Here is a 72,089-nt window from a genome sequence, read left to right as displayed (position 1 = left end):
AAAAAAGAACGGTGAGTTGCTTCCCGACAGCATCCGCTGTCTGATCGTAGGTCCTTCGGGGTGTGGGAAAACAACACTGCTCGTGGACAATTTTCTCCTCGCACCGAATTGGTTAGATTGGAAGAACAGGCACCTCTACGTATTTTCGAAAAGTCTCGAACAAGCGAAATACAAGCAACTGATAAAACTGTACGATGGTCTGGACATTGCAACGTTCGCTTCGGAAATAAAGCCACTCGATGATTGTCGTGAAAATTCAGTCGTTGTGTTCGACGATGTCATCCTGGAAAATCAAAATGAAATTCGCAATTTTTTCACGCAAGGTCGTCACAAAGGAATAGATTGCTTCTTCCTAGCTCAAACGTTTTCCAAAATTCCAAAACAGTTAGTACGCGACAACGCTAATTTCATATGTTTGTTTCGTCAAGATCACACCAACCTCAAGCACGCGTACGATGACTACGTAGGCGGAGACATGAACTACAATCAATTTTCGGAACGCTGCTGCTCCCACTGTTGGAACAGTGACGATTTCGGATTCGCGACGATCGACATGACGAGAAAACCCAACGACGGAAAATACAGAAACAAAATCAACGACTTTCTAAATGTTGCAACGTTGTGAGAAACAACGTGTATAAATAACGCTATGACGAAACGAAAAATCGAAGACGAAAATCTCAAGCTTCGCAATTACCTCGCGAAACGTTTCAAAGGTTGGAAATCCGAGAATCGCGGATTCTACGAAGAGAAGAAACGTCAAGATCAACCTGTGATCGACGCCATCAGCGATCTAGGTAAAGAAATTAAAGGCGTCACGGAACAAAATAAAAATTTGATCAACGAACTCGTACCACTTGCAGCTAAAAGTTACGCCGTACCCACGCCTATTTCGAGCATTCCTTCGACGCCGTTCGAACTGAAGGACGTACCGGCACGACGTCAAGCCATAGGTAGCACGTCGTCGTCTTTGGATAAGATCGAGTTGGGACCTTTGGCACGAGACTACCTGAGCACGGGGAAATTCGACAAGGATGAAGTGTTCGGATTGTATCCGAGCATGGAGAGCAACGAGGGCGGCGGTGTGGTTTGGAAGATTGGAAAATCGAAGGTGACCTTCGAAGGCAACGACATTAAAGTTAATTTAGGCGAGAAGAATAGTTGGAACAGGTATCCGGGTACGGTGGGACTGTGGGAACTCGTTGCCAAAAAGCAGCCGAAAGATTACACCGACGAAGATTACCAGAGTTACAAGGAAATTTTGATCATGACGGATGCCTTGTACCAGAACAACGACGCCTCGCAGAATAGGGTGAAATCGAGCAGCGGCGAGAAGTACAGAAATCTCATCAAGCCGATATGGAACCAGGTCAAAACAGGCAGCGGCGTCAAACTCTACAACACCCTACCCAAAGAGTTCGTTTGGGTGGACGACGTGCGCAAGCTCATAGACAGGTTGTTGGTTATTGCAGGAGAGGAGAATGCAGGCAATCGTAATTTCTACAACGAGAAGATGGGAATTATGGACATGATCAGCGCCAAACTTTCCAACTTCATCGTGAACGACGACAAGGGCATAGGTCACCTCATCAAAATTATCAACACGCTGCCTCCGAGATTCTGGAACATGGCCGAAGGAAAGGGACTCGTGAACGACATCATCAACAAGTTACCTTTCGAGATGCATTTACCCGGCTACCAGTACTGTGGACCGGGTACCAAACTCGAGAAAAGATTGGAGAGAGGAGACAAGGGTGTGAATCCGTTGGACGCCGCATGCAAAGATCACGACATTGCCTACAACACCACTCGCACCGATCTGAATGCACGTCACGAAGCAGACAGAAAGTTAGAGCACGCAGCTTTCGAAAGATTCGTTAGTAGAGACGCTTCGCTGGGAGAAAGAGTTGCAGCACTGGGCACCACTATCGCTATGAACACGAAACAAAAATTTGGATGGGGTGTATAAATAAATAACATACAGTAAAAAAGAAATAATAACAACATGTCTTGCATAACCGATTTGCCGCACGAACTGCTATGTAAAATATTCAAACACGCTTGCGAGGATGTAGGGAAACTTTTACACGTAGCAAGAACAACTCCGAAATTTCGTATCCCTTGTGAAATGCTTATCAAGGGCCATCTTCGGGAGATCAGTGGAATGAGGAGCGGTGATCTTGACACTCTTCTTTCGGTTGCGGGGGAAAAATTAAACAATAGGTTAGACGAACTGCACGAGGCGAGGGAGGGGAGAAGACGATATACTGATGATTGGTGTAAGTCCAAACAGGAAACTGAAGAAATCATCACGCACATCATTGCGTTTTCCGAAGCACGAACTTTCTTCCTCTAACGCACACACACAAAAAAATCTTCGATACAAATCGTGAAAAAAAATATATATATAAATAACACACATCGTAAAAAAAATCTTCGGTATATATAAATAACACACATCGTGAAAAAAAACTAAATTTCTCTAACACACACACCGAAAATTTCTCTTCGATATGACAACTGAAAAAATGAGTGACCTCCAAGCATTAAAACAAATGCTAAATTTGTCAGTAGAGTATGTAAAAATTCGGGAATTGGAAGTGGACAAACCTTACACGATAACTTCCGGTTCAATTGTTTCTACCCAGTATGGTCCCAAGGCACGTCTGCTGCTCAACGCACAATACAGTCTATTTTTACCAGATCGATACGCTGACATGTTATCCGACGAGAAGCTAGCTATTTTAATCGAGAACAAAACTCGAATCGTGTACAAGGGTACAAAAGAACTTTTTGGTAAAAAAACAAAGCACGTAATAGAATTTGTGTAACGGTTCTGCGCGCAGTATATCCTTGAAAAAAAAAATATACGGAACAAAAAAAAATCTCAGAACATTTATATATAAATAACATACCAAAAAAATTACACAAAACAAAAAAATCTCAGAACATATATATAAATAACACACCGTGAAGATAACATATAAAGCATCAACATGAAGCCCAAGGGTGTCGTGTACCAGATACCATATTCCAATCTAAAAAATCTAGGTGCCCTCGATGGGTTACTCACCAAAAAACAACGCGAGAAGAAACGTTCTTGCTTGACGAAAGGACACGGAATGAAATTACTTCTCAGCACACCTCAATTGAGACGCTTGCAGCGTTCGCGGAAACAGCAAAAAATCGGAGGTTTCATATTCAGCATCCCAGCCATCCTGGCAGCATTGGGGGCCGTTGGAAGTTTGGCCGGCGGTAGCGCCGCCATCGCGAAAACCGTCATCGACTCGAAGAAGAACAAGGCAGAATTAGAAGAACAAAAACGTCACAATCTGGCTATGGAGAAGAAAGGGAAAGGTATAACCAAAAAGCAAAAAAGCAACCTCGATGCTTTGAAGAAATATAAAAAAAAGAAGAAGCCCTGTCCAACTTCGATATTGAATCTCTGATCGAACTGTTGGGAATAAGAAACTTCAGGGGTGTTTTCATGTCCGATTCTCTACCCTCTGCTGTGAAGAAAAAGGAGTATGGCGTGGTCAACCTGGACAATTACAAAAATCCTGGTACACATTGGATATGCTACCTCAAAATTGACGATAACAATGCATTTGTTTTCGATTCGTTCGGTGGCACACCACCTGCCAGGTTGGTGAAGTATCTCAGTGTTGCCAACCTCTACTACAATGACAAACGCATCCAGGGTTTCACCGATGTTAACTGCGGCCACCTATGCCTTTCTGTTCTCGCATACATGTCTAAAATAAATAACCTGTCGGTGGAACATTTTCAAAAAGCATTGTGGAATCTTAAATACGATGGGCGTGTTCCATCTCACAAGCGAATCTTCAATCTTGAAACTCACGCTGCACGATGACATCGTCTATCCTAAATCCGTAGCTCTGCGTGCATTCTACAGCATGTACCTCATACCTAACGTCACGCAGCACAACAACAAAATTAGCGTCGGAAGCGAACACATCGTCGTCACGCCAGGCCAATACAATCTTTCCACTTTGCAAGCTCAGTTACCCAAAGGCACGTATCTTTCTCAAAATTCGGTCACGCACAGAGTGGAAATCGTATCGGCGACGGAGACCGTGGACCTGGGCACCATAGGAGAACTTTTAGGTTTCGAGAACAACACAAAACTCGAAGCTGGCATCAAGCACACAGCAGTCAATATTCCTAAATTTCTAGCCATAGAGACTCTGAATGTTCACTGTAACGTGGCGGAAGGCATGATCACGAAATCCTCGGACGGATTGTTAGGAAGTCACAAGCAGACAGGAATCATCGCCACATTCAAACCCAGTTCCGAATTCATGGAACCGATCATCTACACACCCTCTTCGCCGATCTATTTTCCAGTATGTCGCAACCGCATAGACAACATAGAGTTGGTGGTGACAAACGAGAAAGGAGATGTGGTGGATTTCGCAGGTGCAACAACCACTGCCATCGTGGAGATCAACATATAATAAATAACACACATAGTGAAAATGGAGCAAATCGAAAGTTACGAATTGCAATCTTTTCCTCCCAACCGTCGCACGTTCGCCAATCTCAACGAAGCGAACAGGGAGATCGAATACGACGTGGACGTAGGCGACGGGTTCGTTCATCCTCACAGAGCGGACCTCTACCTTCAATTCGACGTGGTGAAGAAGGAAAGCGGAGACGCGTTTCCGCCCAATGCAAATTTGATACTCGTGGACAACTTCGTGCCTCATCTGTTCTCGCAGGTGGAGGTGAGGAAACACAACACCGTCATCGACAGAATCGATTATCCAGGCATCACGTCGACGGCAGTGGGAACATTGAAATTATCCAAAACAGACGCAGCATACTATCAAGCAGGAGGATTCGAAGCAGGGACGAAAATATCAACAAAAAGTCACACGGTGCTCTTTCCCATGCGTCTGCTGCCGGGATTCTTCTCGGACTACAAGGACATCATGTGGAAGGGGGGATTGCGCGTCACGTTTCGAAGAGCAGCCAACGACAACGACGCGCTGATGCGATACACCAACTTGAACGCCGACGGCACGCCGATAGCCAACACATTACCCGAAGCAGCCAAGTGCGTCATCCGGAGCATGGAGTTGAGAATGCCGATCGTGGAATACGAAACAAACTACGCCCTCAAGTACAAAGCGGAGATCTTGAAGAGTCCGCAGGTGCCGATTCGCTTTCACGGTTACCAGTGCGTGCAGAAGGTGGCGTCGGGAAGTCACATGGAATTCGATGTGACAACTCAGTTCAACAACATACAGTTCGACATGCCAGATTTCGTCGTAGTGCTCTTTCAAACCGGTCGCGATAACAACCAGGAAAAAAATTCCAGCAAGTTCGACGACTGTAAGATCAAAAATGTTTACCTGAAGAACGGTAGGAACGAAGTGTTCCCGCGCGAGAATTACAACCTCGACATGACCAAAGACGATTACCTAAAACTTTACGAAGCTTACACCTCTTTCAAACGCGTGACCGAGGGAAACGTGGACGTGTACTACACGCCCAGCGAATTCAAAATCCGCAGGCCGATGTTCGTCATCAATACGACGAAGAGGAAGCAGGTGGTGGTCAACGATCGCACCAACATCAAAATCGTCTGCGAGTTCCACGACGCGCTGCCCGATGATACCGTGTGTAGCGTTATCCTGATTGCAGAGAAGTCTTTCGCGTACGACGTGAAGAACGAGAGGGTTACAGAGCAGTTTTAACAGGTTTAACATCTTTTTCTTGCACAAATAATAAAAGGCGCCAGCGCGTGCACGTGTGTGTGTGTGGCACATCGTTCCCGAGAGAGGTTTACAAAAGTCACGATATACAAACATTAGTGTCCCCGGGACTTGGAAGATTACGATAAAGTGCATTCGTACTTCAAAAATGAGAAAATGCATTATTTACTCATCACGCTGTGTCAGCGCAACGAATAAATACGCGAAACATAATCTACCGATAGGCGCGCGCGCGCGTGTGGCACATCGTTCCCGAGAGAAGTTTACAAAAGCCGTGTCCGGATTGGCAAGCGCTCCATCCCGTTCTCCCCCGTTGCTCTCGCGTGCACTCGAAGACGCGTCCAAGTCGTCCGAATCTGCATGTCCCCTTGTAGTACGGCTGTCACTTTTCCCGCCAGGTGTCAGCCCGAACTTCACCCACCGCGCTCTGGGGCGCAAACAAACACGACAATGATTTCCACCTAACTACTCACATTAAAAAATATAACACGCTATTTCATTATTTATGTTTTCTGCATTCAGTATTATCGATAAAATATTAAAATATAACTGAGTTTTACATCCTCTAATCAGTAAATATTGTCTGTACAAAGTGAAAGTTAGAATATGGCTGCCAAGCGCAGCGTCACAGCGAGTTCAAGCGTGCATCTGTCGCGCCTCTCTGCTCTTCCCTCCGACTCCACGTCTACCGCAAATTCGGACAACAGAGATTGGCTGAGTCCCGGATGGAACAGCGCTCTAGGTGACATCTGCTGCTGATTCGGACGCAACCCTGGCCACTTCTATTAGTCAGTGTTGCCAACTCCCATTTGTAGGTTAGCTTCGCCTGTAAAATATCACATGGTGAAATATTCTTCAGGTGAGTTGGCAACATTGAATCGCAATTGATGTTACCAGTGTTGTCAACTTCTATTTGTAGGTTAGCTTCGCCTGTAAAATATCACATGGTGAAATATTCTTCAGGTGAGTTGGCAACATTGAATCGCAATTGATGTTACCAGCGTTGTCAACTTCTATTTGTAGGTTAGCTTCGCCTGTAAAATATCACATGGTGAAATATTCTTGAGGTGAGTTGGCAACACTGGCAACATCAATTGATGGCACTCAACCCGTGCACCTCCACTAGTCAGTGTTGCCAACTCCCATTTGTAGGTTAGCTTCGCCTGTAAAAATAACATATGGTGAAATATTCTTGGGGTGAGTTGGCAACACTAATCGCCAATTGATGGCACTCAACCCGTGCACCTCCACTAGTCAGTGTTGCCAACTCCCATTCGTAGGTTATCTTTGCTTGTAAAATATCATATGGTGAAATATTCTTGGGGTGAGTTGGCAACACTAATCGCCAATTGATGGCGCTCAACTGAGCTGATTACACTAATCAGTGTTGCTAACTCCCATTCGTAGGTTAGCTTCGCTTGTAAAATATCACATGGTGAAATATTCTTGAGGCGAGTTGGCAACACTGATCGCCAATTGATGTTGGTGAACCCGGCTACCTCCACTAATCAGTGTTGCCAACTCCCATTTGTAGGTTAGCTTCGCTTGTAAAATATCACATGGTGAAATATTCTTGGGGTGAGTTGGCAACACTGATCGCCAATTGATGGCGCTCAACTGAGCTGATTACACTAATCAGTGTTGCCAACTCCCATTCGTAGGTTAGCTTCGCCTGTCAAATATCACATGGTGAAATATTTTTTGGGGTGAGTTGGCAACACTGCGAGAAAGCCTCAAGCGTTGCCAGCTCTTTGCTTGAGGTTAGGTTATACCCAAAAACAAAAACCTTGGTGATTTTTTCGAGTGAGAAGCTGGCAACACTGTCATTTCAAAAGTAGGTCAAAGGACGTCGCCAGAACGCAGCATTCCACCTACTACTATAAGTTAGCTTCGCCTGTAAAATATCACATGGTAAAATATTCTTGAGGTAAGTTGGCAACACTGAACCGCAATTGATGTTGCCAGTGTTGCCAACTCCCATTTGTAGGTTAGCTTCGCCTGTAAAATATCACATGGTGGAATATTCTTGGGGTGAGCTGGCAACACTGCGAGAAAATGAGGCTCATGCCTTACGAGAGAAATCCATTAAGGCGAGCCTCACCGAGCCTCATTTTCGGGCGTTGAACCGGTGTTCCTGTACTACTATAAAGGGTACAAAATTAACTTTTTATTTAATTTGGCATGTGGGATGTGTCATTCTCATTTGTTTTCAATAAAAGTGCAAGTGATCATGCTAGAGCCTAGTAATTAAGGACTGCCTGGTAGGACTCCTGATGGAAGCAAATTACACAGTGATTCGGATCCTACTTCAAACTGTAGATCCTGTCTTTATTTATCTATTTAATCATATGTGAATTTAAACCAATAATCCATGTTGAGTTTAGTTGCACACAAACATTTAATTTTCATTTCATACAGTTATCTCATGAATGCTAGGGATTAGACGTAACTAAGCAGGCCTGCTTTATTTATCCACACACTGCCAAAACTAGCACCCAATATAGCCTCATTTTTTTCCTGACCAACCCTAACATTTTTGGCAGTACACCAATATTAGAATCCCTCAGATTTCCCGAGTTGCACATGCCATAAACTTAAAATTTTAAATAAAATCCCTTACCTATCTCTGTCGTCTACTGGATAGCGAAAAAATGACAATCCTGGACACCGGGTTCTTGCATTTGTGCAACCAACGTAACTGCAACGGTCACCACCTTTCGCAGACATTTCTTGGGTCGATGAAACACATCCAGGAAATGCTCCAAAATTTACCTTCAGAGAAAAATGATAATGGTGGTGGTAATAATAATAACAATAACAATTTAAATTAAACTCAATAGTAGGAAGCCAAAACTTCAGGATAAATTTTTCTGACAAATGAAATAGATAATTTAAATACAGTGCGTCACCATATGTAAAACAGTAAATATTAATGAGGAAAGAGTCTTCAGTTTTCAAAGTGAGAATTAACGTCTCCGTTTCCCTACTACCTCCCCCGTAAGTCTATCAAAAGTAAGCAAAGCAACCAAGGTAAATAGTGTAAAAATTCTTTTGCAGATTTGATTTATTAAACTGCTTTACTTTTCTCAATTTTAGCATGGGTAATCTCTTGCTTTGCTACTACAGGTTATGCTAATATAAAGATTATTACATCCAATAGCATTTATCTATCATAATTACATTTTGCTTAGATGTCATTAGTGATTTAAATTGTTTCATATGAGAAAATATTTAACATCGAACTTTCACTATAGAATTATACGTTAAGTGCATATTATTATTTATTTTTGGTTGGAATATTTGAAAACTATTTTTATGTAATACTATGTTTATAATATGATTTCAGTAATTTTGGAATTTTTAAAGTATGTCACAACAATCCATGAAGTCGGGAAGGATGAGATTAGTTGCTTTATTGGAATCATGTGATTGTAAATAAACGTACACAAACAAATGTTTTTTTTTTCTGACGCGAGGCCCCATGAAGAGCAGAATCTAGGGTAAATGCCCGATTTGCAACTACTTGCCGTTCCGCATTTAACTCTTGATTTCTTTAACTTTGAACTTAACGCAGCTAATTTTGGGTATAGTGTTCCCGGCTCACACGCCACTCGGTGAAAAGGCGCTTGCAAGCATCTCAAAGTCATAGTTCCATTGCGACAAGAACATAGATACAGTGTACTTTTAACTTTAGTAAACCTAGATGTTAATCATATTTAACGATGCAGTTTCTTTTTTAAAAATGGTGAGTGAATTCACTATTTTTCCTAGAGTAACCAGACGTCTCTTATGTAAGATCGTAATCACATGAATCTAAGACTCTAAAGGATAACTTACTACAGAATTTCTAATAAATCTTAAATACGGGAGAAATTCAAATTCTTTTATATTCCTGCGCAAAATTAAAAAGCAAGAAAAGCAACTACTCCATATACTGTTAAAAAAAATCCGATTTATAACTTACTCACGGTGCATTTTGCGAAAGATTAATTGCAGAATTCACATTTCCACAAACATAGAAGAAAACTCTAAACGTGTGCGAATTAACGGAGGAGATGCTGGGGATTTCTCCCCCCAGGAAAAAAATATCCCCGGCAAAACAAGAAAATTGAATTGAAAACTTTAGTATACAATATCTTAAATATAGAACAAACACCACTGAAAAATCATTCGGAAATCAGTTCTTTGTGAGTGTCCTTATATTCACAATTAGCCGAAAGTGGCAGAAGAACGAAGTAAAATAAACCAAAAAAATCAACCGCTATTATTACTCGATTCACTCGCAGAATATGCATGATATTTGTACTTTATGCACTCGATCTACAGTTTAAAGTGTGATCCGAACCACTATATGCGTCGTAGGTATCGAACCCGAGAAGGTAAATGAATTTCAGAATGCACTGGACTTCCAAATTTGCAGACGCCGTAAGTTAATTTCGGTGATTTTCCGTTTGTCTTTTTTCATGAGATATGAGCTATAATTAATACCATTTTAATCCTTCATATTCAAATTTATTGAATAACAAAATTGATTATCGTCGATAATTTTAGCTGGATGTTTGCATTTGCCACTTTGATTTTTGCCGATCTCTTTAATGCTTGCATTTAAATATTTCTTTTATTTTCTCAAAATTTCAGGCGTCTGTATTCCTTCAGACCCTCCCTCCTCTGCGTACGCTAGTGTTTGCAATCAGAAGGGCGAATGCTGAATTGTGAGAGGGAGATTTTCCCATTCTTTGCAACAAGAGTTTCAAAAACAACTGGGTTTTGGAAAATTTTGGTTCACTTGCCATCCACTTTGGTGGTTACGTTTCACACAAAGATCAAAAATAGAAGAAGGGGAACTTCAAATGAACGATTGCATTACATTTATTTTCATGAAATTATATGCATGTTAAGCTTAAATATGTACTAACGTCTAAAATGTCCATTTATATTGACTAATACTTCAGTGTTGAAACAAACATCATTCAAATTTGCAAAAAAACGAAAATCCACTGCCAAAAGATAACTGCTTCCCGTAATTAACCATGCAATACCAACTTGTATTTTGGGCACAGTTCAGATTGAAGGCTTTCTAAGCTTATAAATCCTGTTACTTGCACAAAAGTTTACTGGTTGTGTAATTTTTTTATTAAGCTTGTTATAATATTAATAATTATTAATATTTTAGAATGTTTATTTACAAACGTTTCTTCTAATAGAAAAGACCGAAAGGCAAGCTCGGAGGAAAACATATCCATACTTGAGGAGAGATCATTGAATTGTGTGGCAAGTCTGTAAAAGAGAGGTCTTTTTTGAATTTGTAGTTTGGGTTTTTTGTTTAAAATAAGCTTGTGTTGCGTGTTGTGCGCATGCGTACACGAAAGTGGAATTCCTCAAGGTGTGTGTTGCAGCGAATTTTGCCATTGACAATTTTGAATAAATAACTGAAATCATTCTGCAAACGGCGCAGGATATGCAGTCTGTAAGTTTAGAAAAGACAAGAGATGCGGAGATAAAAATTGCGTAAAGAGGGAACCCTATAACGAACTTTAGCGAGGAAGAAGTGAAAGACTGAATCGATTCTAGAGAGCTGAGTGGGACAAGCCATGGACCAGACGGTAGAGCAGTATTCTATTATTAGGGAAATGAATGACTTGAAGCTATAAAATAAGGGCTGCGATGTCACTAATTTCAGTGGAACGGTACAGTAAAATGCTGGGTGAAATATGAATCGTATTTCAAAGTCAAGAAGTGTGTTTATGGCTAGCGTTATACGACTTTTGTGTTACTCTTTACATCCGCATGCTTTGCAACGCGTGTGGTTCCTGTACGATGTCTAACAATCTTCACAGAAAATTTGAAATACTGCTTATCAATCTGCGCATCGCAGTATGTGTATATTTGTATACAGTTTTCAGCATATCATCTATGCCTGTCTCAATACACATACGAAAAGTGACAATGATACGTTACGGCCTTAAAAATATAGTACACAATTCTGTACTTCGTAATATTTCTATAAATTATCGTTTTCACGAGACAGTTTGTTTTTAATTCACTTAAATAAATATATTTTTAATTTTTTCTTAAATTCCCTCCACCGAGAATCGAATTTTCGATTCTTCTATTACAATGGGATAGCATTAGGCACTGCACTATCGGATAGGCCCGAATGATTCAATGAGAAACAGGCTCTATAGTCCCGTATTTTTTCATATTGTTACGTAGATTCATACAATGTTGTTTTGTGGCAAATATCATCTTTTTTTACACTCTGGTCATTGTTACGAGTCTTGGCAAAATGTGAAAGACTACTACTGAGTGAAAATTTCCTCTCATATATCACCTTTCTCTGTGACTTTTAGTGCATTGGTAGCCTTATAATCCAGGTGTCCCGGGTTCGATACCTGGTAGAGGCACATAGTGGTTCGGATACCACTTTAAACTGTAGGGTCAGTCCCGATTAACCTTTCTGTGAATAAAGTGGACTTAAAACAACAAATCAATCAATCTGTGGCTTTTAGTACAAATGGATGAAGCTGGTGTGTTTAATCATACTTGCAAGTAGTGTTTCTTTGTTTTTGTTTGGTTGAAAGGTGCTGATACTTCCGATAAATTTGACGATAAAAATGATAAATAACACTCAACGTTAAATTCATATTGATAATTTTACGTTTGTACTTTATTATTTATATTTCGTTATTTAACACAAACTGTTAGTCCCTCTGTCCCATAATTATTGTCCGGTACACCTTTGTTTGTTGTCTCATAATAATTGCCCGATATTCAAACTGTGACATTGGTGTATACGGATGAAGAACATGCAACAAGGGAATGAGTCATACAACTTTACTACTCAAGGATCAGTACAAATTGTGCTTTCCATCTGCCTCTTCGTCTGTCATTTCTGTACTACCATTTTGGCATACCGGACTATAATTATGGGACAGAGGGAGTATTAATTTTTGACCGATCCATGAGAAAAGGTGCCGGTAGTAGGCTTTGCGGACTGTCGAAAAAAAAAGGACTGCTTGATTAAAACATATTAATGACACATCAAAGTATCCCAAATTGATTGATTCATTTGGTTTATTTTACTTCGCTTTTCTGCCAGTTATTGCTAATCATTAAGACAAGGCTGAGTGATGATATGATGAAACTGATTAACGGAAACTCATACCCATACCGGGATTCGAACCTGGGACCCCTGGCATCAAATGTTGGACAGCACGGGGACAGCCGTACTTGTAGACGGAACACAACTCAAAGCAACTTGGATACTTAGCACAATAATTCAATGGGGAAATATTTACTTGAGTCAAGGGCGAATTTTGTTACATTTTTTAAAAAAAATATCTTTGGAAGAGAGAATGAAATAAACATTTACTTGCAAATGTGGCAAGGGGAATTATTACAATAAGTTAATGTTGGTTCAATTGACTTCCTTTTGCACAGTACCTTTCAAGAACTTATTGATGATCTAGTCCTTTCAATTCAACCATTCGAATAAAGTGATCTGCTATCCTTGTCTTATCTATCCTTGTGTGACAAGATAGACGCGATAGCTCAGTCGTTAGTGTGTCTGGCTACCTTGCGAGAGCCCCGGGACCGATCACCGCGACGAGGAGAATCAGTTGTTGTTTTTTTCTTCACCCATTCAAGCAGCTCCGGCGCCCACTCAGCGTCATGTAAAGTAGGTACTGGAGGAAAATCCGGGGACAAACGCAGTCAGGGGCGTGGTGCTGATCATATCAACCCCACCCACCTTCGACCATGACCAGAGAAGTGTGTGGCCCTAACTCTACACCCCCCTAAACGCCCTCAAGGCATAGTTCAAATCAAATGGGAGCACTTTACTTTTTTTACTTTTTACTGCTGTCAAATATAATCTGCTTTACGAACTGCAGTCGCGAGAAAACAAAGAAAACGGGGTTGAACGAGGGCTGATACTGATATCTATATCATACAAGAAAATTCACTATATTCAATCATAGAGCGTACAGTACATTCCACCCCCGGCCGAAGCAATAAAATTCCTGTTCGTTCCCAAAACTTGGGAACTGTTGACCTTTGGCGCAGATGTTGAACGAATATGGATTATGACTTCAAAGTCACAGAATTTTGTCTAAAATGGAGGCCGCAACATAGGCAGCGAAGGTGCAGATAAAGAAGCTCCCTCGGCCCATGCCTGGCTTCGGACCCGGTAAGAACATTGCATTTGTCGTGTGAGAAACATTTTGCATTATCGAGGCACGATTATCGTGGAGATCGAGTTGGAGCTGCCATCATGCATGAGCCATAATATCGGTATTTGTCGCGCGAAAATAATTGAAACAAACTTGCTCATAACTTGTTTTCAATGTATGAAGCTGACATGATCAATTTAAAATGTTCCTTTAAAAGCACAATTATGGTCAAAAATTTTAGTAGTGTGCAGGGAAAAAACGCGAATTGGGGGTGGGTGGGTGAATAACACCAAAAACTCAACGTCCCAACAATTTGGTCACTCAAGGTACCAGGTTCGATCTTGAATCTGTGGATCAGCGTTTCTTTCTGAATGTCAATTTATGAATTCCATCTAATCACACACGTAGCCACAGGCGCTCGGGGGATGGTACCCCCCGAAATACCACAAATATCTAATTTAAACAGTGCATGGTATAGTAATTAATATTACTTCCTTAGTAGGGTTAAACATCTTGTGAAATAAATTGTGATATACTGAGAAATTCATCTTTACGCCTTCTACCCCAGATTTTTTTCTTCTTTAGGATTAGGCTACTGATAAGGGATGAGTCCCTCCTGGAAATAAAATACTGACTACGGCCTGCATCTAATCGTCGTTTATCCTCATCGTCAGTGTTTGACAAAAATTGGCAGAAAATCCACAGTAAATTATAAAAATACAAATATGAAGATAATAATACGAGAGACCGCAACAACGAAATTAAAAGATTAAGGTTCATTGGTACAGGAAAATGACAAATAATTGTAAGTATACGATTATAAATTTTAATGCTAGACTCGCTACCCACATTATAAAAACCCATGGACTATCTGAGATTTAAAACTGAAAAATAAAAAAATCTGCATATCCCCCCTAAATTTAATACAGTGTCTCTCCACCAAAATTCCCATGCGTATTTAAGGTTCATTGTTGGTATTGCAGACAGGCACGTATCCAGAGGGGGCTTAGGGGGCTCGAGCCCCCCCCGAAAGTTTTAGGTTTACACTAGATAAAATGAGGTTTTTGGTTTCTTGTGGTGTGAAATAAAATAATGTGACAATAATTTAAGGAGATAAATAATTATCGAGGCAAGACGGAGAATGTTCTGTAACTCTGTTATTGATAATAGCACGTATCCAAGATGGGGCACAAGGGGCTCCACCCTCTCCCCAGGAAATTTTTCAGTTTACGTTAGATAAAATTAGGTTTCTGGCTTCTTGAATAATGTGAAAATAATGTAAGGAGAGAAATAATTATCGAGGCAAGACGGAGCATTTTTTATACCACTGTTATTGTTAATAGCACATATCCAAGGTGGGGATGAGATGGCTCGAGCCCCCCCCCCCACCTAAGGAAATTTTTAAATTTACACTAGATAAAATTAGATTTTTGGCGTCTTGAACAATGTGAAGATAATAAATTTATAAACCTGAGAGAAATAATTATCGAGACAAGACGGAGAATGTTCTATAACCTTATTATTGTCAATAGCACGTATCCAAGGTGGAAATCAGGAGGCACGAGCCCCCTTCAGGATTTTTTTCTGTTTACACTAGATAAAATTAGGATTTTGGCTTCTTGAATAATGTGATGATAATTTGGGAGAAATAATTATCGAGACAAGACGGAGAATGTTCTATAACCCTATTATTGTCAATAGCACGTATCCAAGGTGGAAATCAGGAGGCACGAACCCCCTTCAGGATTTTTTTTCTGTTTACACTAGATAAAATTAGGATTTTGGCTTCTTGAATAATGTGATGATAATTTGGGAGAAATAATTATCGAGACAAGACGGAGAATGTTCTATAACCCTGTTATTGTTAATAGCACGTATCCAAGGTGGGATGAGGTGGCTCGAGCCCCCCCCCAGGATTTTTTTTATTTTACACTAGATAAAGTTAGGTTTTTGGCTTTTTGAATAATGTGATGATGATTTAAGGAGATAGACAATTATAGAGGCAAGACGGAGAATGTTCTATAACCCTGTTGTTGATAATATTGCACGTAAACGTTTCTTGCGCTTTCGGTGTTGTCGCAGCGCACTTGAGCACTATGTAGAGACTTATCAGCATTTAGAAGCTGCACAACAAAGGTAGCGCCACACGTAGGACGATTCGTTGTAATTTCTAATCTCTGGAAGGCGGGAGAGGGTACGTTCTTGAATGAGAGAAGGAGTCAACTACAGGCAATATTAACGAATCGTTTTATCTGCGGAACGTTCTAGAATATAATGAGGATATAAATACGCGGATTCAATTTTTCGGTTGATCTGTACAAAGAATCGGTTAATGAGATTTCAGAGGTAAGTGTGACAATTCATACAGTCGATTGGTGATCAGATCAGTCAGCGTCCTCTGGTTGCTTTATAAGATATAGTGATTCGAAAATGAAGACATTGACGACAGCAGAACTTCCGGGGCCTCAGTGTAGTGCTAGTTCGGTTCGAGGGCCGAAGAGATCAAGGCCTGCCTCTCTTTCTCTCTCTCTCTCTCTCTCTCTCTCTCTCTCTCTCTCTCTCTCTAAAGTGAATATTTCAGAAGTATCGGAATTGTAGTGGTTTATTAAAACAGAAATAAGCTGCATAGATCAACTGAAAATCAAAGTTTTGAGTGGTGATTTAGTTTGCCAGAACTAAATTTCGTATATGCAGTCAGAGAATTTCATGGTATAAAAAATACTTTTGTTTAAGCCTACTGGGTTCGTCACATTCAAACACTTAACTACCATAAAGAGACAGCCGAAAATTTTATGAATGTCGAGAAGAGAAAGCTAGAAGATGTTGCATATGTAGAAATTTTAGGCGGAAATTGCAGGCTCTACCGGGACCCAAATGAGGGCTCTATCAACTGAGCCATCCTTGACTTCAACCGATTTTTCGTTAAAATGTCTACATAGTACATGTCCTGTGTATATCAAATCGTAAGGTGTTGCCTGTATAGTGAACAAGCACAGAAAATATAGGAGAGAGAAGAAAACTGAGGAGCATTATCACCGGTTGAGGATAATTTTTTTCTGTGGTCAACAAGAGCTACTACTTCGAGGTGACAATGACAGTGGCCTAATAAGGGAGATTTCACACCGTGTCGCCTGAAGATTAGGTTTGTGCGGCCTTTTGTGTCGCTATGGTGTGAAACGTTGCTGCTGATTGGCCCATTCCAATCGACTTGTATCACGTGTTCCCAAGTCTTGAAAATCCAAGTCACAAGGATGTAAAATTAGGGCCTTGTTAAGGTTAGCTGTGAAGGCAGGCAGACGACAGCACCCTAAAGGATCATGTCCAAACCTGCAGGAAGAACGCATCTTACTTCAATCTCCAATACTGAATGATAAAAACTTGTGGTGAGTTGATTTTAAAAAATGTGTCAGAGATAAAGAGAGGCGTGCCCAGGATTTTCGGAAGGTAGGGGGTTACGCATACAATTTTTGGTGGTCAGTCCTGATTTTGCCATTTAAAAAAAAAAGGAATACTGGGTCAAATGGGCTTATGACCTCACCAACCCTCCCTTGGGCAGGTCACTGGAGATAAATGAGTAACCATTTGAGCATACTGGGAGACGAAACATTAGATGTGTTGGGAACGGAAGAGTTTTCACTGTGCATTAATTGTTTCGTGATCCACCTGTATTCGAGAAGACTTCCTTTGTTTCGTGCCGACATATGACAAGACAGCGTAAGCTGTGACAGGCATTTTTGATTACTTGTGAGAGCTAAGGCCTGAATCTGAATTTTTTATCGTTTTATAGTGGTGTTCAGGCTCGTCCAGTTCGCAGCCCACAATTTGAATCTCGCGTTGTCCATTGGATTGTTCATCCCGTGCATGTGTAACAGCTTCGTAAAAACACTCAAAGGCACCATAGATGTTTTTTATGCCTGATGAGAAGAAATGGACAAACACTCATACTGAGATGGTTCCGGCACACAGTGTTAATGCATGGAAACAGAGGAGTCAAGTGGTATAAAATGTTCCGATTTCACGTTCTGATTAAAATGACAGCCTTACAGTGGCGACGATTTAAGGGATAGTTGCTCCCCATTTTTTATTTTTTTTTGCCTCAACATTATAGCCTCTTAATGTTAAGCCTTGTCTACCAAGAGAAAGTAAACTTTCCTTGCAACGCCCTCCGCCCCCCCCCCTCCCCCCGCCGTTTTGGAACCCAATTGCCACCACTGGTCTTGAACATACAATTGTGAGGTTCTTACTATACACCTTAAAAATGGTGTTGAGCCCCTCCCGAAAGGAATTCCTGGATACGTGCCTGATTGCAGAGTTATATATTTATATCCTCCTTAATTCTCTATTCCCACAATAAGATTCCCTTATCAGTCTAAGACATAATAGTGATGCTCAAAGTTCGATATGTCCCTAACTTAATGTTTATTGTCCCCAAACTGGAATTACAACGATAATTCATGACTTAAGTGTTAGAAGAGTTGGATATTGTCCCCCTAAAATAATTCCTATTATAGTTATAATTCCCTTGGCAGTTCAAAAATTAATATTTATAAAGCAGTAATGTTATAAATACAACGTGGTTAAATTTCCGTTCATTGCGATATTTGTAAATAGTTAAATTTCCATCACCCCCCCCCCCTTCCCGAAGAAAAAACATTCGTCTACAAACTCTCTCGTGGGCACCCCTGAGTCGACCGCTGAAAACACACACACACGAATGTGAAGGAAATTTTTAACGAAAAGTAAAATGGTTATGGAAATACTTACCTCATGAAAAGGTAACTTAGCTAGACTGGTGACACGTCCGGGATTTCGAACGAAACTCAGCAACTTGGTCTTGAAATTCCGTATGGTCGAAAGCTCTTCTCCGGTCAGTTCAGAACAATTTTTGAATCTGCACTAAGGTGCGAATGCGGATGCAAGTGGGTTTTAAACCTGTCTGAGTCATAGGAGGAAGGGTCTGTTAACATCCAAGAATAATGTATGGGAAGATGGCCCCTTTAAAGAAAAGAGATGTAAAAACAACCCTTTTGACCGACCGAATCTGTGGGTTCGACTTAGATGTGTTATTCCTCCAAAACATATTTTTTTATTGTAGTACAGTACATGAACAAACACGCGCCGCCGATCTTCGGTTCAGTCTTTGAACACTAGTAAACAAGTTGTAAAACAATAAAACTTCACCCTCTCATATTGTGCCTACCAGGGAAAGAGAAAGTGCCTTTACTTGCAGTAACCCTTAAACTTGACCCGAAGGAATCCGAAAAAAGGGTGGTAATATTCGCATTTAAACAAACACATGCCGCAGTGGCGCCCTTGTAAACCAAAATGTCCCCAATATTTGTACGAACGCTTCTCTCTGCCCCTTCATATCATTGAGGGATCCCAAACTATAGTGGAACCACGAGCAAAACAACCTGCGCAGACCCGCGAGTCCTGTGCACCGTACCCCCGCGAGTAGGGGAAGGGGGAGAGTGGGCCATGTTTCCTTATGGCCGGAGGTGGAGGGAAGAAGGGGAAAGTTGCGCGGGGACTTCCCGTCCCAAGGTTTTTTTTCTTGTGGTCGATCTATACGAGCTTGGAAAACTAGTTACCACTTGCAAAGGCCATTCTCCGCAAATTGAAGGAGTTAGATAATTAAATATTGGATTGATATTTAAAATTAAAATAGCATAGACAAATAAACAATATCACCAAAAGTAACCAATATAATTACGAAATTGATTCGATATTATCGCCGTAACTATACAAGAACAACTACTTAGTGTTGAAGAAATAAATTTCACTTACCTTTGCGATACTGTTCTCTCTCTCTCTCTCTCTCTCTCTCTCTCTTTTACGAAACTCGTCGATGCAAACACCTCACATATATGCCTCACCGTTAGTTTGTTCTCGTGTAGCACAAACATCTGACAAGGCGATTTGGATGATGAGTGATGAAATTGATGAAGGAACATTCACAACGAACATTCATGCCCAGGTCGGAATTCGAACCCGGGACCCTGGTGTCATAGCGCGCGAGGACCGTAGCGAAGGGTAGGCACGGCGGCTGAAGCCTAGGGCGCCATTCAGAGCCATTTTGTCTTTTCGTTAGTAAATGAAGACTATATGACGAAGGTACATTCTGGTAACACACTGCTGGAATTTTCTGTTTCCCATAGTAATAGTAATAGCACGTTTTTTAACATGTTTCAAGTTGTCGGACTTCTGTTTTTGTTTTACTTGCATGCCTGCATTGGTGTTTTATTTCTATTATATCTAATTAATATATAAAAGATACATGCAATAAATAAGAATTGTTACGGTAAACCAGGTCAAATCTTCAGAATACCCCACTGCCTTTAGTTTTAAACTTCAACTTCGTGAAAATAAGATTCCATGAAAGATAAATAACTGTAATAAAGTAACAGACCTCAAGAATAGGAATTCCATTGTGATTGCCATTTTGATGACGTTATTAGAGACGAACGGGGTCTTGAAGCTTGGGCTCTGGAACGTATTACATTCATGAATGTAGTGTCCGCACCCCAAAAGGCATGAAGTGAAATATTTTTCGATCATCCGACTAAACTATAAAATATGACAGACCCTTTTTTTAAAAATCAGAAATGCTATATGAATCTTAAAGTACAGCTAAGCCATAATATTTTTGATGAATTTTTTATTATTTGTTTCCTCATTTCAAAATTTGTAGGATGGAAACAGAGGATGGGAGTCAGGGGCAGGATTCGAAACCATTGAAGACTGGTGGGTGGAGGAAAATCTAAATTCATCCATCCATCCACACACACACACCATCAATGGATACAATGATTTATTGATTTGTTCATTTTAATTTGTTTTCCTGCCATTTAGCTAATCGAGAAAATGGGAATGAGTGATATGATAAAATTGATGTAGAAACACTCACAAAGAGCACTAATGTCCAGACCGGGATTCGCAATCGGGACCACTGAAGTCGTAGCTAAACAGGAATGAATTTTCAGTTGTGTTTGTTACATAGTTTAGAAATGGTATACTGTATTATTTCAATTACGTACATTGTCTTTCTTTGGGGGAGATAAAAACATACCTGGTAGAAATAAAAAATAATTTTCTTTAGCTGGAAATAAAATGTTTTTGAGGGGGAAATCACCCGCACCCCGTTAATGCTCACACTGTGTAGAATACATGTTGCTAAATTCCATTGAGTCTATTTTTACGTTCAAAAGTAAGTTTAAAGACATTCCATCACATTTACTTCAACATTACTTAGTGATGTTAATGCAAATGCAGCCGTAGCATATCCGTTCAATTAAGAAATATTGACCCTGGCAGATCTTGTCAGCTCCTGCTCAGAAATGTGTAGGGTAAGCCTTTCACAGGAAATGGTAAGAACACTGGTCTTTGGCTAGAGGTGACGAGAGGCCAAGCGAGGGTTTAATAAGGAAAAAGAAAGATCACGTAAACATTTCCATAATATGACCCCAAACCGAAAATTGATTTCTTTCTCGTAACTTCTTTCATAGGGTCCACCAACGTAAGAATCTCTTACAAGCGTTCTAATAGTCCGTTTGCCGGCCTCCGCGGCAGAGTGGTTAGCACAGTGCGCTTCGACGTCAGATCTCCTTGGTTCGGATCCCGGCCTGGCTATGGGTGTTCTTTGTGATTGTCCCTTCACCAGTTTCGTCATATCATCAGTCATCATCGTCTTTGCGATTAGCTAAAAGTAGCAGAAAAGAAAAGTAAAAGAAATAAAATCAATCAATGAATTAACAACCCTTTTATCCAAATTGGATTCATTGATTTGTTGATTTTACGTCGCTTTTCTGCTAATTTTGGGTAATCGCGAAGAAGATGATGATGATATTGATGAATGGACACTCGCAAAAAACTAACATCTACAGGCCGGAATTCAAACCCGGGGCTTCTGGCGTCGTGGTGCGCTGTGCTAACCACTCCGCCACGAAGATCGGCGAGTCTAATTGGAAACGAGGTTTGTGCTTCTCCCACATTTCTTTCCTGGCTTCACAATAAAGAAACCTCTTTCGCCGAATTATGCAAATCTACATCTAAACTGAGTGGCCAGATTGTTTGCATCTGTAGGTGGCAACATTCGAGTTCTGCTTCACCGGCCTGCCTTTTTCTTGACAAAACCCATATGGCCTCCTCCGATTTCCACTTTCCCCAGAGCTCAAGTTGTCGCGCGAGGCCTATAGTATACTGAACCTTATTCCGAACAGATTCTACAGGCATAAGAGGTGGTGTTTCATTTCAACCCCATCACCCATAGTTAGGTAGAAAAACTATACATAATAACCATAACTAAAAATCAATAACAAGTCAATCAAACAAAGGCCCCTCCCCATTTTTGTGTGAAGAAATATAGAATTCGTAGCTAAACTGCAAAATTTTGTCCCCCCCCCCAAATATTCCCATGACGCAGGCGCGTCGTGAATCTCCCCTGTGGGCACCCCTGGGAGGACCCCCAGGTTCACTTGCTCTTCCCAAAGGATGACTAAGTATTTTAAGAAGTATTGATAGCATCATATTAAAATAACATAAAATGATCGAGCAGTTCCTTTCCAGATAGTTAAAATGATAAATCAAAGTTTGACGCAAATGCATAAATAGGGAATAGATTTATGAGATACCTAAGTAAATGTAATCCGGGACTTGTTACTTGCAAGGCAATACGTTAACTCATGGACACAAAGCAAGAGCATTCTAGATTGGATATATCCGATGTTATGTCTCTTTCTTTCTGTAATCGTTGTTCACACAAATACACCAGAACTTTATCTATTTCACACCTTAATTGATTAATTGAGTTTTAAATCCACTTTTATGCACAGTAATTTTATTGGGACTGTACCTACGGTTTTATGTGAGATACTGGAGTGCGGATGTCTCCCAGAACTGTAGGACCACTTTCACCCAACCCAGGTCAGAGGGAATGCAGCGAAGGTAAGATCCAACCTTGTGCGTGTGTGAGAAAGATGACGACTATCTACCGCGAATCTGCGTGAATCAAATCATTGCTTAACTTAAATCAGTGCTATGGCAACCCTAGACATCTGTTTTCCGGCGGAGTAATCAAATATTTAAGATGAGAGTTTATGTTAACAGCAAACAATAGTTTATTGAATATATTTATACCTTCAGAAAAGATAGAAGGGGTTCGCACAAGGAACAATTATTCACTTTATACTTAAAATCCTAAACGGTAAATTGTAATAGGCAATGTAGCCAAGACATAGCAAGAGTATGGTCAAAGTAGTAATTAATCTGACCTTTGTAATTATCATATTGTCGCCATATGCCATGGAATGAGAGTATGAATGTGAGATCGAGTGAAAGAGGGCAAGATGTACTGTCTAGTTATATGTGCTTTAATATATGTGTATATTCAGAAACACCGTAGTATTATGTAACGTCATTTCAGGTATTTAAAATCAAATCCTCCTAGGTTTATTCTCGGTAACTCCGACTGTTAGGCACTTATCCTGACCGTATTATATTTCATGTAATGTTTAATTCGCCCAGCAGGTGAGGCGAGAGATTCTTCGTTGTTGCGTTGCTAAGCTCAGTTCAGTTGAGTTAATTGAGTTAATTAGTTATTAAATTAGCAGCCCGTGACAATATTCACGCAAACCTGCAGAGAATTGGGTGTAAAAATTTTCTTCCTCGCGTCACTCGCAATATTGCAGTACAAAAATGCGTGTATGGCTTTTTAATGAGATGATTGTGAAGAATTATACCATAGCTACTTTTCGAATCGTACAATATTCTCAGTATAGGTTCATAATATAATTTCTTAAATTATAATGCTGTGTTGTTGGACTACACTTAATTTACAGCAGCTGTTTCAATTCTGATGAAGTAGTTCTATTATGAAAACTGTTGTAGCCTATTATTGATTCCCTGTATGATGTAACAATTGTACCAAGTACACTTTATAGTAATACATTGCGCGATAATTACCCGATAAAATGGAGAATAGTCTCATTTCCAATTTCTTGTCTCAGGACAGTTTTACTTTAGCAACGGAAAATTGGGATTAAGATAAAATCCATAATTATTGCTAGCGATAACTAAAATAATTATATTCACCCCACACGGGGGGGGGGGGGGGGTTGAGTTCATGGAAGAAGACACCTTATTAGCCTATATTCTAGCCCCGGCATTAGAAAATTCTCGATAGGCTTCTGCGTGTCTTTTGAAACAATAATTAAATCGGCGACACAAACAAGCCAGTTGTGGCTAACAGAAAACTGCAACTGCCCGTGTTCAATTTTCTCTGTCTTAACTACTCAAACATTGTTTAAATGCATATTCATATAATTTACTTCATGGAATTTGAGATTAAGTTAAGCATTTAACCAATCAATGTGCTAGCTTTTCGTTACTTAAAAAAAAGTTACTTTTTAGTACACACGTTGTTGTAATTAAATGCTTTATGATAATTATGACGTGATTTGGCTGGGGTGGGGGGCGCATGACATGATTTGGAGAGGGGCATGACATTTATTGGCCTTTGGCGAGGGATGGACACTCCCTGATGAAAAATGCTATGGAAACAAATTGAAATGGCCAATTTATCAGTCAAAGATTTGCGACAACAATAATAATAATAATAATAATAATGATAATAAAAATTTGGATTATTATTCCCATGCTTCACGGAGAAAAGTACAGCATTCCAAACACACTCATGTTTAAGAGTGAATGCGTTGCAAGTAAACATGGATTCTTGAAAATAAAATATGATGTCAACTATGATATAAAAGAGAAAAAAATTGTTTTGTATCTCAGCTGCAACAATGTTCAATGTTCAACAACTTTCGTATGTGAACAATGTGCATTACCTAAAGAAAGTTTTTGGTTCGTTGCAAGTGGCTAATGCAGACAACGGCTAGGTTGACACGAATACACAGTTACCAATCCGCCTTCCCAATGTTTATCGCGGCACGTTTGAATTTCTGAATTCGAACGATAATAAGCTTAAACTATTGGAAAATATTTTTTTGGTAAGAATAGTGATACAATTCAAATGTGAATTATTGTGTACGTGCATGGTACAGTCTGCTCTCTGGTAGAGTTTGAGAGCGGTATTGGCTTGGTTTTTTGTTTCTATTTGCTTTATTTTACTTCGCTTCTTGTGCCACTTTTGGCTAATTTGCGAAGATGGGGATGAGTGATGGTATGATGAAACTGATGAATGGACACTCACAAATATCCATGCCCATGCCAGGATTCGAACCCGGGACCCCTGTCGTCGTAGCGCGATGTGCTAACAACTCCTCCACGGGGGCCGGCAAGAGAGCGGTATTGGCGCGTTTCTCATAAATCTTTAGGGATCGATCTATCGATGTGTCTAAACAATCTAAGTTCTAAGCGACCGCAAAGTTCAATTTTGTACTTTTTTTATTTGTATATATACAAAAATTCGCGCAGTGATTCTCGCGAGAATTGTGAAAATTCCTTGCCTCGTCACATTGTGTCGGCTTTATTGCCAACGTTCTTAACGATACTGATTTCACATCCCCTTGTGAACTTTCAAGCGATGCTGCGTAGCGTTCCAACATGAACGCGCGGATCTTAAATAGGGATGTAAGTTGCCCCTCCCGATTAATACTTGTTGATGGTAGAGACAGCCCTGAACGGGCAGGTACAAATATCTAACTTATCATTAAAATAGACTCATGATTCGGTTTAGACTGAAGTGAGCAATGCGAATGGCAGAATGGGTGTAGACTAGCTTACCCTGTTCGGTTTAGAAATAAGACCAGTAGCTCCTGCTTCTCCGATGATTCCAGATTAAAAGACCTCGTGTCGCTCATTGATGACTGCCGAAGAACCGTGTACTATTTAGCCGAGACATGCATAAATGAACATCACACGGTGGCAAAACGTGGGAATGTGACAAAGACGTTATAGGGTCTCTACGTTATAGGGCCCTTAGTGAAAAATATATATATCAAGAATACCATGACGTATATACGCATCAGGGTTGTCATGTTTAAAACAAAAGTGTTTAAAACACTTTGTTTTAAACGTTTAAAACACACGGCTTTGTTTTTTTACAAATGTTTTAAATATTTGAAACAATGTGTTTTAAACATGTTTTTTTACAAGTGTTTAAAACAAATTTTGGTGGTAGATATTTTATAGTCTGTGATAATAATTTTGTTTGGCAACCCTGTTTTTTTCATTGAATCTGTGTCAATTAATCCGTGCTTTACAGGTCTCACTTATCGCACAACACTTGAGCAACCTTATGTTCTGACGTCACGGGAGAAAGCTTTTTTATTTTAGGCTGAATGCCTATGTTGTTAGGTTAGGCAGGCTAGCTATGTATGCACAAGGTAGCAAAATTGTTGTGCTATAGCTCGACCACAAGGAAAAAAACCTTCCGTCCAAAGCGTTCGCAACTTCCCTGCCGTTATCGGTGTTCGGGGCATTGTGTCCAGGTCAGATTTGAAAAATTCTGGAGATTGTTCCTTGGGAAACCAGAAGATCTGCTACAAAATCCGATGATCTAATAGTAGCGGATGAACGACGTTCTTGGGGGAGGAGGGGCGGCATAGTCGTGCGCACGGGGAGGGGGGGGGGGGCAAGGGTAGTGGCGCTGGAGTGGCGCGCATTGTTTACGATGTAAACGTCACAGATACTTTTGTAACAATGGTGCTAAACCCAGCACCCTGTGTTTGGCGAAAATATACCGAAGATCTCCATTTCGGGAGTGGACATGTTTCAAACAAAAGAAAGTAAACCGCCCGAGGGAACCGACCAACATCTTTCATCTCTTCCGCATTTTCCGGTTAGAGGGTGCGTGGAAAACACCCTCAAATTTGCCCTTTGTCAGCACCGACACAATGGGTTTGCGATGCCTCTATTATCGCAAGGAATTTTTATGACAGGAAATGGTAGAAAGTTGTGTTCACAGATGAAGCTAACGTGCCGCATTTCGTTGTCGGCGATTTTCCACAATCTTTCAAGTCGAATGCTGACAATAACAAATCAATTTGCCTTCTGCTGGTGTTCGGTGTACAGCTATCGATAGGAGTGGGCACGCGTCCTGCACCATAATGAGAAAATGCATTACGTATGTGAAATATATTTGGTGAATTAGACAGCATGTCTTCCTCAAACACATACATGTATAAAATAATTTGCCCACGCTACGAAGTCAGTGTTTCTACCTCGTAAGGCAAGGACCTTTCACTGTGTTTGTGTCACATCATCTATTATATTAGTTTTTCATTCATCCATATTGTCGTACTTACCCGTAGAGGCACAAAAGCGACGTAAAATAACTAAAATAGAAATAGAGTTTAGGGTGGGATAAAATACAGCCATCTCAAAATAGTAATGTAGTAAAAGTAATAAAATAATGTCCTAGCACAATTGAGTAGCGTTTGACATAATTTCACAGTTCAAACAGCACTTGTCAGGGCTGAGTGAAGTTCCACTCCACATCTCCCCTCCATGTTCAAGTAAGATGAGCAGGAAATGTGTTTTTAAGCTGGCCGTTGGAGGTTCCATAGCAATAGTTTATTAAGGAATTCTCCCGAGAAATCGAAACTTCTCAGTTCCTTGTTTCCTATCGTCCTGTAAGTTTGAGATTGGTGGAAGCTGGAAATGGAAACTAATATCTGAACACACAATGCGTGATTTTGATCATGACGTGATTTTTTTCTTTTGCGATACGATTCATTGGTTTGTATAACTGAATGAAGCGCAGGTACTTACTTTTGGTAACAGAAGTTTGTACTTGGAAAGATAAATTGATCTGGAGAATCTATTATGACACTGCAGGTTGTTTTCTGCTATATAAACTGTTCAGGCAGCAGGAAATATTTCACCCTGATTTTTCCAGGACGAGGATAGTAATTCTATAAAATTTAGTTTCTTAAAATTTAGATGACTATAAATCCTAACCTACTTCAGTAGTGGCGGAAAAAGGGGGACTATTACCCACAACTTTTGTCCCTGCAGTAGAGGTGTGCAGGACCCCCAAAAAGTCGGGACCGGGATCGGGAAAGAAAATTTCCGTCCCGATCCCTATTTTGCGGGATCCCAAGCAGTCTGGAAATTCCGAATGGTCATTTTAAAACGTCGTCAATTCTAGACGTTCTCTGCATTGTAACTGTCTGGAACTTATCGGAAATTGTTAGGGTTTGTACCAGAAGTGCCAAAGCAAGCACTTAAGATGGAAATTACGCGTAGAATTCGAGATTTCAAGAGCTTTGGGAAATTTCGAACACATCCCGTCTAGGGATGGCCAAAGGGATCCGGATCCGAAAAATCGGGATCCATTCGGATCCGAATCCGGATCCGGATCCGGATCCAAAAGTTACGAATCTGGATCCGGATCCCAAAATTCCGGATCCGGATCCGGGCCCGAAAGTTTCGGATCTGGATCCGGATACGAAAGTTCCGGATCCGAAAATTCCGGATCCGGGTCCGAAAGTTTCGGATCTTGATCCGGATCCAAAAGTTCCGTATCCGAGAGTTTCGTATCTCAATCCCATTATAATCCAATTACCACACCTTAAAAGATATTATGATCTTCGATTACAAAGAAATTTTTCATTAGTTAGTCCTACAACAATTTTTTTCAAGTGTTGTTCCTAAAATACTTTGCTACGCATCGGCTGACACACTCGTGCACAAAAATAATCTTACTTGTTTAACATAAAATGTCAGAGGTGATTTTGTAAATGCCATTGAAACGAATATATATTCATTCGAATGTATTGGAAATGGAAACACACATAAATGTGAGACATTCCATTCCAGGATGAATCCTTTTACACATTTAACAAGATAGAAATGTTTATACAAAAATTATACAAATGTTCTACAGTTACAGTTTTAAAAATTAAAATAAAACATTATAATATATGAAGTGTTATATAATTACAAAGGGAAAGACTAACAAGGGAGGTTATCTAAGTGTCCCCCTCCGATTTCCATGAAACTTGGCAGGTGTATAATGGGGGCCAATAGAAGAAATACGTGTTTTTTTGTTTCAACTAAAAAACTGTTTTACGCGGCAAAACCCACTGAAATGTCAAGATGAGGACAAATTGAAGTGGGGATCTGACCCTTGTGTCCCCCTCTGATTTCCATGAAACTTGGCAGGTGTGTGTATAAACGGGCCCAAAGGAAGAAATACGTGTTTTTTTTTCGGCTAAAAAACCGTTTTAGGGGGCAACCCCCCCCCCCCCCCCTTAATGTCAAGATGAGGACAAATTTAAGTGGGCATTTGACCCCTGTGTCCCCCTCCATTTTCCATGAAACTTGGCAGATTTATAGAGGGGCCCAAAGGAAGAAATACGAGTTTATTATTTTGTTTCGGGTAAAAATCTGTTCTAGGGGCCAACCTCCCCTCAAATGTCAAGATGAGGCAAATTGAAGTGGGGATCTGACCCCTGTGTTCCCCTCCGATTTCCATGAAACGTGGCAGATGTATAGAGGGGCCCAAAGGAAGTAATACGTGTCTTTTTTCTGTTTCAGCTGAAAACTGTTTTAGGGTGCAAAATCCCCTCAAATGTCAAGATGAGGACAAATTGAAGTAAGGTTCTGACCCCTGTGTCCCCCTCCGATTTTCATGAAACTTCGCAGGTGTATAGACGGGCTCAAAGGAAGAAATACGTGTTTTTTTTTTTTGTTTCGGCTAAAAAACCGTTTTAGGTGGCAAAACCCGCCTCAAATGTCAATATGAGGACAAATTGACATAGGAATCATCTGACCCCTGTGTCCCCCTCCGATTTCCATGAAATTTGGCAGGTGTATAGAGAGGCCCTATGCCCCCTGTTTCTTCCTATGCCTTATTTACGTGGTTTCGGGGTCAGACCCCCACTTCAATTTCTCCTCATATTGACATTTGAAGGGGGGTTGCCCCCTAAAACAGTTTTTTAGCTGAAACACAAAAACACGTACTTCTTCCTTTGGGCCCCTCCATACACCTGCCAAATTTCATGGAAAATCGGAGTGGCACACAGGGGTCAGATCCCCGCGTCTATTTGTCTTCATCTTGACCTTTGAGGGGGGTTTTGCCCCCTAAATCAGTTTTTTTTAGCTGAAACACAAAAACACGTATTTCTTCCTTTGGGCCCCTCTATACGCCTGGCAAGTTTCCTGGAAATCGGAGGGGGAGACTTAGACCTCCTTTGTAAGTGTATTAATTAATTACAAATCGCGCACGCGCGCACACACACTACGTATATATATATGTGTATGTATGTATATTAGCAGGTAACAATATGTTATAAATACATTCTTACTTTCCAAAGAAGCGCATGTGGGATGGCAAAACGGATTCGGAACCGAAAATTCCGAATCCGGATCCGAAAGTACTGGATCCGGATCCGAAAGTTCTGGATCCTTATCCGAAAGTTCTGGTTCCAGATCCGAAAGTTCTGGATCCGGATCTGAAAATCGCGGATCCGGATACGAAAAATTTTAGGATCCGGATCAGGCCATCCCTAATCCCTTCCCGAAAATTTTCCGACATTTTCGGAAAATTGAGAATTTTCCCCGTCCCGAATGTCGGGATTTAAAGAATTTCCAGTCCCGACCCAAAAAATTCTGTCCCGCACACCCCTACCCTGCAGTATGGTAAACCTTATCTCCAAAGGGAAATAAACTGTCCTTGTTGCCACTGTACTCATAAAAATGGGAACATGGGCGAAAGAGATCAGAGCTAAACTATACGAAATTGGACTGGGATGGATCTGGGAGGGGGGGACACGTCGACCAGGGGACATTGCAATTAGTGAAACAAAGATTAGAGGATATAGATAGGCAGGAACTAATAGCGGAATATGAAACCAAGAGATCGCTCGAACTCCAAAGAAGGGGACCGCGGTAATGGGGACAAGTAGCGTACAACAAGAAGGTGAGCATGGTGGCAAGAAAGGGGTTGGCATGGATCAGGCTAGGGGGATGGAGACAAAACACAGTAAAAAATGAGGAAGGGATATATAAATGCGTATTATGCAATGGTGATGATGAGACAGAACATTTATTTTTATGTCAGGACACGCGCGTTCTGCAGGAGGAGAAGCTACGCAACATCAGCTTGGAAACTGTGTTCAAATCAATCGTAGTGCAAAGGAACATGGAACTATTGGAAAAAGTGGGGGTATATTTACAAACAGTTAGGGGGAAAAGAAGTGTTGCACAGAGACGGGATAAGGAAGAGGAATAAGTGTTAGTTTAAGTGAGAACAGTTAAAACGACCAGAACTGCTACTTAACACCTATACGGAATGTAATGGAAAGTGTTGTCTGTAAGAAAAATCATAGTTGTGTAATACGAATAGATGTAGTGCGCACAGCCGATGGCTCGCACATGAGATGAGCAATAAATACTTACTTACTTAAGCCCCTATCACACGGAACTGGATTTCTAGTAGGAATGCCCTACTTGGCGCTGAACTAACTTTTTAGGTAGCAATCATGGCCGCCTGGCTGACTGCTTGACTGGTTTGGAGGAATAAGACATGTTCTAATTGCTACTAATTCTTCGACTAGATTCTGTGGAACAGCCAATCAGAGCAAAGTTTCGCCATGTAAAGATAATCTGTGAGTTTGCAAAGTAGCGTTTTTTGTCTGTGGTTTCCGAGTGCATACAGCACGAAAGGCATGTCGAGTACCATCTATGGTGACTGAGTGCACGGTGTTTACAATTGAAAAAGCTAAAATATTCTTCCATACGTGTATAGTGAACGTTGTAAAGTATGTATTTTATCAGCGCCATTCTTCTCTACCTAAAACTATTTAATACGACGCCATATTCCTCTCGGTTGAATAGTTATCGTATTTTAAAAGTGTGAAGTGATACGTTGTTTACATTTCGCGCGGCCGCCATTATGGGAACGAAAGACTATCGACAAGTACGGTGTAACAAGTACCGTGTGAGGCGAAAACTAGCAAATGGGTAGCCAGTCCAGCGTCAACTAGAGCATTCCTACTAGAAATCTAATTCCGTGTGATAGGGGCTTTACTTACATAAAAATGAGTATTTTTTCTTTAACGACTTTAACTATAATTTACTGGGAAAATGTTGACTTTGTTTTGTTTAAAACGTGTTTTTTTTAACTCAGGTTTAAAACAAAAAAAATGTTTTAAACAAAAAAAAGTTTGTTTTGTTCTTTTTAAAAACAACACAAATTTTGCCAACCCTGATACGCATTGATGATGTCAGAGGGATGGACAGACGTTTTAACCCAATAGCTTTCATTACGAAAAGGATAGAGAAGAAAATGGGGGGAGAGGAGCTCGCAGCATTGCGTAGAAAGCAAACATGTCTGTAATAGGTTAGAAGATCGATATACTTTTTTGCCAATTAAAACAACGTAGTGTATATACAGCTTCGCTAAGAAATGCTCTTGGTTATCAGGCATTCTGGTAACATATATTAAGAATAGCAAGAAATTAGTGCGGTTACAAACACTGCTTTTGAAGGGCGGAGAACTCATTATGAGGGTTGTCATTGCCTCCGCGGTCAGCTCGAACACTTTCTCCCCAGAGCTCAACTTGTGGCGCGAGACCTATAACAATAGGTCTGGTGTTTTCTTTGTGGTGTTCCTGTGTTACGACTGACTGTTGTATAAAGCTTAAGTATTTCGAAAATTTAATAATTTAAAAATGAAATCAAATTATCGACATTCAACAATTACTGCGTTTTTATCCAAAATATATTTGTGTGTTTTTATCTCTTTTACAAGTTTTGTATGTGACACTTATAACTGTTTATGTTTAACCCATATGAGTTATTTGTATTTTTGTGTTTGCATTTTGTTCTTTTTATTGTAATCTTACTCCTTTTGTAATATTTAGTATTGTATGACGTTTTCCACACCCATGGATATGGGTCTACGGAAATGAAGAATTTATTATTATTAGTATTATTATTATTATATAACGACTTTGGGGAGGATGCGTCGACGGCCTTGGGGGAATGGGCACCCCTGGGTCTTCCCGTCAGATTCGCCAATGCTTACAATATGCCTGTTTTTGGAGAAGAATTATCCTAAGAGAAAAACCGCAAACACAAATAATAAACCACTTGACCCCACGGAAGCCTATTCACGCTTTTACCTGGCCATTCCCCACCCCCTTCCCTCTTTCCAACACGTGTTTGCAGCGACTGGCAACAGGCGGAGCTGTTATTTTTAACTCCCCAAATCGAGGTTAAGGCAAGAAAGGAAAGAGCTTTTTTTGAATGGTCTGAATTGTAAAAGAAGGTATAGACCATCAAAACCTTACATTTCCTCTGATTTTTTGTATATTTATTATTTTCTCTTGGAATGTTAAAGACTTTTGTTTCTGACAGAAACACACTTGTTTGGGGGTAGTGATCTCAAAAGTAAAAGCCCATACTTGCCCGCGGGGAAGAAAGGGGAGGGGGATTTCTTCTAGTGATGTAGGGACGACAAGTTGTTCCTCAGCGAGGGAGGGTTGGGGGTGAGACGAATCCCTTGAGCATACTTTGCCGGGTGTCAGATTTCTTTCTAAACAAGCCCCGAAACTCCACGTCGGTTTTCTTGTGGGTGGGACGCATCCAGTAGCGTGCACGTATGTCAAGTGGAAATCGCCACATATTAATAAATTATAAAATTATACCTCAGACGTTTGCACATCGTTAGCACATGAAAACACACTATTTATTTTAATAAGCACACATTACTTAGTTTATTGTGGCGATTCTGGCTTGATATCAAGATAAAATCGCCACAAATCAAAAAAAATATTTTTGAGCAACCAAATTGTACTATCTTTTAGGCATTCGTTAGCACAGGAAACCACACTATTTATTTTAATAAGCACACAAATATTAATAAAGATATTAATGAGTTTATTTTGGCGATTCTGGCTTGATATCAAGATAAAATCGCCACACATCAAAAAAAATATTTTTGAGCAACCAAATTGTACTATGTTTTAGGCATTCGTTAGCACACGAAAGCACACTATTTATTTTAATAACCACACAAATATTAATAAAGATATTAATGAGTTTATTGTGGCGATTCTGGCTTGATATCAAGATAAAATCGCCACAAATCAAAAAAATATTTTTGAGCAACCAAATTGTACTATGTTTTAGGCATTCGTTTAGCACACGAAAGCACACTATTTATTTTAATAACCACACAAATATTAATAAAGATATTAATGAGTTTATTGTGGCGATTCTGGCTTGATATCAAGATAAAATCGCCACAAAACAAAAAGAAATATTTTTGAGCAACCAAATTGTACTATCTTTTAGGCATTCGTTAGCACAAGAAAGCACACTATTTATTTAAATTAGAACACAAATAGTATTCAACATCTTTGACATTAATACCTGAATCTTCAGGATTTTGACTTGATATCAAGGTAAATTTGCTGCAAATCAATTTTTTTAAGCAACAAAACTGTAAATATAGAAATTTTACCTATTTGATAAAATCTACCAATCACGTCAATTCTGGAAAAATAACGTATGGTGAACACTGATCTAAATTAATGCAACGGTACTCGGATATGCTAATCGACACTGGACCTGCAGTTAAAAGTGGAAACAACCCACCTACAGTGAGTTTTTAACTGACAACAAACCTGATACCCTTTTATAACTAAGCCACAGTGTTGCCACGATAACATTGGGTACGTTTTTTTTTTGCTAAGTAAAGTAGGATACACAAGTATTTCTATGTAAATTTCCATAATTCTCCTATGGCATCCAACTTGATTTTAAAAATTTAATTTCTACTTATGTTGCTCTATAGGCACATAGATCAAGATAAGAACAAAACACAGCTTGTTTTGAATTTTTTACAATACATGAGGCTCGCATTCTATTAAACAAGTAGAACACACATTGTGATGGACAACATTTGCTGGGTAATATTACTTATTCATCCCACTTATCAAGCCTGCACAAGAGTTTCTCAATTTTATTAAATAGGAAGAAAAACAAACGCAGTATATTTTAGGTATTTAATATATTCTTTCATTGCGGTTTATGCAACAGATTTAATATGCACAATGAAATTTCAATATATCGAAACCTTACATTTTCATGTTAATTTTAACCATCATAGGCACACATTTTTTTAAAGTTATGGAAGTAACATATTATTTAGGTAAATATGATTAAAGTACAAAAATTCTGAGTGACATTTGACAACGAATGAAAGCATAATTCAACTTCAGAGAATACATTAAGTTTTGCTTCACAAAACATTTATAACAAACAATAAATGGACAAATAACACTTTTCTACACACATTTTGTTACCGAAATGAAAGTAGCCATTCTTTAATAATTTGAGAAGATATAATCTTATCCAGGGCCTCGAAATAGGTATGTTTTTACGCCACTTCATGCAAAGAATGCTTACATTGCAAATAATTAAATATATGACACGTGGGAGCTTTCGAAGAATAAACATAAAGGATGCAGCAAGTAGGCCAAAGGCGTATCCATGCATGGGCTCACCGACTCAGGGCACTTTTTGCAAAACTACCCTCCTGACGCAAACACAAGAGGCGTTCTTTATGGATTTGGGAGTGTTGAATTCGAAAGTGAAATTGACTTGTGTTGGTTGGTTCTTGTCATATATCCTTTAAATTTTCCTACATTACGGGCGCACGTAGGATCTTTTTCAGGTAGGACACAATTATCGATGAATTATTTTGAGGAAGGAAGTAGGCAAGTACACAGCAGAAAAGAATAAAGAAGTAAAGTTATCCCCTGTAAACTGTACCGTGTCATTAAAACGGTGTGTAGAGGTAGGATCCTACACATTCTCGGTCTCGGCCATAGTGGATGTGATGTTATCAGTTAAGCTTCAACAGTCTTTAACCAATTGCTTAGAGGCTGATCTAACTTAAAATCACCGTTATCCCGTGACAGTAAGATACCATAACGATCTGTGTGGTCAGAATGCATACATTATTAAAGATAAAGAATGAAGTTAAACTTCAAGGAATACATTACAAAAAATAAATGTTTTAGTTAAAGTTATAAGTGATCCATTAGACAAAATAAAATATATTGGTGATATGTACAAAGTAATAATTAGATGAGATGAAGCATGTAGGTATTCTACAAGGAATACATTGCAAGAAAACTGTCACATACACAACATTTTAAAAGAAGCTTCAAATAATACTTCACAAAGATAAAGCACATAGATAATGTTCAACTCATATAATACAAAAATAAAGCAAATAGGTTACCTTGAAAAGACATTACAATAGATAAAGATCATTGGATAAATTTCAAACAATACATTACAAAGAATAAAACCATTTCTATTCCATTAATTAAAATATTATCTAAAACCTATGCAATAATTAAGGGACAACACATCCTCCATGTTAACACCTTTGTTATCTATATATACAGTATTGTGTGTGCTGCGAGACTATACTCTCACTAGACATCTTCACGACAGACACCCAATTTGATGCATAAATAATGTATCACTACATGATATTAAATATTGAACAATTACTTATAAATTTTACAAAGTAATAATTTCGTATTAAATTTTTCCATACGAATATTGTTTTCTACGAACTGTTAAAATGATCAATAGTAGTAAAAATCAACATGTACATTATTTTTGTAAGTTGATATTTCAAATTAATTTTAAAGCTTAGAGTGAGCTTGTAATTTTGCAAAGTTTCGAAACACATAATGTGCTTATTAAAATAAATAGTGTGCTTTCGTGTGCTAACGAATGCCTAAACGTAGTACAATTTAGTTGCTCAATTTTTTTTTTTATTTGTGGCGATTTTATCGATATCAAGCCAGAATAACCACAATAAACTCATTAATATCTTTTTTTTTTTTTTATTCATATTTGTGTGCTTATTAAAATAAATAGTGTGCTTTCCTGTGCTAACGAATGCCTAAAAGACAGTACAATTTGGTTGCTCAAAAATATTTTTTTGATTTGTGGCGATTTTATCTTGATATGAAGCCAGAACTGTAGGTGCAGTCCCGATTAGACTTACAGCATAAAGTGGACTTAAAAAACCAACTTAATCAAATCAGCGTGCGTCCCGTAGCCAGAACCCAAGGCCTGGCAGAGACACGTGCTGAGTTTAGTTACGGTAGGGGGCTGGGCCACGTATAATGTGATGGGTGCAAATAACTCAAGTGTTGACGTAGCCAAATCAATCAAAAAAAAAAAAATGAAAGGACAATAGGGTCTCTGCAGCGCCGTCCCTGACCCCGGATACTGTACCAGGGATACAGGGCTCATAGTATCGCCAATTCGATTTCGAAGGTAACAATTTTATTTCAGAATATATTATGCATATAAATACTAATCAAAATTGAATCAGTAGTTTTAGATGTGCTTCAAAAATTAATTTTCTTACACAGAATCTAATTTGTCCACTCTGACGGTACTGCAGAAGTTGTTTTCTAACCTTACAAATGATAATTAATTAACATGTAACTGCGAGCAAGCATATTGATTTTCGCACCTGGGCCTCCCTGATGGTACAGTGGTTGTGTCGTCGCCTTGTAATCAAGGGGTCCCGGGTTCGATACCCGGTAGAGCCACAAGTGGTTCGGATCCCACTTTAAACTGTAGGTCCAATCCCGATTAGCCTTACTGTGCATAAAGTGGACTTAAAACACCAAATCAAATCAAACTCATGATTTTCGCACCGTATTGCAATGATTAGTTGATTTGATTTGTATTACGGTCCACTATATGCACAGAGGTCCTCCTCCGTGGCCGTGCAGCCTAAGTCGCTGTGCTTTGAACTCCGACTGCGGGACGGCATAGGTTCGAGTCCGCCTGGGTTCTCGGCCTGTCTCGGCCTGTGTATAGGACCGGTGGCAACCCACCATCGCGAGGAAATTGGGGAGCTACGAGTGAGTAGCGTAATCCGGTCTCGGAAATCTCCTATAAGGCTGGGGATTCGATGTGCTGACCCCACGTCATCCCATTACCGGTTAATAAACTCCAGACCCCTAGGGTAGGATTGTGGGAGGGAGACTTGCAGTCGGGAGATAGGCCTAGGGCTGTCGAGCCACGGATTATTATTATTAGAGGCTAATCAGGACAAGAGCTAAAACTTCCAGTGGAATCCGAACCACTTCATGAAATGTTACCTCCACAGGGGATAGAAACCGGGACACCTCGATATCAAAATAACCGTTTTAGCGCTAGACTATCTGGGCTCGGAGCCCAATTTTAATATTTCGAATTCTTAGCATTTCAAAATTAGGTAGTTGTGTACTCTTTGATTCCTTAACATCGTATTTCTCCCTCTCGAATATTTGCAGCGAAAAGAATAGATATAACGATGAAACCAATGAGGGAGCATCGCTAACACTCATGCAATTGTCAAAACTGGAATGAGGAACTAACGAACAGAAAATGAATACTGTATAACGTTCTTTAGATTTTGAACGTCGTCATAAATATTATTTTTTTATGCTTGTTAGACCTACTTCGAAATATACTGATACGATTTATAGAGGCTAATAATGCCCCAATGGAAGTTTTATAATGGAAAATGTAAACTTCTACTTTTTAAGTTTTCGGTCCGCAGGTTGTTGCCCCAAAGATGTTTTTCCCTGATTGTACATATTATCCGTTTGACAATAAATAACATCATTATAATGTATAATGTATATGTTTAACACACACGCATGTAGGCTATATATACTAATTATATTTTACATTGCAAAGGTTATGTGCAAATGTAACTGTTGATCAGTGTGTGATTGGGTTCCAAAACTAGGGGGGGCAAGGTGCAAAAAGTGGGGGAGGGGAGGGCAAGAGCAGTTTATTTTCCCATGGTATGTAAGATTTGGTATAGTGCTAGGGTAAAAGTGGCAAAAAGTGAGGGGAGGGCAACTGTTCCCCTAATCGCCGCCACTGCTGTTGATACATAAACAAAATGAAAGATCACGAAAAACAAATGGAAGAAAAATCTCTTTTTGTAAAAACTGTGACTGACGACTCATTGCGAAGGTAATTATTTAGCCTACTCTAGGCCTATTGCGAAAATTGTTTTTCAAATAATTGTTTCATTAAAAATAGCTCAACATTGTTTGTAATAATATAGTATATTACAATTATAGGACAACCTATTGCATTTGCTTTTGTGATGCAAAAATAAAAATAATAAACAATGAGTAAAAAAAAAAAGTATATTCTTCCGACTATAATCTTTTTTTCTATAGTTTGAAACATTTATTTTACATATTATGCTGTTCATTAGATAACATTTTTGTAATCTGTAATTTTAAAGGCAGTGTATTGTTTGTAATAAAATATTCCAAACCATATCAAGGGTAGAACTACAAATATTGTCAACTGACCCCGAACATATGGTCAACTCACTCCACATACGAGGTGAATTTACATTACTGACACTCTTCGAAAATAAAGACAAACTCTTACAAGTTTTAGAAGTATGGTGAATTTTTAATTCATAGTGATCGAAGAAACTAGAGGTATTGTTTGTTCATAGCATGTCGTCAATAGTAGATCTTATTTTTTAAGAACTTCAAAAACAGAAGGGTGCCTTAGAAAAATTGTTAAATGTTTCAAATTTCGCCACGACAGATAAATGGAAATAATGGCGATACACTTGAAATCATGGAGTTTATTGTTAGGAATATAGTCGAAGTCTTACTTTCAAGTAACTTTCAAGAATTATATGGCACGTTTGTTATTCTGATTTAACGATACAAGTGTTGCAGAAAACACATGCTGCACTCATGGCCGTCCGGAAGGGGGGCCGTGTCCCCTTCCTGGAAAATGAAAGTCAACAAAAAATTATCTATTTTTCACATATAATTTCATTTCAGCCACAGTAATATGTGTTAATTATTGCATGAATATGATAAATTCAAATTTAAACAATATTTTTTTGAGGGAGAAACACTATAATTGGGGAAAATGTGCATTATTTGCCATACCCCCTGGAAAAAACTACTTTCCTTGCCCCTCCCTGGAAAAATACTGTGGACATCCATGGCTGCACTCCATATTTTAAAAAATGATAATGAAAATTTCCATAAGAGAACTTGAAATATTAAATATATATATATATATATATATGTGTGTGTGTGTGTGTGTGTGTGTGTGTGTGTGTGTGTGTGTGTGTGTGTATGCATATATATTGAGAACTGAATTTGAAAATTCAGGCGCCAGTTGAAAATCCCTACATTTTACATTACCAATTTCGCCTTAAAATAAGCACTCATGGAAGCTATTATCAATTACACAGGACAGGCAAAGGCAACCTTATTTTCACGTAAAGATTCGGAAGAGTTTGTGGTGGATGACACGCATCGCACACCCAAACCCAGAGCTATAGAGCAAGGAAAAAAACCTTGGGACGGGAAGTCCCCGCGCAGCTTTCCTTTCTTCCCTTCTTCCCTCCACCTCGGGCCATAAGGAAGCATGGTCCACTCTCCCCCTCTCCTCTCGCGGGGGTACGGTGCACAGGAGTCGCGGCTTCGTCGGGTACAAGAGATCTGACCAATAAGGACGTTTGAAACCCACGTGACTGTCACCGAAAGAGCTCTCCCCCCAATTTGTGCTGGAAACAGCAAAAGAAGACGGCCGCGCCATCTACTGGCCACCGATGGATATGCAATTTCAAAGCGCAGCGAGGTTTAAATGTGGGGTAATCCTCTACTCCTTAACTCCTCTATGCCCTAGGTTAGGCAGGCTAGCTATGTATGCACAAGGTAGCAAAACTGTTGCGGGACAAGAAAGACCCGTGCTTTACTGTAGAATTCGAAACTTCTCAGTTCTTTGTTTCGTACCGTCCTATAAATTTGGAAGCTGGAAACTAATATCTGAATACACAATGCGTGATTTTGATCATGACGTGATTTTTTTTCTCTTGCGATACGATTCATTGGTTTGTATAACTAAATGAAGCGCAGATTCTTACTTTTGGTAACATAATTTTGTACTTGGAAAGATAAATTGATCTGGAGAATCTATTATGACACTGCAGGGTTGTTTTCTGCTATATAAACTGTTCAGGCAGAGGAAAATATTTCACTCTGATTTTTCCAGGACGAGGATAGTAATTCTATAATATTTAGTTTCTTGAAATTTAGATGAATATGAATCCTAACCTTCTTCAGCAGTGGCGGAAAAGGGGGGAGGGCTATTACCCCCAACTTTTGTCCCTGCAGTAGAGGTGTGCGGGATCTCGAAAAGTCGGGCATCGGGAAAAAAATGACTTCCCGATTTTTTCGGGATCCCAAGCAGTCGGGGAAATGCCGAATGGTCATTTTAAAAGGTCGTCAATTCTCGATGTTTTCTGCATTGTAAATGTCTGGAACTTATCGAAAATTGTTAGTATTTGTACCAGAAGTGCAAAAACATGCACTTAAGTCGGAAATTGCGTGTAGAATTCGATATTTTAGGAGCTTTGGGAAATTTCCAACATATCCCGACTTTGTCGTGAAATTGAGAATTTTCCCCGTCCCGAATGTCGGGATTTAAAGAATTTACCGCCCCGACCCAAAAAATTCTGCCCTGCAGTATGGTAAACCTTATCTCCAAAGGGAAATAAACTGTCCTTGCCGCCACTGTACTCATAAAAATGAGTATTTTATCTTTAACGACTTTAACTATAATATAGACGGTGTTAAAGGCGGAGCTACTGCGGAGCATGCTCACTCGTCTGGCTCCCCTGGAACATCCTGTTACGCTTACGGTGCTATGGACGATAATATGGAAGGGCAAAGTGGAGATTCTTTTACAAGGAAATAGCGTGTCAGCTGCATAGCATATGGTTGCACAGTTCGATCGGGAACAAATTTATTGAGTCATGTATCACTTTGTAGGTTTCCGAAGGACGTAGAGAGACGAGACCTGTGGATACAAGCAGAACGAAAAAAGGATTGGTAACCGGAAAGGATTTGTACGCCTTGCATTTTGTTACAAGCATGTTGATCGGTTATCTGTGCATTGTGTTGTGGTGAAAAGAGCGGCTCTTCGTAAGGTTTCAAACCGAAGCGACACGTGACAGCAGTGGTTCACACCGAAGTGACAAGCGACACAGATCCATTTAGTCTATAAATAAGCATTTACCGCGCACGGGAAATCAAGTCTCAGGCGGCACAATACACGCCATTGGGAATCTGAGCAACATACAGGGTGGGAAATAACCTTTTGCTAGGGGTCCACAGTAAAAAGTAACAACAATTAAGAAATTATGGTAATACCAAATGTTTACTACGACAATTGTGGTTGTGTACCTTGTCGCGTCACTTCGGTTCGATACATTTCGTTGATCACTGAGGATTCACTTTCAAGTGGTACGGAGATTACACACCGAACCGACAAGCAACGGCCCCTTATTCTAAAGGAAACAATCCACCTTGCATACGAGTACAACAGACCGAGGCGACACGATGCATAGTACTGAGAAAACAGAGCAGTCCAAGCGACACGTGCATTTTCTCGTGGTGAATTGGTTTGAAAGGAAGCTTTCAGACTGAAGCGATATGTGTCTCTTGAAAACCAACATTAAAAAATAAACAACACCTTCCGAATTAAAGCGTCATGACAAATTGCAGGTGTCGCTTCTCGCTTTCATGTCGCTCGGACTGGGCCGTTTTATCAATACTGTGCATTGTGTTGCCCCGGCCTGTTATTTGCGCAAGCGTGGTGAATGGTTTGCCTTAGATCGAATGATTCTGTGCGAAATCTCGATATCGCTTGTCGCTTCAGTCTGAAAACTCCTTTGTTGTTTGAAGTAAATTCGTGCAAGTGAAAGTAGCATGCCACATCATATGTTCTCCCTAAATCCCTCAGGCTGAAAGGCGAAGTTGAAAGCACACATATTTACTAGCATTTGCATGTGTCATTACTTCTGCAGATTTGTTGGAAAAAATTCACTTAAGCATACTTTATAATATAATAATATCACTAGTTTTATGGAATTCTCTTTCCCTCACTTTTCCATTTACAAAATAATTGAATATATCTAAACTTTCGTACGTTTTCAGTTCGTCGTGCGTGTACATGAGATACGTAGTGGCGTATGCTATACAACTGACGGCCACAAAGACACGTCATGTTTTAATAATCTGCTCTTCAGTTGATCATCCGACGGATTCTTGATGTCCACTCCTTCATAGTAGAACTTTAACAAATACCTTTCTTGACTATCGTCGCACAATTGATGAAAACAAGCGCTCATTTCTTACTTCGTATGCCGGTGAATCTGTACTGCAAAACAACGGGAACTGGCCTAAACCGGAAGTTCCGGGGGGACCGGGCAAGACCTCACCAATGTTTATGTTTACATTTTTAACACGGTCCATACTGGGAAAAGGTTGACTTTCTTTTGTTTAAAACATGTTTTTTAAACTCATGTTTAAAACTATGTTTAAAACATGTTTAAAACATGTTTTTTAAACTCATGTTTAAAACTATGTTTAAAACAAAAATAAATGTTTTAAACCAAAAAAAAGTTTGTTTTGTTATTTTTAAAAAAAAACCACAAATCTTGCCAACCCTGGCTTCAGTGCGATTCGTGAGTTTTATTATGGTGTCCCAAAAGTCACATTTCGTGCGTTTCGTGCAAGAACGAGATTCACGAAACGCACGGGCCAGGAGTCTGGTTTGTTCCGTGAGAATCGTCTATTCCTTGCAGACAAAGCGCGTGCTGATGGATTCAAACTGCACTAGTTTTAACAGAGACCGATATGAAGCAACATGCACAAGATGAGTATGCCTTGACCGTTCTTAGAATGTGATTAAAATGAGTAACATTGTCCACAGTATAGTTTATTTTTGTCATAAGGAAATGGACATTTCCACTCAATTTTTTTAAAAGCAATTTTAAAAACTACACCCTGAGGAAATGACCCCTGCAGTTTTTCGCGTTTCTCTGCGTTCAGTTTAAGGGGAAAACCAGACTTCCAAAGTTGCGAGGCTAGCGTTGCGCTGAAACACACGCTCCGTCATGTTAATACATCACTACTCAGGGAGAGCTCGTTTGTGGTCTGCTTAGAGCGTCCAGTTTACTGGGGGTAGCCCTCGGGGAGCCAACGTATACAGCAGTTTTGCATATCTGTGTAGAGTTAAATAATGGAAGAAGGGACGATAATGGAAGGGAAAGCTATGCTTTATAATGGTCATTCTTCTATTAAATATCCCTGCTGTTCACGTGACAGATAAATGAAAGAGTTCTCCTGCGTGCGTGTTTTCATCAAGTCGCGAGAAAACTATTGCTTGTAAAATTGGTTACTGACCAAGTTTTCAAAAATATATTTTATACTTATATTTATCGAAATTTACCATTAACCATGTATTGCAAAATAAGAATTTTCACATTCTTCACTTTACTTATAACGCCTTTCTTTTCCATAAAGCAATTTCAGTCTGTGTTTCATTTCTGTTACGCAAATTATGATAAAATATTTTTGTGCAGATAAGAGAAAATACACTGAAGATTACATCAGTTGCACAGTACATTTCAAAGCTAAGTTTATGTGTAATTATTACAAGGAAATAATGTATATAACATTATATCACATACTGAAATATATTTGAATTTTGTACTGCGAAAAAAGTTGCCTCATCTCTTTCCCCGAACGCATTAATTATTTGGTTCACAACCTCATCACTAGGGATCCTATCGAGACGAGACATGGCAGTCTTGGTTTCGTTCTCGTTGAGAGTTGTAAATGTCTGTCTCGTGTTTATTTGTAAATGCCTCGTTGACAGTCTCGTCTCGGTTTCGGAGGGCAATTCTCTTTCTTATCTCAAGTCTCGAGAAAGATAGAATTGACAACTTATGCAAAGGCTTATCGTACAAACTTTCACAGTGCATAGTGATCATAAAAACAAAACAACTTTTCTTAATTATTTTTTTTGTTTGTTTGTTTGACTCCTCGTTTCAACGCTACGAGCCTTCTAAAACTGGATATTATCCTGCTGCTTATACGTGTATATGCAAACCAAACTGCCGATTCAGAATTACCACGAATGAACTGGCGTTGTAATTATTATACACAAAATTCATAATTTAACTGAGGAACTCACATGTTCCAGGTTTGACTCTCGAGCTGGGCATGACTGTTCCTTTGTGAATGTCCTTTCATTGAAGTGGAAGTTGTTTGGTGGAGGAGGGGTGGTTTGCTCGAGCCTTTGGGGACAGTAGGCCTAAGGGGATACTTCTATTGTTAATGTTAGTGTTGCTCACGAGACGAGACATTTCCCGTCTCATCTCATAAAAGGAGACGGGAAAAGAGAATGTTTTGAAATGAGACGGGACAGACCAAAGTTTCGTCTCGTCTTGTGAGCAGGTTGGGTGATACAGGTGATACTTAGATAGTGCTGGTTGGTGTTCGTGACAGTGGGGGAGTTTCTCCTGCACCCCGACTTCGAATACTGCTCGTAGTCATTGTCGCGATTACCCAAAAGTGGGAAAAAATGTGACATTAGAGAAGATACATACTAACCATTAAACAATATGACGGAAAAGCGACGTAAAAGTAGGATAAATACATAAATTTGCCATATATTAACTGAAGAAAACTGTCGTTTACTGCAGGAAATTTAAAAACTCCGCGTATATATATATATTTATCATATCACCTCTTATATTGAAGAAATTGGCGTGTAAACCCTAGTGTTTATGGACCGTAGTGCGCGCGGAGCCGTCATTTTGTTTATTTGTGTGCCAGATGGATGGAATCTTCTTAATTTTGCCACCAGAGGGCAATCGCATAGGTTACGCAATGACGTAACAAGGAAACCTTGGTGCGAAGTCGCAGCCCTTCAGGCAGAAGAGTGGAGTCGCTCGCGAACCACGATAGGTGCTGGAAGTCTATCCTCATACCTCGTGAATAGTGAGTACGATCTGCCGAATAAGTGGACCAGGACTTTATTGTAAGTGTTATCATTTCTGAGTAGACTTTATAAGGACAGCTATACCATACCGCAGATTCGGAGAAATAGACAACGCCCCTCGAGGGCGAAAACTACTCTCTCCCACCCCCGCAGACTTTCTAAATCGTGTATTAATACCCCATCTAACATGACCGAATCAAACCATTTCATGGATTTAGAGCCCAATGCCCAGCTCGGGGATAACCCTGGTGCTTCCTTTTGCGATGATATCCATATTCCAGACTGCCATGATAAGGGCAATGGGAAAAGACTTTGCGACTCAAGTTCTGTTGAACGCGAGAGTGTAACTAACGTCAAATCCCGCAAAACTGCGGATATGATTGCGACACAACATACTTACCCCACTGACCACCCAGGACCGTACGTGGTCCTCCTAGAAGGCATTCCACATGCCCAGCATATTAGCCATTTGAATGGCGGAAGTCTAGGAAATTTTTTTAGGAAAAACGACATCCCAGTGGAACTTGTCGAACAATGCGGGAAAAACCGCGTACGTGTCACCTTTTCCTCGGGCCAGGATGCCAATCACTTTGTTGAGAATACAACCACTCTCGCGAAGTTGGCGGTTACTGCTCGCGTACCCCTCTCACTTATTCAAAGAGAAGGGCTAATTTTTGGTGTGGCATTGGATATCACAGAAGACGACATCATCGAAGGCTTGGACTCGGGTCCAATTCGGATACTGAGTGTGACACGACAAAAAAAGAAGATCTGGAAGGACGATGGATCCTTCCATCTCGAAGATGCCCGAGTTATCTGTGTCACCTTCAGCGGCACTCGACTCCCAGAATTTGTTATCTTGAATCGCGAAATCAAAGAGGTGAAACCCCGAATTCGCCCTGTTTTACAATGCAAAAATTGCCTGCGTTATAATCACACAGCGGGCCAATGCAGATCTCGAGCAATTTGTGGACATTGTGGGTCGGACCGACATGAAGGACCATGTCTCACAGGTCCCAGATGCATTAACTGCAAACAGGCCCATTCAGCCAATGATAAAACCTGTACCAAATGGCAAGAGGCAACTGACATCCAAAACCGTATGGCAATCGACAACATCTCCTTTTTTGAGGCTAAGCATAGAATTCAAGGAACATATATTGCGCCAATAACTAAAGCAGAAGTGCTGCACTCGTTACACGACCCCCGGGCATACCCGTTACTAAAAACGCCGACCCCTAACACGCCTACGAACCCTGCCTTACCCATAAACGCGAGACGCCAGTCCTTCCGACAAGCTATCCTCGCCCCTCCAGCCCATACGCCTGAACCCCTACCTACCTTCGTACAACCAGAATATGACTCGCACCACAAACCCCGGAACAAGAAACCGCATAATCCTATGCGCAAACAAACTCGCAACTATTCATCTAGTAGCTCAGCCACAGAGGAAGATATTTGTGCATCCTTGCCGGTGGGGAAACGGGCGTTTCCCAATGCCCCCCCACCATTGCCGATACAACATCGAGCCACCCCGCTTCGGTTAACCACAAAAGGGTCCTCACAACCCTCAACCTCTGCACAAATAACAAGGGAGCAAACTCAAATTTACAACTCGATATTAGCAATAATTCCCAACCTGTGGGACGCAGTGCGGGACACAACAAATAACCACCGTCGAATTCAATTAATACATCAAATCCAAGCCTTAACATCCAACCTTCTGGCGATACTAGAAGCCACACCTTGACGGAACCAGGTTTCCAACAGATACCGGAAATGGAAATAATCGTTCAATGGAATGTCAATAGTTTCTCTGCAAGAAAATTGGAACTGATAGACTTAATTGCCGACTATCAACCCCAAATTCTATGTTTACAGGAAGTTAAGGGTACCAAACATGAAAAATATCGCCTCGCGCATTATAATTTATACGGTACCCCAACCACCAATAGGGGAACTGTCATATTTGTACATGAACAAATACAACATACAGAGGTACCGATTCCGAATGACATAAGACTAGTACAAGATTTTCAAGCAGAAATTGTAGCCATTCGCGCTTCCATATTCCTCCGAACTTTCACGGTAATATCGATATACATCCCCTCCCATCCCAACTCCCAACGCATAAGCTCAAGAGACCTCCAAGAACTGAGACAACACGTTCCGGGACCTATTGCCTTACTAGGTGACTTTAACGGGCATCATTCAACGTGGGGAAACCCACATGATGACAGACTCGGTAAAGTATTAGACACATGGATTACCGAGAACAATCTCATCATCAGTAATGATGGAACCCCCACCCACTTCCCTCTAAACGGGAATCACCCCTCTTGCATCGATCTGACGATAACGTCCCCGGAAATATTCACCCAGTTCTCGTGGGATAAAGAAGAAGATTTACGGGGCAGCGATCACGCACCCATTTTATTAATCAGACGTCATTCTCCGTCCCGACACTCAAACTTGACAAACAGGCAGACTCCCCCAGTGCGGAGATGGACTAAGGCTTCCATTAACTGGGAGGCGTTCAAAGACACGTTCACAAGGATATATATACCAATCTTATCATTCCGAAATATCCATGTAGCTTACGATAATCTCATCGACACGATCACGGTCGCCATGGATTACAGCGCAACACGCACCCGCTTTCGTCCCTCGCCCAGATATCCATCCATCAGTTGGTGGACGCGAGAATGCGAAACCATTAAAATCAGGAAAAGATATCAACTTCGCACATATGAACGATACCGTACTCGTGCTAATTTGCTTGAACTAAAACGCTTGCAAGCGAAAGCCAAAAAAATATATCTCCAGGCGAAGAGAGCAGCATGGCAACATTTTTGCAACACATTAGATCGCAGTGACAGTCTAAGCTCCATTTGGCACAAATTTAATACCCTTCGTAAACCAACCCAAAGTAAGGTAAAAACGATTGACCGAACCTGGGAAAATGACTTCATTTCTTTCTTAACACCCTCTTCGGTTAGCTTTGGTTACAAACACGACGAAAGATTACATGCCTCATTCACAGATGACTTTCCTGCGGTAACCGCATTAGAACTCATCAATACTCTGGACTCACTCAAAAATACCGCACCGGGATATGACGGCATTACATATGACGTCCTTCGCCACTTGCCGGAAGAAGGCCTTCAAACCATTGTCAGAATATATAATGAAATATACCATACAGGCATTATCCCATCAACTTGGAACAACCATATCGTAATTCCTATCCTCAAACCATCCAAACCCCGCAACAACGCACACTCGTATCGCCCCATTGTCTTAATTCCGGTAATAACTAAACTTTTTGAAAAAACCTTACAATATCGAATAAACTGGGCCCTCGAAAAAAAACAGTTTTTCCCCCCAACACAAATGGGATTCCGGATCAACTATGGCAGTCAGGATGCCGTATCCACACTAACTTTAGCAATTCAAAATAGTCAGATACCTAAAGATTATTGTTTTAGCCTGTTCACAGATATAGAGAAAGCATACGATTCCGTTCATATACCAATACTCTGCAATGTCTTAGAAAAATTACAGATCCACCCTTCGGTTGTTAATATCATATGGAACTTATATAATGAACGAAATCTTGTCTTTTGGTTCGACGATCGAGTAGACGGGACCCGCAAAGTTCGAACCGGAATCCCACAGGGATCCCCCCTCAGTCCCTTACTTTTCAACATATATACTCAACACATCCACCACTTAGATCTCGCTGATTTTAAAATATTACAATATGCAGATGATTTATGCTGTTATAAACAAACATCGGACGCCACCCAAGGCATACTGGCTCTAAACCGAGCTATCACAGTACTTCGGGATAATCTCTGGAGTATAGGACTAACTTTTTCACCCCCCAAATCTAACATAATAATTTTCAATTCTCGACAACCCCTTTCCTATCCCAACAATATCTCACGTATACAAAACATACCTCTTGTAGAATCCTATAAATATCTCGGAGTTGTTTTTGACAGAAAATTAACGTGGAGACCTCACATAGCATACCTCAAAGCAAAGGGAAAAAAAATTATTAACACATTACGAAGTATAGCCACCACTAAGTGGGGGAGTCATCCATACATCATGTTACTATTTTATAAAAATTGCTTTCGTTCCCTATACGATTACGCAGCCCCAGTATATGGCGGGGCGAATATAAAACTCCTGAATTCGTTAGATATATTACAAAGACAGACATTACGCACTTGTCTCGGATTAATGCCTTCAAGTCCTAATGTGAGTGTATATCTCGAGAGCAACGAACAATCACTCACACAAAGACGGAAAAAACTCGCCGTAAAATTTTTACTTAAAACATGGGATACTCACCCACACCCTTTCAATAGAGAATTCGCCATCCAACGACAATGGGAGATCGAAAAGAGCATCGATCATTCCAACTCCCGATATTTTTTCTTATACTGTTATTTTATAGATACCGAGGCATACCAGCTGTCCTTTACCCACGATCACCCACTTATATACCAACTAAAAATCCCCATAGAGCCAAACCTAGATCTCCACTACGTCGACCGTGGGGCACATGGAAATTATCAAGAAAGATGGCCGGAGGCTACACTAATATATACGGACGGATCAAAAGACGATACCGATGTCGGTTCTGCATTTTATATCCCGTCCACGAATATCATTAGACAATTTAAACTACCTCCCGACGCGTCAATTTTTTCGGCGGAATGCTACGCAATTTATAGAGCATTACTTCATATCCTAACATCGGGCATTCCGCAGTCTCTTATCCTGACAGACGCCCTGAGCGTGCTCCAAACGTTGTCCAGAGCTGGCAACGCAGCCCACAAACTTACTATCTTTCCTTATCTTATTCAAAGTGCAGCGTTACGACTTCGACAACGGGGACAGAAAGTGACCTTCACCTACATTAAGGCCCATACCAATCAAAACAAATCCCAAGATTTAGTAGATAACTACGCAAAACAAGCTCGGTCACTTTTACACGCAACTCCCTTACGATTACCTTATACAGACTTGCTCCCCCGAGTAAAAATGAAAATACAACATGAATGGGATGAATGGTGTACCCATGAAATCCAAACCACAACAACCTACAAGTGGAATGCGAATATCGGTACAAAACAACCTTGGTATCAATCTCTGAATCTACCTCGGGCAGTGATCGTGTTCACCTTGAGAATGCGCACGGGTCACGTACTCGTGAATCAACATTTGGCGAGAATACACGCGGTACCCTCAACTTCCTGCCAATGCGGAGAACCCAGCCAAACAATAACGCATCTGATTTTCCAATGCCCCTTACGACAAGTTCATCGGGAAACGTTCTACAAAACCCTACTTCGATTAGATGTTCCATTTCCGGTGTCAATCTCAACCTTAATAAGTCAGCCTCGAGCTCCCACTATGTGGGCGCTATATAGCTTCGCACGGAAACACAACATCGCCATGTAAACAAACAAAACAAAAAACAAACGTCAACAAGGAAATCTGCAGTGTAACATACCCTACAGGATACCCCCCTTAGTGAAAATCACGAGTGAAAGTGAAAGTGAATTGTGAAAGTGCCATAAGGATTACCGAGGAAGAAGACACGAAGAAGTAGGAACACATCAATCAGTCCCGCTGGCTCGAAATCGCAAAGGATAGGCGGTGTGAGCCAAGAAACAGCAAGCAAGCAAGCCCTTCAGGCAGCGCATTTTGGATTCTGACCCAGGGAGAGGAAGTAGTTTTTCCTCTATACAGACACCTTAGGAAGGTGTCCGAGAAACCACGACATGGGAGGAGAAGGATAAGTACTTTTAAGTTTCGAATTGGCAATCACACTCCAAAATTATATTTTCTTCATCTTTCTCGTCCGTTAAACTACGTGGAGAATTGACTTGACTGTAAAGGAATAGATTTAGTTCATCATTATTAATTATTTAGTTAAATTAATATCCATCCAACTGGCACAAGTGATACGACATGAAAATGTTTAGTTCAGCGAGTTTAACACCGACGATCTTTCTTTATGTAGACTAATGGTGCTTGCACATTATGTGAAAATGAATAAACTCGCATATTTTGGAAAAGGTGTTGTATCTGTACTTTCTATTAACATAGCTGCCCCATAGCAAATAAGTAGACCTATAAGGCGGAAATTTCCACTGCGCGCTTGCTAAAGGTTTGTATGCATTAAACATTCAAGTTTAACGTGCATACAGATGCAGAGCATGGTTCTCTGTCGAATTGCATGGGGCAGTTAAAACTTCTGTAAAATGGCGCACTACCAGTTAAACCCATTTGTAACTGTAGATGAAACGGGGGTACTAGATACTCCACAAGGAATTCACTTCGCCGGAATGTCTTCAACTAGAAGATCTGCGTTACATAATGAACTAAATCCTTTATCTGCAATGGAGTTCACGTGTGTAAACCGTGGTAACTCGAGTGGGGGAGATTTGATTTAACTTTCAACCCATTCCTCGTCAAGAAAATGTCACGTCTGTTGTGAATACAGGGACCATATTCAAGGGACCAGAACTATCTAAAATGTCAGTGCAGGCAGCATCTAGCTCGATGCATAATCTCTTACAGAAAATTCCTCGCTTGATTAATTGTGATGCTATATCTATATTTGGTTTCTTGCTAGAAATTCAGAAAATTCTAGAACTTAAAATTTTCCCTACACACGATGTTCTTGTGTCATTACTAGACAAAGTACACGAACGTTTAGTGCCAAAGTGGTTGCAACATCTTCGAGAAGGTGTGCAATGGCAACATTTAGTAACTGATATATTAGACGTTTTTGTGACATCTTTGGGCAGGGACGAGATTATCCAGACATATGTGCTATGCAAGCAGTCAGTGAAGGAATCCCCACTCCAATTTTTCTTAGATAGAAAGCGGTGTGCATTGTTACTACAAGTGAATTGGACAGAATCTCAGTTCATTGCGCTTGTGATTGACAGGCTACTCCCAAATGTATCAGAAAGATTATTGTTTCTAGAAATTCCGGAAACTTATGCTCAATTCGAGATAATACTCGAAAAACTACAAAAGCACCTCACGGTAAAAAGTGACTTTTACCGAAGTTCCCAACAAAAAGGAAAAGACGAAGAAAGGAATGTAACTTATTTTAAGGAAAATATCCCCAAATTCTGTCATAAGTGTGGTACAAGACATACAGCCTCACAAAAGTGTAATTACGGTTCGCGTAATGCTAACTTGCTACAAAATTTGCGTGTTCAAGAAACACCAGAAAAAAGTGAAAAAGCCACTGCAGTTTTTGTAGATAGTACATTAAACAAAGTGATAAATGTTAAAGCATGTCTTGATACCGGAAGCACAGAAAACTTAATTAGTAATAAAACATTTAATTTGTTACGTTCAAAGTGTCCAGTTAATGTTCAAGATTGTTATTTAAAAATAACACAAGGAGAACAGAACGTCATCCTTAAAAAGGTAGTGCAATTCACTGTACAGCTTGAAACATTGACTTGGCCTATATGGGCATATTTATATGAAAACCTTCCAGTGGACATAGTGCTTGGTGTAAACTTTATGAAAAACAATAAGCTTCTTCTTGACTTTCAACAAAAGTGCGTTACGGTTCCGTACGCGAAAGTGCAAATACCGATAAAATGGCATTTGAACAGTTTGTTTACTGACTTTAATTCGTTACAGACAAGTTATCCACAGCAATATTCCAGGCAGCAGGAAGTCCCGTGTACTACGCCTCCAAGGTCAACTCCCGCGGAGCACCGATACGGAACAGGTGGTGGAAGAAGAAGAAGACAGCCAAACATGCACCGGGGAAACTTTCGCTTTCAGCGAGCTACAACACCTGGGCAGGCAAATTTCAACTTCGGGACTGAGTCAGGAGAACGATGTGACGTAGGCAGCACCAAACTCCAAACAAATCAGGATGAGGACTACTGGAAAGAACAACTTGGTGAGTTGTTACATTCTTATAATACGGTAGTGACTGAAAATGTAGGATGTTTCAATGGGTGGAAATATACGATTCATGTTACAGACACTATTCCTGTGCGTAAACCTCCTTATTATGCACCGAAGGAGAAACAAAAAGAAATAGACGATGCCGTTCAAGAATTATTAGACGCAAAGCTCGTTGAACCGTGTAATTCTCCTTATGCGAGCCCTGCATTTATAGTTAAGGGGAAAGGTTCCAATAAACGATTAGTAGTAGATTATTCTGAACTGAATAAAAAGATCGTGTATGATTCGTACCCAACACAACCTATGCAAGAATCTCTTTCGTATATCTCTCGGGGAAACGTCTATTCGGTTCTCGACGTCAGAAAGGCTTTTCACCAGGTCTTATTAGACGAAAAAAGTAGAGATCTTACTGCTTTCCTTACGCCAACGCAACAATTAAGATATTGTCGGGTTCCATTTGGTATGACCATTGGTACAGCTTGTCTCGCAAGAATGATGGAATGTGTATTAGGAGATTTGCGAGGCAAGTGCCTAGAATATTATGCTGACGATATTATTGTCATAAGTAAGGATTTTGACACACATTTACGTGACCTACGTACTGTGTTTGAACGTTTGAAAAAATTCGGGGTGACAGTTTCAAAAAAGAAAAGTACCTTTATGACTAAAGAAATTAAATTTATTGGTTTTTTAATTAAAGATCACAAAATAGAAATAGATCCTGAAAGGATAGAAATAATTTAGAATTTACCACGTCCCAAAAATTTACGTGCATTGCGACGTTGTTTGGGATTTTTCAATTTTTTTCATACATGGCTCCCAGGGTTCGCTGAAATAGCTACACCGCTATACGAGTTTAGTTCGCCAAAAACACCGTTCCAATGGGAAACGATTCACGAAGATAGTTTCAACCAAATTAAAAGGTTATTTATGGAAAATGCCATTTTGTCCCTTCCAGATTTTGAAAGAACGTTTGTATTAGATACTGATGCGTCTCTTAAGAGTTATGGGGGATGTTTGATGCAACCAAATGATGGGATACTCCAACCAGTTGCATTTTTCTCTAAAAAGATACCAGAAAGTTCCAAAAACAGAACAATTTATGAGCATGAATTAAAATCTCTCGTACTTTGCTTAGAGAAATTTTCATATTATCTAAAACACAAAAAAAATTGTACTAAGGGTAGATAATATGGCATTATTTCATATGTTAAGAAAAGCCCAAAAATTTTCCAAATTTGCCAGGTGGGCAGAATTTATATCTGAATTTAAATTTGACTTGATCCATATATCTTCTAGTCGCAATTTAGTTGGTGACTTTTTAAGTCGTCTATATGATCAACGTGACTTTGAGAGTGATGAATTATATGAAAAAGAAATTCCTTCAACATATTTGTCACTTTGGAATAATAGTACACTAATTGACAATATTCGTCAAGAACAAAAGGGAGACCCTGAAATAGCTGAGATATTGCACAAGATACAGGTTCAAAAATTACAAGTTCCAAATTGTATTGTGAAAGATGGTATAGTCTTTAAGAAAACAAAAAACAAAAATATGCCATTTAAAGTTCTAGTTCCAAAGCTAATGATTAAAGCATTGGTTGATTTCTATCATACAAATGCATTAGGCGGAATACATAGTAATTGGTCCCGAACACTGAAGAAACTGCAAAGATTTTATACCTGGGACAACATGTTAAATTATGTTAAACAAAAGGTACTGTCATGTCAAATTTGTCAGAAGGCAAAATACACTAACATATCTCCTGCAAATGTATTAACTTCGGAAGTTATTAAGAAGCCTTTACAGCGTATTTGCTGTGATATTGTGGGAGTTTTGCCTCAATCCCATGGATATAAATACATTCTTGTAGTTGTAGATTGCGCAACTCGTTTCGTTTGGTTTCAACCCATACGAAACCTTACCTCAAGAATCATAGCTGATTATCTGTTAAGATATTTTCTGCAATTTGGATGGTGTGCTGAAATAACCACTGATAATGCAAGTTACTTTACATCAGAATATTTCGCAGGATTCTTATATGGCAATGGTATAAGACATATCACTATCAGTGCTTATAATCCTCGTGCAAATTTAGCTGAAAGAATTATCAAGAATCTGAAAACTTCTTTGAGATGTTTTTGCTATGATGATCACAATTCATGGTTCAAATATTTATATTATATTCAACTTGGACTTAATACTATTTGGCATCAAGCCCTTAATCTTACTCCATTTGAATTATTCCTGGGTAGAGCTCCCTTAGATCCTCTCATAAATAATTGGAGTTTAACTGAACAGGAACTCTTGCAGGATAAGGATAATCTGAGTGAAAAATGGAATAAGGCAATTCACAAGATGAAATTAGAATGGAATAAGAGAAACAGACTATATCAAAGAAAGTTTCAAATACCGAAGTATAAAATACATGATTTCGTTTTGGTAAAAACTCATCCAAGGTCTTCATTGCTAGAAAATAAGACAAAGTCATTGTCATTAGTTTACGAAGGCCCATACAAAATTGTTAAAATGCTAACTGAAAATAGTGTTCTTCTGGAAGATCCTAAAAATAATACGAACATAAGACGTTGTCATGTAGATCAACTGAAACCATATATTGAATGTAATTAGTTGGAAACCAAAATGCCATTTGTAATTTCTTCTTCTTGGGGAATAAATAAAAGAAACAAATTGAAGTTTTTGTGTGAAATTAAAGGAAGAGGAAATTACAAATTAAAAATTAAATGGGTATTATAATTTTGTAATGTCAAATGATGCTGGTAATTTATTTTGTTTCCTTCAGGAATATATCCTGGAGATTCCAATTGTGAAATGGAAGAAGGAAGACCGTAGCCATAAAGCCTTACTCCAAAATCGACAGACATGGAAAAGTCGACACCTACCATCTATTATACCATCTGTCTGAGATCAACAATAAGGGCTGGCAAGAAACGATTTAAACTTCCAATGTTATCCTTCCATTATTAAGTTTTCATTAGTGTTTGTATATTTTTTTGTTTGAGGGTCTCGCCCGCACTGAGTCCATGTTTTTCTGATTTCACATGGGGGGAGGGGGAAGTGTATGGACCGTAGTGCGCGCGGAGCCGTCATTTTGTTTATTTGTGTGCCAGATGGATGGAATCTTCTTAATTTTGCCACCAGAGGGCAATCGCATAGGTTACGCATTCATCTTTCTCGTCCGTTAAACTACGTGGAGAATTGACTTGACTGTAAAGGAATAGATTTAGTTCATCATTATTAATTATTTAGTTAAATTAATATCCATCCAACTGGCACAAGTGATACGACATGAAAATGTTTAGTTCAGCGAGTTTAACACCGACGATCTTTCTTTATGTAGACTAATGGTGCTTGCACATTATGTGAAAATGAATAAACTCGCATATTTTGGAAAAGGTGTTGTATCTGTACTTTCTATTAACATAGCTGCCCCATAGCAAATAAGTAGACCTATAAGGCGGAAATTTCCACTGCGCGCTTGCTAAAGGTTTGTATGCATTAAACATTCAAGTTTAACGTGCATATGTTCTAAACGCAGGGTGCGAAATCCAGGGGGGATTTCCCCCCAGCAATCTCTTCCGGGGAGGAGAGTTTTTGTTTTAACAAGAAACATAATTAATTTGGGATTCGAATATATTTGACTGGAATAATATCGAAAACGTACAAAAGGAACGGACATCAAAGAGCCTCATCTCTAAGGACACTGAACACAGCTAACCCCAGGACACAGAAATAAGACCGACTTGTTATTTCTTCATTTCTCATCGGCTTTCGTTAGCAACCGCGAAGTATATAAATATATTAATAAAACACATATTAGCATTTATATGTGGATTTTATACAGGAAACTATTATCTTCTCTTAATGTGTCTTAATTTTTGACCCTCCCTCCTTAGGCAAATCATTGTTCATAGCATCAGTAGTAGCTATACTGCTTTTCCGGATTCTCTGGAGTAGCGACGCGCAGAGGGGAAAGCTTGTGGGCGGGGCCAGACTAGGTGGGGAAGGGTGCCTGATGATAGCAACGAAGTGCTGCGCGGTGTAACGGCCGTAAAGCAAAACGCTTTCTACTGCCAATTTCTTCTTTTATTCTTAACAATGGCCAGTTTATTGTTTTACACAAATAAGAAATAATATTGCACGTTTATTTTTCTTTTGATGCTACGAAGAATAGAACAAAAAATAAAGCAAATTTAAACATACATTTTCAAAAAACATGCAAATAACCACAAACTATGAAACATCATGTATCAAAATGTGTTTTAAACAAGTCTGAAAAACATGTTTAAAACACTTTGTTTTAAACGTTTTAAACATTTGTAAAAAAACAAACAAAGCCATGTGTTTTAAACTTTTCAAACAAGTTGTTCTCGAACACATTCAACACACTGAGGCGCTCTCCTGAATGCAGAGTTCCCCTAGACTTGCGAGCTGACATGTTTACTACAGAACTACTGGACCGCGAATGAGCAGTCGAGTCGCCCCCTCCCGTGGATACCCCTCCCCTCCGCGCGTTCATTGGACGAGGCGCACACCCTTCAACATGCGCACAGAACGCGTTCGCGTTCTTACTCCAGAGAATCCGGGAAAGGAATATACATTAACATCTTCAATTTGCAATTACATTTTGAATGAAGGACTGCCGATACAATATACTGTGTATTGTATAATTTAATTAATTTATTTAATAATTGACACTTAATGACATTATATATATATATATAATATATATATATACATATATATAGTGTGTGTGTGTACCTAGCTATATAGTGTGTGTGTGTGACTGTCTGCTGCTTCCCCCCACCAATCTGCAGTGATTTCGCACCCTGTCTAAATGAATTGTTATTTTAAAAATTGCGGGGAAAATATGACGAAAATAATTGTAATTCCAGAAAAGACATTTTTGTAACAATAATTTCTTCCCAGTCAGAACCTATGTATTGGCAATGAACAAGGCTGTTCACGTGTTCAGCCGTTGACTGTTACCTTACCAGTATTGCTTTGTCAGCCTATTGAAAACCCTCTACCGAGTGGCTGAATTATATAAATAGACCGTGTTAAAAATGTAAACATAAACATTGGTGAGGTCTTGCCCGATCCCCACGGAACTTCCGGTTCCGGCCAGTCCCCGTTGTTGCCAGTGCAGTTTCACTGGTATAGACGGTGTTAAAGGCGGAGCTACTGTGGAGCATGCGCACTCGTCTGGTCCCCCTCGAACATCCCGTTACGCTTACGATGCTATGGACGTTAATATGAGAGGGCAAAGTGGAGATGATGATTGTTACTACTTTTGGTGCAAGTAATTGTTCCGTGATAAATGTCTCAAGAATGTAAATAGAAGCAAATTTATTTTTCCCATATTACATAATTGGAAACTATTGATAATTCTATTGGCCAAATAGGTTTTCCATGGCGGAGTGGTTACCACATCATGCTACGATGCCAGGGGTCCCAGGTTCGAATACCGGCCCGGGCATGAATGTTTGTGAGTGTCCATTCATCAATTTCATCATATCACCACCCATCCCCATCTTCGCAAATTAGCCAAAAGTGGCACAAAAGCAAAGTAAAATAAAGCAAATCAATCTATTGGTTTTCCATATTGGAACATTTCACGAAAAGAGGTGCTACTTCATGTAAAGTAAATCATTCTGGAAATTATTATTGTATTTAATTACATTAAAGTTTAAATGTTTGCAAGTGTTTATAATTTGTATATTTTGCAAACAAAAATAAGTATAATCTATAGCCTAAATGCTTCACAAATAATTGAATCCAAATTTTACTACACATATTGTATATTTTTTAATGCATTTTTAAAATTCTTGTAGTTTTAGGTTATGTTCGCTAAATATTTTGGAATGCTCTCTTGTCCAATACTGTGGTTTTGGATACCTTGTAACATGTAATACTGCTGTATTAAGGCTGAAAAGCTGTTCTCGGCAGTTTTAAAACACTTTTCAAATAAATAAAAATAAATAATACATTTTCCTTAATCCATTCAGGCTATGTCATATACAAGTTGTTTTCATTTGTTAGCAAACACCACAAAGTAATTCTATTATGTATATTTTAATTTAGTTGCATGTCTAGAAGCTTATATCTTATGTGTGAAATGTCACACACTGTATCTATTGCAAACTTGTGATTGTACCAAAATGTCACTCCACTCCATTGCATTATCTCGTGAGATTATTTGCTTTTCTGGTGAAACAAGCTTATCTTTCCTACATATATTAAATGTATACATTTATTCCATATCATAATACAATCATTTACATTTTTCAAAGACTGAATTAATTCTTGTCTTCAGTACGACACAACTGTTGTACGTGTCTAGTCACCTTTGATGCACACCCATTCTTGATAAAGACATCCACTAATAAGCTGGTGAGGGGAATTAGAAACTGGTTTTTACAGACGTTTTTTATTGTGTGCCTGTTTATTAGTCTGGCGACTGTGAAGTTTTAGGATACTTGTTACGTATTGTGAGTTTTATCTCTACCCCCATGATTCAACAGCCCTCCTCAAAGGGCTTTGGCCTATCTCCTGACTGCCAGTCTCCCTCCCACAATCCTACCTGGAGGTGTGGAGATCTTCAACTGGTAATGGGATGATGTGGGATCAGCACGTCGAACCCTCAGCAGTTATAGTAGATTTCCGAGACCGGGTTACGCTACTCACTCGTACCTCCCCAATTTCCTCACAAAGGTGACTTGCCACCGGTCCTATACACAGGTCGAGAACCCAGGAGGACTCGAACCCATGTCATCCCGCAGTCGGAGTCCAAAGCACAGCCCTTTATACCACACAGCCATGGAAGAGTATTTTATCTCTGAAGTAGATTTAAAAAATGCTGTATACAAGTCATATCCACACATGTTGAAAGAACTGAAACGTGACATTCACAGGAAATTACCAACATTAATCAATGCAAAGTACAGCGAGTTTTGGGTAACTTCATCAAAAGCCGTCAAAAATGTGTGGGCAAGGAAGGCTCCCAGTTTCAACACCTTCTTACATAAATTATAAGTAAATAAATTACTCTTTAAACCAGTTTCGGAAACTTGCGTACTTGATTCACAGACAGTCTACAGTGCCGATATGTGGCTGCGAGCACCTTGTTGTCTACACTTGAATGGATTGCTCTGTAGCTCTGCATATTATTTTTTTAAAAGCAGATCTGTTTCTAAATTGGCACTCGAACACTGTGTTTCCGTATTTACTAATTTGGGACTTAGAGTGGCCCAAGTTCCTTTTGTTTTATTGCGATTTCATCATGCTACAAATGCAATTTTTACATGGTTCGATTTCGATGTATATCTGTTAACACATACTGCGGAGTTTTAGCAATTACTTAAGATTTTGTTCAATATATGCTTTCGTGTTTAGGTTAGGCAGGTAGGTTTGGTTCTCTTAGCATTAACATAAAGTCCCTAAATGCATTATACTAAGGTTCTGGTTTACTTCTACATTCATTCCCATGCTTCTACGATATTTACTGTCGCTTGTCGACTGAGACTATTTTGTCCATGAGAAGTGCGTAAGGTAATCAAGTTTTTTTTTCCACATAAATAACTTTTTTTTGAGTCCAAACAGTGCTCATTACTTTAAGGAAGGTTCAAATTTCATGTGACAATGATTTCCAGAATTCTACAATAATTAGTCTTTGTGCTAGGAGAAATCATAAAACATTCGGAACCGTTACCGTCATTCAATATTGGAGTTGTTAATTTCTCTTGGCTATTGATTGGTATGGTCCCTAATACACATATAAAATAATTCCTAATGAAGATTTAGATTTTGTTACATGTGTATATTCTTCACCTTCTGTAACTTTGGACAGGGTACCAGGGAAAATTTTTCTCTGATATTCTGTGAAATTCATATGGAGCCGCCAAAGGCATTATGCAACACCAAGTGTGATAGTTTGAAAAAGTAATTATTTTTGTCTCCACATTGTAAGATTCACTAAAATTTGAGAATTGTGTGTGTGTGTGATGGAGGAAGCTCCTTCTCTTTCTCCTTTCTGTTCATTCCCCTGTCTGTCTTCCATTTACAAGAGCCATTCACGCAATTAATAAAATCGTTAAGGAACACTTCCTTCGCACGTACTTGGGCAAAGAAAACAAATCTGAACTTCTGAAACCAATAATGAAAGTTGAGCCTGAAAGGAGTGATTTTATTGTCAGCTGTACCTGTGAAAAGCTGAAGTGACATTAAAGAAGGTAAAGTGACTCTGGGAAATACTTTTCTTAACTGCTGTAAAATTTCTTCCCAATGAACTTCCATAGTATTCCTGTATTCATGCAGTCACATGGTGGATCACATTTGGACATTTTTAATCACTCGCGAAACAATGGTTATTTGCCTTAACAATAAATATAAGTGGAGAAAGAAGGATGCCAATTTTTTTTTTTTACTTAAAATTCTGACGGGACCTTGAGGCAAAATGTTCAAAACCGTAATGTGCTCTAAAATCAAATTACAGTTCAAAATTGAAAAAAATGAAATGAGTATGCCATAAACAGTAACAATTACATAAAGTTATGACATTGTAGTTTCGATTTCTACTTACTTCGTTGCTATTTCTTTCAAATGTTTATTCAATAACTTACTCTCTTGGTGTGCTTCACAGTCTGTTTTGGTGGTTCCCTGTTAAGTGAACAGGGAGGGGCAACTTGAAGGACTGGCAAATTATGAAAGTTGCTTCTGAGTTTGGGTTTATTTTCTTATGATGAGAGTTGCAATTCTTTTTTGCATTTTTTTCTAAACTGGAAGATTTATTTTTGTTGAAAATTTTGGTGTATATATGAAGACTGGCAATCCGTTGACATGTTCCTTGGTATTTTTTGGTCATTTTTATGCATCCTTCTTGAAGAATGACAGAAGCAGTACTTAATACTATTCTTGCCAGACATGTCACCATTCGTGGCAGCTATGTGAGTCAAAGCAGCGGTATAGCAAGGTAACCCACTTTAGCATACCGCTGCAGTGTCATCCTCACAATACAAATATCTGGTCTACAAACTAACAGATGATGCATGTGTGTTCTGTTTTCTATTATATGATTGATGGCTGTGATGATGTGATGAGCAGGGGTGTTCAGCATACTTTGCTGAGGATACACTGTTGTAGGTCTGACACACGAAACCTATCTGATGAATCTATCTTCTGAACAGAATTCATAACTGCATCTGTCAGAAGCTTATATCTAGAAAAAGAAGGATTGAGTCCATCCTGGGAAATTTTCTGCAACTCAGAAATGTTTTCCATTGACAAGAGAGCCCCTGGGCAAACGGTGAAAGACCTTTATTGAAAATGTGTGCTGTCTCATTGAGAACAGTTATGTGCCAGTCACCTTCTGCAGTAAACAAATTGCTGTGGTGGGGTTAAATCCCTGAGGCGACAATGGAAACATCAGGACAGCTGCCACCAACTGCCTGTACATATCCAGAATTCTCCTCAAGGAATAGCAGGATATGTTGTTGGTCCCCATGTTGAGACAACAACATAAAATAATGGAGTTATCTCCACAAATACTTCTTCCAGATCTCGTAACTTGTATCCAGGAAACCAACACCTGGGACACATACTTCACCTGTGAGTCTTCAATAACTACACAAGATATAGGAAGAGGAGGCTGTTGCTGCAGAAGAGAAGATTATCAACTATTCATCGTGAACTTTTTTCCTCAGTAGGTAACAAAAGCCATGTAATCAGGAAACTATCAACAACTACTAATTATCAACTTACTTTATGTTTTTAATTTTATGTAAAGGTCCTAAACCTAAAAACTGTCAACAACTTCTAAGTATTAACTTATTTTATAGTTTTAAGTTTTCTATAAAGTACCTAGAACTAATAAAGAAGGGAAAAGGGCCCAGACATTAACTTAACCATTCATGAAAGTCAATAAAAAGTCAAGAAATTATGCTTGTGGTCAAGAATTTTTTCCTATCACAATGACTGATTGAATAATAATAGTATAGGGTTTCATAATAGGTAAAGGTATATAGCACCCTGTCCTGTGCATATAGCACTGTGCCATGAAGGCCTTATATTGTAAAAAAAGAAAATACACTGTGTATTGACTACTCTGGAAAAGAATTGAAGATTCTGGAAAACTCCGGAAAAATACATTTCAAGTTCACATGGGAACCCTGGTGTACTTATTTTTCTATATATTACTTGCGCAAAAAGATGGGGACGACAACACGAGCTCCACATATAGTTATACTGGCTGCGAGTTCAGATGTCAGAGCCTCTAGTCTGCCAAATGAAATCCAGGGTACATTAATATAGTAAGTCTTAATTCAATTTTTTGTGTGATAATTTGGCATGGAATAACCCATATGAATGTACATAAAATTTGTTTTAATGAAGATTTATTAATATAGGCAGTGAAAAAGCCACTAATTTTATTTTTAGCCTTTTAGAACATACTTGAAGCTTCAATTTGAAAAAAAAATGGCATGATTACTGCAGTTCCTGTTAGTGATAATGCAATTTTAATAACGCCAGATGTTGATACAAAAAATCAACTTTATTTACAATACAAAACTTTTTCTGACTCTCAGTGCAAGGGAATCTTGGTGACAAGTTTTATGGTAGATACATATATCTATGTAATTTAGAATAAAAAACGAAGTGATATATCGATTTCTCTCTCAGATTAACTTTTTCTGTTAAGCACTGCAGTGCACTGCCATGGCCTCGACAATGATCGATCTGTGCAAAATTCTGAAACTTTAGCCTCCTGTTACTCCGTAACTATGAGGTGTAGAGAAGAAAAAGTTTGCATGTGTTTATGCCTTGGTAGTATTAAAAATGCACAAATTTCATGAAAATCTGAATCGGTAGTAGCATTTTCATTTTTTTTCTGGGTTATTTAATGTGTAACCAGTCAGGTTTAATTATATGTGTTTCTGGTAAAGAAGAGAATATTAAATATTAAGAAACTGCAAAGTATTTATTTATAAAATTATATTGGGAAAAGTGGTAGGGTACTAGGTACCATTTTGCACAGGTGGATGTAGATATTTTTTTTCCGGGAGGGGCAGGCATAACACTGGGAGTATAATGTGCACATCTTAAGTCCCAGGACACCCATTTTTCTCTCAAACGGATGCAGTAATGGCAAATTCAACTTCACCAGGGTACATTGCGGTAAGGGGCCCATGTATGAGGGTACTATTGGGACGACCGCCATATTGGATCAAAGTCAAATTTTTCAAATGGCATTATCAAAATTATTATGTGGATTATCAAAACATTAGAATTTTCCAAGGAATGCAATGCTGTAATTAGTTTTGTGATAGCTGTAACAGTACAGAAGTTATTGACACTGTAAAATTGCAACCGAGTGCTGCGATACCCACCGGTATGTTCAAGAGGATGTGCTCAATGTGGTTTCCATTGTGACGAACGCACACCCCTAGACTTTTTTTTTGTATGGGGTTACTTTGAAACAGCTTGAGTATGCCAAGAAAATCCGTGATGCACACCACCTTCACTACCTTATCATGCGGGCCTGTTATCAAATACCTCCACAGATGCTCATGTGGGTCCATGCAGAGTGGATCTCACGCCTGAAAGATTGTGTTCGGCACAATGAAAACCACATTGAGCACATCCTCTAGAACATACCGATGGGTACCGCAGCATGTGGTTGCTAGCTTTCAGTGTCAATAACTCTTGTACCTTTACAGTTATCACAAAACTAATTACAGCATTGCATTCCTTGGAAAATTCTAATGTATTTTAATTCCCAACATGCTCCCCTTGTCATTTGAAAAAAATTGACCTCGATCCAATATGGCCGACTTAGAGATGGCGGCCATGTCCTGGAAGCATCCTCACATGGGTCCCTTACCCTTATGTACCCAGGTGAAGTTAGATTTGCCATTACCGCATCCGTTTCAGAAGAAAAAAGGTGTCCTGGGACTTTTGAATCACCCTGTATATTCCCATCAAGGCAATGTGACAAAAAAGTCCCTTCTAGGCACCTGGAGGCCCCTACTCTTTTGCCACCGTGAAATAACTGTCCTTGTTCCCCTCTCCTTTCCCAGTTTTGGCACCTAATCGCCGATACCTACTGATCAGAATTATTCAGATAATTGAGAGTTCCACAAATTAAAAATGTTTTCAAATTTCCTTTATTTTCTTAAACCAGAACCATTGAATAGCCAAGTTAATTAAATCATATGCATTAGCAGTTATTATTACAATTGCTTAACCTCGCTACAAAGAATCGTAGTGAGGTTAAAAAAATAATAATAATAATAATTCACCTGGGAGCCAGTAGCTGCGATTGGGTGCCAAAACTGGGGAGCAAGGACAATTTACGTTCTCTTATTAGAAAAGTTTGAGCTTTTGTTGTAGGTCCACTTTTATGCACAGATAGACTAATTGGGACTGGACCTACAGTTTAAAGTGGGATCCGAACCATTGTATGCCTCCACCGGGTCTGGGTAGGCAAGGCATAGTATTAAGAGGCCACAGTGCAGGAGCAAAGTGGAAATAGGTGTATGTATGTATGTATGTGGGTGGGCAGAGGCCACGATTTTTTGTCTCGGGGGCAAGTATCAGGATAAACGTACCAATAATAATAATTTTAATAATGTAATTATTGATTTGCTATATTTTACTTTGCTTTTGTACCACTTTGGCTAATTTGCGAAGATGGGAAGGAGTGATGATGTGATGAAATTGATGGACACTCACAAACATCCATGCCCAAGCCGGGATTCGAACCCAGGACCAACATTATTATTATTATTATTAGTAGTAGTAGTAGTATCAAAGACGTTATTACCCTCGTAAATTATGCAAGAAGGTGGTAGAAGTTGGTGCCATAGCATTTGTGTTTGAACAAACTATTTCAATTATTTTTTCAACACGTTCAATTTCAGATAAATAATGGAAAACAAGCACACAAACTATTTTTAAAGGCACAAAATGCTTGATAAATGCATTCCAAATATTATTCTTTTTTTAAATTAACATCTAACTTTCATGGACGATATATGTTTCACACATATGCAACATGGAGCGAAGTGGACATAAAATCGTGTATGTATTCAAAGTTTATTTAACACATATTTTATACAACATATATTATGTAAATACATTACACAACCAATTCATCCATTTCACAATAAACCAACAGCAAAAATTACATAAATTGTCTCCGAAATGTGCACGATCCCTTTCCTGAAAATAATTATTCATGCATTTAAAAGATAATCAATTAAGACAAGTCTTATTTCTCCGTCTGGTAATTTACAATGCATTACAAAGAACAATAACAAATTGCGAGCAAGAAAATTTTTGGATCCAATCTTTTTCCAGGCTGAAATCAATATTGAATTAATAGGGCGCAAATAATTTCACGGGACGCCAATACATTCTCTCTTTTGCAACATTTGTGCCTCCCCGATGGTGTAGTTGTACCATCGTCGCCTTGTGATCAAGGGGTCTCGAGTTCGATACCCGGTAAAGGAAAATTGCACAGTGGTTCGGATCCCACTTTAAACTGTAGGTCCAGTCTCGATTAGCCTTTCTGTGCGTAAATCAATCAATTTTACAACTTTTTTCATTTAGATCGTTCGGTGCCTAGGGTCGACTCCCGCTGCCTCCCTAGCTACGGTTCTGATCCTGATAAGACTAAGAAAAGCAGGCATTGCGAGCGAAGCGAGGAAGAAAAGTTTATGGAAAATTTCTTTATTTGCATAAAAGTTGAAGTTGTGAGCGGTAATTGCCTCCTGCAGGTACACTTGGACGTCAATGTTTGCCCCCCTAGAACTCATTTCCGTCCGAGGTTGGGGGCAATGCCTCCTGTCCCCTATGGTTGCGCCACTGTGTGTGTGTGTGGAGGGGGCACTGCCCATCCAATCGCCGCCACTGCTGGTAGCCTTGCATCAATGATTGCAGACTTCTGGAGACTGCCTCTCTACACAACAAACACACTCATTTATGCAAGGACAAAATTGAAATTTTTACAAGTTTGAAAAAATCGTCGATGTTATTTTCGTAGCATTTTATTGGTTCGCATTTTAAAATTTCATGACTCGAGGGGGCCCCTTCCCTGGGTACGGGCCTAGTAACATGCATAACTTTCATGTACCACATATGCAACATAAAGCGACGTAAAATTAGAAAAATATTCGCTAACACTACGTGTACGTATTCAACGTTTCTTTAATATATTATTTAAAATACATTACATAATCATTTCATCCACCCAAAAATTATACAAATTGTGTCCGAGATGCGCACGCTCCTTTTCCTCAAAATAATTATTCATGCATTTAAGAGAAAATCAATGAAGATAAATCTTGCTCCTCAGTGTTTGACCTCCCCATTAATTGACTTCCGTCTAAGGTTGGGGGCAACACCCCCCTGTGGAACACATTCAACATCATCGCGCTTAGCTCGAAGTGGCAGAAAATCGAAGTAAAATCAAAACCGTTTTGTAATTGTCTTCTATTTTAAAATACACACACACCATAGGCGTGCGCAGACCCTCTGATTAGGGGGGCCAAAAGCCTGATAAAAGTTCAGTCGGAAAAAAGACCTCACTTTATCTCACTGTTATTAGTTGCATTGCAATATATATATATATATATATATATATATATATATATATATATATATATATATATATATATATATATATATATATATATATATATGTATATATATATATATATATGCAGCAACATAGGCGCACCGTAACGAATAAATAAATTGTCCCTGAAATGTGCCGCGCTCATTTTCCTCCAAACAATTGTTTCATGCATTTAACACAAAACTGTTTAGTAGCAAGAGTCTGAGGTAAACTTCCCTCTTTGGTAATTTACAATGCATTATAGAAAACAATAAAATTGCTAGCAAAGCTAGCAAAAAGAAATTTAGATCCAAATTTTTGCAAACTGAAAACAATATTGATTTAACATGGCACAACAAATATCATGGGGCGCCATGGCATTCTTTTTTCAATTTTTTTCATTTCGATCGTTCGTCGCCCAAGGCCAACTCCCGCCGCCCCCTAGGTACGACTCTGAACTTGACAAGACTTCAAGAAAAGAAGATATTGCAAGCGAAGCGAGCAAGAAAATTTTACGAAATCTATTTTTATTTGTATAACATTTGATATCGAGGGGGACAATTGCGCCCTGCAGGTGCTCTTGGCCGTCTGGAAGAAATAATGCAAGAAAAACGTGAAAACTAATTCCATCTTGAGTATTCTTTTGTTCTACTGTTAGATTCTACTAGTCTTGCTTACTTTTACCTCAATGTTTGCCCTTGCCCCTCTAGAATTGATTTCCATCCAAGGTTGGGGAGGGGCAATGCCCATTACCCCCTTGAAGTTGCGCCATTGCACCCCTTCCCCCCGTTGTTGCTTTAAACTTTAATCGCCTTGAAAATACTTAATTTTCTTTAAGAGTATAATATCGTTTAATAAAGGCGATAAGATTCCTCTACACTATTTATTTATTTATTATTATCCTGCGCACAACAGGCATCTGCCCTTTTACAGTGCACAGTACATTTGAGGATTTATATACTTAAAATAATATTTATACACATTTTCAGATATAAAAAAAATACATATAGAGGTTACATATATCATTGTTATACATTACCGTGGATAAAAAATGAATCAAATCTTACACAATTACATTCATATGTGTATGTGTGTATATATACACACATAAAGCAGGTAAAGAAAGAAAACGGAAAATATAAAATTAAGTAAGTGTCCATTAAATAGCGTTTATACTCAGAAAATTTAGAAAATATGTCCAAGTGTACGCCCCTCTCTAACCATTCATTATGCAAGCTACACATTCTTCGCAGGGGAGGCATTTATTTTGTTTTTGTGTGGGTGTGGGAAATTGCAAATTTCTAGGTGAAAGTATAATAATGTAGAAACATGGATGTCTGGAAGGGGGGGCAAGGATGGCCACACCTCCCCCTTAGAAATCGAATGTGAACCTAAAAAGTATATATTTCACATGTATAATTTGATTTCAGTCACAGTAATTTACATACATTAATGCGATAGCTTCAAATTCAAGTAGTGTCTTTTGAAGGGGCAACACTATTATCGGGGTAATATGCCCCCATGGAAAATTACCCTGATTGTCTCCATGGAAAAAAAAACATCTGCGGACGTCCATGATTAGGGGGGGGGGGCAATTACCGCCTGTGCGCACGCCTATGCCGCCATTAGGGAACGCGAGGCCCTGTGCGAACTATATCCGCGAGGCCTTTGTGTTATGTAATGTTAAAATATCGATAACAACCGTTTCTCGTAAAATTCTTCTCTAGCGCCAACCTGGTTATTACCGTTCGCAGTATCGCCTTTTAGCAGTAATAAAATTTAAAATTTGGCAACCAGCTTTTCTTAATGACTGCTGATTGAGACCTTGTTTTAGCGATACATGCCCTAGAAAAAAAATTATGTTATCCTGTGTGTTCGCAGCCATGTATTGTAAATTTACTCTTGTTGTTGATATGTATTTTTTCTGCCAGAAAACGCACTAAGTACGGAAAGGGGAACATGACAGCAAGAGCCAGCCCCAGAGTGTGGCAACTCGGGCGCTCACCCGAAGCCCCGGCCTCCAGGGGACACCGCGCTAGATAAAAATAATAGTTTATATGAGTTTTTTTTCGAGTTTATAGGACGCTGGTGTTTCCAATTAAGCAGGGAGTCGTAACGTACCCAATTTGCGTTACACGGTACGTTAAATTTTGTAGGAGGAAGAGTATGGTTCAACTGCTGGTACCCATGTAACGTAACGAAATGCAATATGTTATAGATTGACGTTACAAGGAACGTAACAAAATGTATTATGGTAGATATTAACGTTATAAAGGAACGGAACGAAATGAGCACATTGGAACATAACGTAATATGCAATATGGTATATACTACCGTTACAAGGAACGTAGTAACGAAATGCAATATGGTATATACTAGCGTTACAAAAACGTAACGAAATGCAACATGGTAGTAAATAACGGTACATAGGAACGTAATGAATGCAATCCTCCGTAACGGAATGAAGTGAAAGGCAATATGGTTAATTAACGTTACATAGGAATGTAGCAAAATGTAAACCACTGTAGCGGAACGGAACAAAATGCAGTTGGGTACATACCATCTGCATAAGGAACGTAAATAAATTCACTATGGTAGATGTTAACGTTACAAGGAAAGAACAATTCACAAATGTAAGCTAGTAACGTTATAGGCGCGTGACGAATATAATCTATTTAACATCAAGGAAGAAAAAGGAATAGCCAAAATCTCTTACCTTTCATTGGAACATTGCGAAAAATAACTCAGTATATCGTATGGGATTAATGTGAAATAGCCGTTAAAAATATGGTTGTTTGTAAAAAAATGAATTTCAACCAGGGTTGTTAAAGGGTCAGGAATTTTAAATCAATTCAATTCCGGTTCAGCAGAGAATATTAGCAAGCATAAATGGATCTGGACTGTAAAGAGCCTTTTTATGTATTTCAATTCGTTCCAGGGACCTTTTCTCCTGATCAATTGAAATACGGCACAGGGACCTTCTTTCCGGATCAATTTAAAGACGGTCTAAGTTCCATATTGAAATGAAAGAATACGCAACTTGGACCGAATTTAAACTGTGCGATAAAAAAGGTTCCGGTCTTGTTGCGGAACCCAATATAACCCATTAGAATTTATGGGTTCGTGGACGTTTAACAACCCTGATTTGATATTAAATTACATTTTTGGCTCGAAATTGAATAAAGCTTCCAACTAGTGTAGAAATGAGTAGCAATAGGCGTGCGCACGGGGTGCAAGGGGGGGGGGGGCAAATGTCCCCCTCCTAATCATGGACATCTATCGATATTTTAGACGCAGGGAAATATGCCATATGCATATTAACCCGATAATAGTGTTTCCCCCTCAAGAAACACCACTTGAATTCGAAATTATCGCATTCCTGCATCCCCATTATAATAATTAATGTAAATTACTATGACAAATCAAATTATACGTGTGAAATATATACTTTTAGCTGACATTCTTTTTCTAAAGGGGAGAGGTGGCCATCCTCGCCCCCCTTCCAGATTTCCATGCCCCTATATTATTATACTTTAATCCAGAAATTTAGGGTAGAGGAATCATATCGCCGGTTATTAAACGATATTATGCTCTTGAAGAAAATGAAGTATTTTGAAGCCGATGAAAGTTCACAAGGGAACAACGGCGGAAGAAGGTGCAGTGGCACAACCACAGGGGGCGAGGGAGATTAGCCCTCAAACTTGTACAGAAATCAA

At 39.3% G+C, this 72,089-nt stretch overlaps 1 long non-coding RNA gene across 1 annotated transcript; it reads left to right on the top strand.

The window, feature by feature from the left end:
• Window positions 1-53,561: 53,561 nt before the first annotated feature.
• Window positions 53,562-57,214, top strand: LOC145984422 (uncharacterized). Its single transcript, XR_014441309.1, has 2 exons — window positions 53,562-53,726; window positions 56,542-57,214. It is a non-coding gene; the product is annotated as an uncharacterized LOC145984422 (long non-coding RNA).
• The last annotated feature ends 14,875 nt before the right edge of the window (window positions 57,215-72,089 follow it).

The sequence above is a fragment of the Lepisma saccharinum genome, chromosome 2 (assembly GCF_977018435.1).
Source record: "Lepisma saccharinum chromosome 2, izLepSacc3.1, whole genome shotgun sequence".
Lineage (NCBI taxonomy): Eukaryota > Metazoa > Arthropoda > Insecta > Zygentoma > Lepismatidae > Lepisma > Lepisma saccharinum.
This window is presented reverse-complemented; position numbering and strand designations above follow the sequence as displayed.